This window comes from Elaeis guineensis, chromosome 11 (assembly GCF_000442705.2).
Source record: "Elaeis guineensis isolate ETL-2024a chromosome 11, EG11, whole genome shotgun sequence".
Taxonomy (NCBI): domain Eukaryota; kingdom Viridiplantae; phylum Streptophyta; class Magnoliopsida; order Arecales; family Arecaceae; genus Elaeis; species Elaeis guineensis.
The window spans coordinates 108133348-108205436 of record NC_026003.2 but is presented as its reverse complement, the minus strand read 5'-3'; the positions used below and the strand labels follow the sequence as shown (position 1 = coordinate 108205436).

Here is a 72089-nt window from a genome sequence, read left to right as displayed (position 1 = left end):
TGGGCTGGCTCCCTGCTAAATGGAGACCATTGTAACGTGTACCATAACGCATGGTCAATTGATTCAGCCCGAGTGGCTTTTGACGTATATAAAAGCGTCCATGCTTGGTCTCGCTCAAGGTGGCGACTAACGGGGGGAGAAGCTGATGACACATGATGTCATGTGTGTGTGTGTGTCTATATATATATTATAAATAGTATTAGAAGCATGTAAATTGGAGTCCGAATCCTCTATGGTATATCTTTAGCACCAGAGAGAGCTGTGCTGCCCCTTCTCTTGTTTCTATTTGATTCAATCCATTCTTATCCAACACGAAATAAACCTGGAAGAGATTGAAGTGTAAAGTTGTTTAGCAATTACCGGGAACTTTTAGCATAGCTTGCCAAACCTGATGCTTGCAGAATCTGAAAGGCTGAGAGATGATGCCTTGTGAGTTTTGATAGATATAAAATTGGTTTGCCCCTTCTGAAGTCATAATTATGGAAGCTGTACAAGGTGAGAAAGAAGTTTAGAAAAGTAACTCATATGCTTTTCTACATGTTTAGCATTTTGCCTCCCATTAAGTAATAAGAAGAAGTTTTTTTTTTTTTTTAATTTGTATAAACTACGTAAATATATGAAACGACATGTATACTCTATATCCTTATAATTAATTTCTTATATATCTATTTTTATGAATATCTGAAATTGCATGGACACTGTTTGCATCTATCCCTTATAAATATTTTTTTTTGGCATGTATCCTTGCAAAGAGTTATATTTTTATGTAAAAACACTTGTAAATTATTGTATTTTCAAGATTATACATGTAAGAATAAAAAATTTATAGGGGTTACATGCAAAAAAAAAAAAAAATTATAAGAGTATACACGTAACTAGTAAATTTTTTAGAGTATACACATCATTTTAGCTATTTATAGGACTATACATGTAAAAAAAAGTAATTATAAAGGTATACTTGTAAATAGTATATATGCAAGAGTATACATGCAATTTTAGATATTTATAAGAGTATATACACAAAAAAAATCTTGGGAGAAAAGACAATTAGGATTGCCTAAAAACATAAATTATTGAATTATAAATAATTATAATTTGTTAGAGAGTTAGAGAGGGAGACCTATTCATGGTACAATTGCTCATCATCAAATATTTGAAGATACATCTATACAATACATTAAAGTTGAGTCCAGAAGCTCTCTAGCGCAACAATTGTTGCTTATCCATGGAAGACAAATGGTGTACATCCATCGTACAGGAGAAAGAGGCAAAAAAAAAAAAGGGGCATGCAGCCGTCGTATAGGGGAAAGGGGCAAAAAACAAAAAAAAAAAAAGATGCTGTCCAAAGAAGGCTGACTCTCAGATTAGATAGGTCAGATATTTTTTTGATGGTTGAGTGGATTTCTGTCTATTTTCCTGTTGTAAGAGGGATGCAGGTAGTGAATTGGACAATTCCAGCTTGATATCTTCCATGCCATTCCCTATCACAAGAGAAGTGCACGCAGAAAAAAAGGGATGGAGAAATGGGGCGGGAGACTGTATTTTTAGCAAGTTTAGTGTAGGGTTAAAAGGTCATTAAGGTTGAGTGTGGTATTGGTTTAAGGGTAGTGATGTGTCAGCGATTGGATGGTGCGGATGTATAGGAGCAGATAAAAAAAAAAAGATGAGTATGATTATCTGGGTGGATTTTTGTAGCGTTTGCAAGGTGTGTTGTTTCTCCACCGGTGAAGGACATGGATCGGCAGAGGAAAGTATGGTCATATCAGTATGACCATGGATGGAGAGGGGGCTGGTTAGTTTTCTATTTAAGCAAGGCTACCCTTGGATGTGGTCCTACATTATTTTTCGCTTGGGTTGGGATATTCTCATCAGACGTTGGGGGGGTTGCTGCTGGCTTTCCCATAGCCTTCCAACTCCCGTAGCACATCATTTGAGAAGGATCTATCAGTGTAGGTATGTGATGGTTCCTTCTTTTTTTGGGGAGGGGGTGTTGTGGGCTCATGAACTATTTGGGGGATTGCTATCGGGTTTGCCACAGCTTGCTGTCATTCGAGATGCATCAATTTGGAGGAGATTTTTGATCATTTGCGCCGCAGTAAGCTATTGTTAGACATGGAGGGTTGCTGCATATATTTTATGCAGCCATCCACTCTATTAGAGAGGGCATTATCTGTCCATGGATCAGATGTTGGGATGGGGGGCCTATCCATGGCCACAGAGGGTTGCTGTTCGTTTTGAACAGCCATCCGCTCCTGTTGAATAGGTCGCGGATCGTAGGAACACAGATTAGAATTTGGGTTAATGGGTTTTGGATTCAGGTTTTGGTTCCACAGGTTTGGGGTCTTGGGTTAGGTGAATGTGTAATGGGATGAATCGGATTAGGATTAGGGATTGTGTCGGGCCAGGTCAGATCAAGTTAGGTCTGGGTAAGGGTGGAGTCAAGAATGGGATTGTAAGTTAGGGTTAGAGAACAGTTAATCAGGTTAGGAGATTGGGTTAGGTCAGGTCAGGATCAGGGTTGGGTTAGGGTAAGGAGGGGGGTTGATTGGGTTAAGGTTGGGGTAGACTGATCCGGTTTGGGTGGGGGTTAGGTCATGGTCAGGTTAATCGGACTGTAGGTTTTGGTTATTGGGTCAGGAGTAGGGAATTAGTTGGGTTAGGGTTAGGGTGAGTTAATCGGGTTAGGGTCAAAGTTAGGTTTAGAGCTAGGGTCCGGTCGAACCAGGTTGGGGTAGAGTCATTGTTGGGATCAAGTTTATGGGTTGGGATTGGGGTCTTAGCCGAATAGTGAAAGGGGTTTAATCCAATTGGTGTTAGGGTTTGATGTTGGGAGGGTGGGGCCAGGATTGGTGATTGGGTCAGGTTAGGGTTGGCTTAGGGTTAGGGTCAGGAGGTCAATTGATTAGGTTATGTTTTGAATTCAAAATGAGGAGGTTAGGGTTAAGGTTGGTTTCTGGATTAGGTTAGGTTCAGGGTTAGGTCAACTAACTGGAACAGGATTAATTAAGTTTGTGTTAGGGTTGGGTGAGAGAGAGAGAGAGATTAATAGATTGGGTTAGTATTTGGGCTAAGGTTTATGTTAGGTTTTGGATTAGGGATAAGCCTACAATTAGGGTTAGGATTAGTGTTAGTGTTGGGTCACGATTAAGGTTTGGGTCATGTCAGGATCACATCGAGTTTAGGGTTAGGGTTTCCATTGCTGGGTGATCAGATCGGAGAAGATGATCGAAAACAGGAGAAAAAAAATGACCGATATCCATCTCCAGGATTAGGGTTAAAGGTAAAGCCTCAGAATAGGAACATATATCAGGGTTAGGATTAGTGTTTAGAAGTGAAGAGGCTCACAATGGAGAAGAGGAACGGAGAAAAAAAGAGGGAGCAGATAGAAATAAGGAGAATGTGTAAAAGGAGTGGTGATGGAAGAAGAAATCAAGAAAAAAAAGAATAATTGTTGATAAGGGGTCCAACCAAAAAAAAGGGGGATAGATAATATTTGTTTTTGCCTGGAGATGGACCATCGGTGCTTATGTACCGGAGGATGCAGGAAATGATGGAGAAGAGGAATCGAGCCATCGATCTAGCTTGAGGGGAAGGAGAAAAGAGAACTTGCTACCTGAGAGAGATCAAAATGGAGGGCTGATGTTGGTGATGGCGACGATGGAGACCGACGGGACCGACAGGAGGTGGCATCTAGGAGAGCAGTGCGAAGAGTCCAGAGCCTCCCATCCGATTAAGACTTCTGGGAACTAAAAAAATAGAGAAAAAATCAGAGAAAAACCTAGGAAAAAAATCAACGAAAACAAAGGAAAAGTAGAAAAATTAAAAAGGAAGAGGAAGAAAATTAGAGAAAAGGGAGGGTTCTGGTGGCGAAGACGGCTGAAGAGAAGAGGGGATAGCCAGGGAGAAAAGGCTATTGTGATCGGGAGAGAGCCGGAGAAGAGAGGGAGATAGGGAAGGGGCGGCGTTGGATGGGGAGAGAGACGGAGAAGAGAGGGGTAAGGGAGAGAGGTGGCGATGGGTAAGTGGGTAGAGGGTTAGGAGAATTTAAATAAGGAGACGCATAATAATTCTATGCGCCTCGGACCCATGGAGCTAAAAAGCGGAAAAATGGTGCACCCAACCCCATAAAAAAACATGTGAGAATGGCGTTGGATTTATTTCTATACGGGCATCCTCATAATTTTTCTATGAGTGAACTGTGGTGTTTTAGTATTTTTTTCTCTTTTTTATTTTTTGTATTGCATGTCTATAATATACATATATAATAGTCTACAAAATTTTAAAAAAATGATTAACATGGTGGAGTTGAGTTGCCATATTTTTTTAGAGATTTTTTTTCTCTTTTCTTTTTGAGTTTTTGTGTTGGATAGTTACGCATCATACTTTGGAAGATTTGCATATTCTTGATGGATCTAAAAAAAGAATTAGGGTAGTAAATGATAAATTAAATTTTTTCTTGATTGGTACATATACATATATACATGCATACATATATTTATATACAGAGATATGCGCATACACACATGCACACACACATATATATACATGTAATAAAATATGGTTGAATTTGATTATTTGTATGTTCTTTTTTTGTATTTATAACCTGATTATTTTTTGGATTAAATTAGCTGCATTATTCTATCATAATGCTAATCAATATTTTATTATAATTACATAAATGAATTTAATCATAATTTCTTCAAAAATCATACTTCAAGAAATTACGACTAAGTTAGGTCTTATATCGCTGTAATATGGTTTTGAGCTGCACCGTTCTGACTTTGTTAAAGCTTATATTCAAATTATTCTTGAATCGAAAGAGGAATAGGAAGATGATCCATTTGAACATACTGCGCTATCGGGGCGGATAGGGAGGCTACAGATTAAATCTGAAGAAGAAGCGACGGAAAAAATAATAAAAATTTTTGAAAGATATCTTTTGGGTTGAAATTAATGATCATAACTATGAGGACAAAGAATATTATAAATATCAATTTTGAAAAATTAATATAGCTTATGATGATCTTAATATCAGGCATAGAATTTTGAAGTGGAGCTATAATTCGATGGTTGATAAATATAGAGATTTAAAAATGATTATGATGCATTGTGGGAGGAAGTTGGTAGATATAAAAAAATACTTTGTCTAGATGCTGAGTCATGTGTATGGGAGAATTCTATGTAGGATTCATCATTTTATTTTCTTTTTTTTGATGTAAATATTATGAAAAATGTATAAAATTTATTTTATCGTACCCAGAAAAAAAGGAGTAGCATTGTTTATATGTTTTTTTTTGTTAAAAACATCAAGATTTTTGAGATGGAGAATTTATTTATTTATTTATTATTTATTCCAAAGAAATTATATACTTTTTCATGATATAGAATTGATATTATTTAAGAAACAAATTTGATTTACGAAAAGAAAAGAGTTCCTGCTTATCTCCTGAATCAATACTTTCAGTATGCTTAGCTTTTTTTTTTTTTGAAAAAAATTATCTGATCTTATAATTTATTTTGGTTGTAGAAATGAAATTAATCAAAAATTTGTGAAAAAATATGTTGGAAGAAATAACTGATAAATTAGGACTCCTTAAGCCGATTTATGGCATGTGCATTTGAGATGATGGTTTTTTTGGCATCGCATGTAGAGATTGTATTGGAACAGAAAAATGGATTACCTAAATGCCTGAAACCTTGGGATTATATGTACAATGATCGGAACAAGATAGAAGAATTATTTGTTGGATTTGCAATTGGCCGATTAAAGGAAAGGTTCAATTTTGAAGTTGGGGACTTTAATTTTGATGATAAGGACCATTACAAATATATGTACAAAAAGATTAATAATGGATATGAAGATCTTCAGTACAAGCACAGGCAATTATAGTAGGAGCACAAATTATCAATTGATAGGTATAAATGATTGTTGGATGACTATGCTAAGGTAAAGAAGGCAATCAAAAATTATCAAAAGATGTTTCGTTCGGATGCAGAATCATCTATTGGGGAGAACGAAGTGTAGATAGATTTAGTTTATGTTTTTTTTTCTTGCATTGGTTGTTGGATGCTTGGGGAAGGGCAACGGTGCTTTAGGCTATTTTGTGTTATTTTGTTGCCTAAAACATGATTTTTTTTTTTTGTACTGGGATTATTCTGTATCTTTTCTTGTGTAAGAAAATGTTGTGATCTACCTTTGTTTTTCAAAATGCAAATGTGGAATACATCAACGATGCATTTAGATTGTCCATATTATTTTTAGGCTATTATGGTGTTTTAGTTCTGTAATTTTTAATATCAATGATTTATATGGTCAATATCTTGAATTTAAGATAAATATTCATTAAAAGATATTTAATATAACTTATTCAAATAAAATGGTTATTAATAGATTTTGCTAATTGGATTAATATTAAATTTTGTAGGCAATTAAAAAATTTCATCTTAAATTTTACAGTGCATTCATCGACTAAGGTATTTATCATATATTTTATTTTTAGCATTATTGTTTATAGCATATTAATATTGGTTAGTTATAGAACTTCTATGACACATACTTTTTTTTAAATTAAATTTGATCGTGGTTACATATGTTTCTTCCAATTATGACTTTTTTTCAAAAAAAATAGTATGAATTAGGAGCACATGTATAGGCAAAATAGGAAGAGGAGAATGAGCATTAAAAATCAACGAGGTGATCAAAATCTATCAAGAAATAGTGATTGTTCAGGCACAAATACTGTAAATAAATAATTTCTTCATATACACTGTCGTTCTACAGCAAACAGTGAGAAAAATCTAGAAACTGTGGGATACAAAAGCATTGAAAATTCTAATAAAGATGGATTGTTCAATGATTTACAAAGTACAGGTATGGACATTGCTATCCATAATTTTTCTCAAGCAGATATTATTCAGGATGAAGAAATGAAAACTAATGTAAATGATTTCGATTCTAAAAATGATTCGAAATCAGTTACGGTTGAAGGTGCAATTCCTCTCTTTTTATCATTACATAATTTATCGATTACATTTATAATATTAGATTTCCATTAATTTTTTTTTCTCTGCTTTCAACTGATAATGGATTAACATCTAATAAGAAAAATGCAAATGCGTCATCATTTAGAAGACAAAGTAAGTACTTTTTATCATACTATTATATCAGAAAAAAATTTAATATAAAATTAGTAAATTAAAACTTTCTTTTGCTTTTTTTTTTTGTAGAAAACTTTATAGAGCCATTATATCTGGGATCATTTGAGCATGAGCATCAATTTTGTGGAGAATTATTTTTGTATAAAGAACGTATGCAGAAATCAAGAAATACATCTAGACCTGTTTTTGCTTTATGTTGCCGTGCAGAAAATTTTTTTTTGCCTCTCTTGAAAGAAGCCCCAACCTTCTTGGATACTTTGTTAGATCATAATGGAGGAAAAAAGTATTCAAAATTTTGAGAACATATAAGAGCATACAACTCAATATTTGCATTTACATTAATAGGGGCCAAGATCGATAGTGTAGTTAACAAAAGATCAAGACCATATATATTTTGTATCAATGATCAGAATCATCATAAAATGGATTCGCTCCTTTCGGTTGATGGGCAAAAAACTAAATTTGCACAATTGTATATGTACAATATCACAAATGAGGTGGATAATAGGATGAAGACATTGAATTCAAATAATGATGAAATTGATATAGATCGAGATATTGTTGAAGGACTGATAAAAATGTTCGACGATGAAAATGAAATTGTCAAAGCTTTCAAACTGGCAAGAGAACATTTTGAGCAATCGAAGTTTGCATCAGTGCAATTGAAATTATTGAAAAAACGTCATGGAGATAGCTTACAATATTGTCCTCCTTCATGTTTCAAAATATCGGATTTAATTATTGGCGATTTAGGCCAGTTTGATCATCAGGGTGATATTATTATTGAGCATAAAACAGAAGGTTTAAAATATAAGTGATTTACATCCTAGTTTCATGACTATGCAGTATCCAATTTTATTTTCATATGGTGAAGATGATTTCAAGATTGATATTAAATATAGAAGTTCTTTAAATAAGTATTTTATCATTAGACAGCATGTTACTATGAGAGAATTTTATGCGTATAAGATACAACAGAGAGTTAACAAAGAAAAAATATTGATAAAGGGAGGAAGACTATTCCAACAATATATAGTTGATGCCTTCTCATATATTGAAGAAGAGAGATTGGATTATATCAAAAGAAATTAGAAAAAATTACGATCAAAAATTTATTAAGAAATTAGAGATGCAGTAGTCCGTGGTGATGTTGATGGAAATGCAATCGAAAAAAAAAATTCATATTACCATCAAGTTTTATTGATAGTCCAAGGTATATGATTTAGAACTATCAAGATGCAATCGCAATTTGTAGATGGTATGGATATCTCGATTTATTCATTACATTCACCTGCAATACCTAATAGCTCGAGATTAAGGATGCTTTAAACCAAATTTCTGGATAAAGGCCCAAAGATAGACCTGATATTATTAGTCAAGTTTTCAAAAAATGAAGAATTAATGTCAGATTTAACAAAGAGGCACCATTTTGGAAAAATAGCTGCGGGTAAATACTATTTTCTAGCATGAATTGTTTATCTACATAGTAATTTATACAATTTTGAATAATATTTTAGCTCATATATTTCTTAATATTTTTTATATAATAGAGTTTCAAAAAAGAGGTTTGCCGCATGTCCATATTCTACTTTGGCTCAAATTGAAATATAATTGAAATATAAATTTCCAACAACAGAAGATATCAATAATATCATTAGTGTAAAATTACCTGACAGATTGGTTGATCGTATAACATATAATCATATCGCAAAATTTATGATGCATGGTCCATGTGGTGCAGATAATCCTGGATCACCATGTATGAATAAGAGATATTATTTGAATTTTTTTTTTAAAAAATTTTAAGATCAAATAATGATTGATGAAAATAGATTTACTATTTATAGAAGAAGGAATGATGGGCGATATACCATCAAAAATGGGATAAAACTTGATAACAGATTTGTCGTTCCATATAATTTGGGTTTGATCATCTGTTATCACGCACATTTAAATATTGAATGGTGTAATAAGTCAAGATTGATCAAATATCTATTCAAGTATGTCAATAAAGGAGTAGATAGAATAAGAGCTATTGTGATAAAAAATGCAATCATTAACAACGATGGTGGAGAGCAGCAATATGATCAGGTTGATGAGATTAAAATGTATCTGGACTGTAGATATCAATCAGCATATGAAGCTATATAGAGATTATTTTTATTTGATATTTACTTTAGGAAACTAACTGTTGAATGATTGGTTGTGCATCTTCTGTATATGAATAGAATAACTTGTCATTACAATCAAAGTTTGATGTTTATTCTTGAAAGAGAAAATGCACATTAGACAATATTTACAAAATGGATAAAAATCAATGAAGTATATGATGATGCTCGACATTTAATTGATGCTAAATTTTCTACAAAATGGGTTTGGAATTTGAGAGACAAAATCTGGACAATAAGAAAATTAAAAAATCGAATCGATAGAATAGTTTATATTCATCTAAGTTCAGGTGAATTGTATTATTTAAAAATGCTTCTAAATGTGGAAAAAGATCTAAAAATTATGATGAAATTAAAACTATAAATTCTATTGTCCATCAAATTTTTCAGTCTGCATGTAATGCACTTAGTTTATTGGGAGATGATAAGAAATAGCATGAAGTATTGGATGAAGCCTCTTACTAGGCAAAATCATCTGAATTAAGATAGCTGTTTGTCATCTTGATTATTTATTATGAAATAACTGGATCGAAGAATTTATTGAAAATGCACTGAAATTTTTTTTTGATGATATCATTTCTAAGTTTAGAATATATTAGAGCTTCCAAATCTTCAAATTCCAGAATCGTAGTTGAAAAACTATGTTTTGTTTGAATTAAAAAAATATTTAATAAAAATATCTGTTCCCTTTCAGATTATAATCTTTCGATGCCAGATAGAGTTGTCACTGAAGAACTGAGCAATTGATTGCTATGAAAAGAATTGGATTATGGCATATATGAATTGCAAAAAGAACATTCATCATTATTTAAGAAATTGAATCAAAAACAAAAAGAAATCTATGAATCTATATTGGATGCTGTCAATAAAAATAAAGGTAAATTTTTTTTGTATATGGTCATGGAGATATAGGTAAAATTTTTCTTTGACAAACAATCATTTCAAAAATTAGATCAAAGAGAAAAATTATGCTGACCGTAGCTTCCTCTGGAATAGCACCACTTTTGTTACCTGGTGGATGAACTAAACATTCAATATTTAAAATATCGATTGAAATTGATGAATGTCCTATATGTAAAATCAAAAAAGGTACTCAGCTTGCTAAATTGATTGAATCCATAAGTTTGATAATTTGTGATGAAGCTCCAATAAATCATAGAAATTATTTCGAAGTACTTGATAGATCATTAACAGATATTCTTCAGAATAATGATTCAAATGAATAGCATAGATCATTCAATGAAAAAATTATACTTCTTGGAGTAGATTTCAGACAGATTTTATTGGTTATTGCCAGTAGAAATAGAGCAGAAATAGTTGATGCATTGATAAATCGATCATATTTATGGAATAGCTATAAAATTTTTATTTTGATAGTAAATATGAGGTTATTGAATGATAGCATTAATGAAGATTCCAAAAAAAGATTGGCTAATTTCAGTAAATGAATTTTGAAAGTTGGAGATGAAAAAGTACCTACCATCAAGCTGGAACAAGATGAGGAAGAATCAACATGGATCAAGATTCCAGATAATTTGTTTATAAAAATAGATAAAGATCATATCTAGAATATCAGTTTAAAAATTTATTCTAATTTTGAAGAGAATTTTTGTGATGCAGTGTATCTAAAAGAAATGGCTATTATTACACCTACAAATGAGATGGTTGATGAAATAAATGCTCATTTGCTTTGGTTTCGAGTGAACAGAAGATATACTTAAGCTCTGATACAATATATAAAATATCGATAGATGCTGCAGCAGAAGATGTTCTTTATCCAGTTGAATTTTTAAATTTTTTAAAGTTTAATAGTGTTCTACATTATCAGTTAAAACTGAAAAAGGGTGCTCCGATAATGTTGTAGCAAAATATCAACCAAAGTATAGGACTCTGTAATGGTACAAGATTAATAACAACTAATCTAATAGAAAAAATTATTGAGGTAGAAGACATTACAAGGAGTCACATCGGTATGAAAGTATATATTTCTCATATTATAATGCAAGTTAAAGAGTCGAAATGGCCATTTATTTTCAAAAGAAGATAATTTTCAGTAAGATTATGTTATGCCATGACAATTAATAAAAGTCAATATCAAACATTGAATAAAGTTAGATTATACTTGTCCAGTCTGATATTTAGCCATGGTCAACTATATGTTGCACTTTCATGAAAGAACTTGGTACCTCTGCGATATCAGCCGCGGATTGATGTCTTACATAGAATCTGGGTGTTAATCTAGAAAATTGAAAAAGAGACAAGGAAGAGTGTAGAAGCTTGATTGGATGGCGGATAGAGGCAGCAAGACTACCTTCTTCCTTGGCATGCAACTCTAGGTGCAGACTAGGAACATAAGAGAGAGAGAGAGAGATGGCTAGGGTTTCAAGAGAAAAAGCTCTATGTTCATTCCTCTATCCTTGATATTACAAGACTTATATATATACCAATTATAATGGGTTAAACAACCCGAGCCCAAAAAACTTCCTAGGCTAATCCATACATGAAAGTACTCACTCAAGCTCAAGTCTTGCATGCTCTCATCCCTTGGACTTAATCTTAGTCCAAACCCTTAGTTAGCCCTCTTAAGACCTCTCAAATCAGGCCTTAAGATCCATAGGATCAAACCTGAGTCTCGACCCAAATAGAAAATTCATGCAGTTTTGCTCGTGAAACTGAGCAGACTTAGTCTCAGACTGAGTTGACTCAAACTGAAACTGAGTCAACTCACTTATGTACCAGCTTGAAAAATTTTGAAATGTCTATTTCTATTTGGCTTTTCTTCTGAGACATAGTCGATCCAGTCTCAATCTGAGTCGACTAAGATCCTGAAATATTTCTTCCTTGCAGTCTTCATTCTTGGCTATCATTTCTTATTCTATCTTATGTCCACAAGTCTTCAGAGTACCAACCAAGCCCCTCAAAGTCTCAACATTTAGACCTCAAGCTCGTGGAGAGCTACATGCTTCCACCCCTAGGATCACTCCTGTCCTAGCCCTAGGACCATACTTGTCCTAGTCTCCTGAAGCCAACACTCTGACTCCTCTCATGGTCTTTCAAGCTTGGGAGTACCACACCAACTCTTACAATCTCCATCTTGATGCCCCCAAGCCTTGACACATCTGACAATATCTTCTTGTATGATCCGGCTGTCGCTGCATACCCTGATAGTCCCTTGGACAAACATCCTTGCCACCACCAACCTTCTTCAACTTTTGAGCTTTTTGGAGACCTTTGGGATGACCGCCTCTATAGTTGAAGGCCTTTGCTTGTTTCTTAGCACCACCTTGAAACTTGTTGTAGGCTCCCGTCTGCTTGATAGTAGCATCACTTGTTGTCCTGGACTTTTTTGGAAAGACTATAGTGTTCCTATGCCAACACTCGCTGCAACTGATGCTCCACCTGACACAATCTCTTCGAAGCCACGCCTCTCCATCTACATACTCTGCTCCACCTTGCTCTATGCAACCTTGATGCTGTGCTAGATGTCGCTCCTCCCCTTGCACCCTTCTGCTCTAAACTCATACCAAATCTTCCTCTACCTCTGAAGCCATCTTTGTCCGATACTCCACCTGAATCTAAAGTCCATCTGATACTGCAAAAGTAATTCTGTACCTGAGTTTAGCCTCTCGATGCTGTCTTGCTGGGCTGGCACTACAACTCGATCACCATCGCTATCCCTTCGGACCCTCTACACTCCGTGGATCCTTCTGAAGCCGTTTCAGACCCTCCACATCCTGCGGGCCCTCCAAAATCAATAAAAGCACATCTGACTTTTCTGATTTAGTGATTGAACCTAGGGAACCCAAGCTTTTCTTTCTCCTCCCTTGCACTTCTTCTGGATAGTTCTGCTTAAAGTGCCATACTTCATTGCACTTGAAGCACCTAGCCTTCTTGCTGTTCTTTCGGGACTGTCTCCACCCCACCTGCTTGCTTTTTTTCTTCTAACTTCTGGCCACTTTAAAATAACAAGATTTTTTTAAAAAATCTCCCTCTTCGTCTTTCGTTCCCACTGCTCATCGGATCGAAGCACTGACACAATCTCCTCGTACACCAGCATTGTTGGGAATTGTGTCCTAAATCCAATCGTATGACGATTGAGTTTTACTTTGTATATAAATTATTATTAATAAATAAAAATTATTTTGATATTATTTATCACAAAGTTAATCTTCCTTATAGAACTCTTGTGTTGTGATGAAGTCCTTAAACTATGCTAGTAATCGATAAAGAGAGAATTTATAGTTCTTAAATATGTTCGCAACCAAATGATACATTATTATAGGATGATGATGTTTATTGAGTGGAGGTCGTTATGTACCATATGGGTTGGTTATCCTTTTAACCAAGGAGTATGGTGACACTAGTATGTTATACAGGTGAGATATAAGAGTACATCATCACTGAACAGATGACTCAACTGCTGAGTTTTCTGTCGTCAAGAGCTGCTCGTGAAGCATATGGACATAAGTGTCTCTTAGATCTGAGATCACTATAGTGACTTGCAAGTAACTCATTGTACTTTGATATCAGACTATCTAAATTTTTAATGCAATAACGGAAGGCTGCTAGGTACAATCAAGTACTTGCAAGTTTGTATGTGAATCAAGATTGAATTGATTCCTCCGGGTTATAGGAGCTGATGCACTGTATTTTAATTTAGTAAAATCTTGATCAGGATAATCCATGAGATAATTTGAAAGGTTGAAATATAATGTGAATGGAAAACTCCGAGTTGACAGTTAAACCTAGATCATCCTAGAGCATTCAGGGTCAAAAAGATGAATTATGCGGTAACTATATACATAGATTCTGAAATATTTCTTCATGATTATTCAACCTATCCAGACATCAAAAATCATTGCTAGATGGTATCTTTGATTGGTATAGGAATCGATTTCTGTGCTATCGGCTTAGTGTTCGAACTTATAGAGTAATGCACACAAGTCAGATGACATAGAAAAGTATTGACCTATGTTTATATATCTAATTTGAAAGTACTTGACTTAATTGAATATATAAACTAACTTGATTGAGAATTAAATTATGGGTCAAACGAGATTGAAGAGTTGACTATGTCTAGCAGCACTATACATGAGGTTCAGGTTCAATCTTGGGGATGAATAATTTTTGATCTATGATCCAAGGAGCTATAAGAGATTGGATTAAAGTACTAATTAATTTTAGATTAAATTTAAATTAATTAATCTTAATTAGGTTCAAAATTTAAGTGAGACTTAGTTCTAAAATCTAAATAGTTTAGGATTGACAGTCTTTTGAAATTATTTCGAATCAGCTTCGAATTGGATTCAAATTAGATCCTTTTTGGATGAAATTCTTGGAGTCCTATTTTCATCAAGACTCTCTCACTCCTTGGTCGACCAGCATCTGGTATAGTACTGGTTGTGGGCCATCCCACATGGGTGTGGGCATGGGTGCAAAGTGGGCGCCATATGTGGCGCCAATCCTATTTCATATAAGAGTCCTTCTTTAATAAGTTGTGGATTGATTCAAAATTTATTTAAATTAGGAGTCCTATTCTTATTGAGTTATGAGAATCATTTATAAATAGAGAGGATCTCTATCTATGGATGTATAGCAATCAAAGTGAGAAAAGAGAGAAAGAGAGAGAGAGGCATGAGAGCTAGTGGGCACCCCTTCCCTTGGCATGTCCACCTCCTTGCCGCCCCTCCTCTCCAAGCCATGGGCCCTCCTTGGGCATCCCCATGCTGGTGTGAAACATCACACGAGCACCTCTCCTCCTTCCTTTGGTGGCCTTGCAAAGGTACTTCGATCAGAAGTTTCATCTCACTTTTCTGCAGTGCCTAATGTACGTACGAAGTAGAGGGCATGCAGATCCAAGCCTACGTGAAGGCTTGAATTCAGATTTTAGAGATTTGATCTCAATCCACTGCAATACAGGAAAAGATTTGATCTTTATTCTTTAGATTTATAAAAAAATTTTAGATGCAATCCTGGTTATCTACGAGAAACAGGTTTTTTTTCTTCAATTAATATCAGAGCCAGATTTTGATACATAAAAGCATAACTAATTTTTTTTAAATTATTTATATATTATATATAATTAAAATTTTATGTTAAATATTAAATCTGATTTATATCTATTTAAATAAAATTTTTTATCTGATTTTGATTGGATTAGATGAACTTAATCAATGGTTGATTAAGATTGTTATAAGTTTGTTATAAATAATTTTATTATTACTGAATTTTTATTAGAATAACAACCTGATTTAAAATCTATTTTAAATTTATTTTAATAAAATTTTAATATTATTATTTCATTATGAAGTGGGATTTATTTTAAACTTGAATTGAATTCATTTTGATGGATTTTTAAATCTGAATTCTAACGAAATTTAGTACTACACTAAAATAGATTTAATCAAAATTTAATCCTTATGCATTCATGTTTGTATCTAATTAATTTTCTATATGATATCAGATCTAAAATTGATATTTTATAATCAGTATAAGATATGTTTTAGATTTGATATGATGTATCAAATCTAATTAGATTAGATGAAGAACATGATTGATAAGATCAAGAACATGTTCGTGATATAAATTATTTTATCAAAATTATATATTGATGTATTACATAAAAATTAGATTTCAGATCTTAGTAGTCCAATACTCGAGTTGATGAAATCATCAGACTGTCCGATCATAAGAGATCGAAGAGATTAATCTCTCTCTCTTGCCCATTCGATGGGTTCTCTTATGACGTGTAAGGGTATCATTGTGATCCGATTTCATGAAGAAAAAAAATGAATAGATTCTTATGAATTATTTTGATCATAAATATATTTAGATAGATCTAAAATAATTTATGATTCATTATAAAAGATGAATTCAGATATAAAATTATTTTAGAATCTGAATAATATGTTACATTAGATGTAATCTGTATGGATCTAAAGGTTGTCATGATGTATATGATGTATGTATGAAGTTTAGATCATACCTATGTATGTTTAATTGTTAAACACATTATGAAAATTTATTTTTATGAGTTAAAATATATGGTATGCTTCACTTGAAATCCTGGTAGAATAGTTCTACAGACTGAAACACATATTTCACATATTTAATTTTGAATTATGTTTGAATAATCTAGATTTGAGAATTGAAGATCATTAAAACACCACATAAATGATGGACAATAGATTAGTATGAATCAAGTTCTTCTAATGGGTTAGACCTAGAGTTAGAAATATAATGGATCAAATAGAGAAATTGATTAAATCTAATTAAGAGTTGAATTAGATTAGGTTAGAGTTTTTCTAGATCAACCTCAATAGTTAAAGTTTAATCAAGTCTATATTTTTGACTCTAATAAATGGACTATGATCATGGCTCCATGGTTGAGCCCGAATCTTTTAATAGATCAAATCGAAACTAATTAACTAGTTGGTGTCTAAGATAAGTTTGGCAGATTCAACCAAGTATTTTTAATTGGAAACTACTCACCTAGATGCATCTACGGCGAGTTAATGGCACATCCCTCCACTGATCTCACTTGACCAATATAGTAGATTATATTTTGATTAGATTACTAGTCAATTCAATCTGACCCATGCCATCAAGGTTAATCAGTATAACTAATTTAGATGTCTTTAGACCAGCTTGTGTCTAATTCTTTACATGACTTGGTGAAGTCAGTGGAAGGATTTACAGCTTGTAGATCAACTTCTTCTCTTATTCTTAGATCAATGAAATCAAATCTTTTAAATTATTTGGTCTATAAAATGATATAATTATGGAGATAACTTGTTCATAGCCTCCCATTAAGTTGCATGATAATGAATCCAATATTTCAAATAGGCATTGAAGGTGCCATACGCCTAGTGTCTATTAGACATTGAAATTATTATTCATCATATGACCATCTTGTTATATCTTCAGATCAATGCTCAAGTTGATGGAGCAATACTTGAGTCTGAACATCTGTTTGTTGGATGCACTTGGTGTTGTCATGTTAATGATCGAACCTAATTAAGATTTTTAGTGGAGACACCACACGCTTGCTAAAGGGATGTCTGGAGCAAAATCTAATTATCAGAAGTTGTTTGGAGAAATAATTAGTTATAAACCTATCTATGGATGCACTAGGATTGATCGAGCCACACTCAGATCGGAGTGCAGTCTGTGTGGATTTTAGTACCTACTAAGGAATTAATGTAATTTCTCAAGTTAGAGGTAGAGGCTACCACTTCGTATAAAATAGTGGAAGAACCTTTAGACTAAAATCTATGTCTTTGGGATTAAAAAGTAATTCATATACTAATAGATTTTTATTTTTTCTTTCAGCTATAGCCAACATATTATTCCTCCGTACATTATGGATAGCGACAAGTTCATCGGACCTAATTTCGATAGCTGGTATCGAAAGTTGAAGATCATCTTTGAGCATGAGAGGATTCTGTACATCCTTAAAGATGAGGTACCTGAAGAACTACTGCCAATGCTTCTCGTGCCGTAAGAATACTTACATGAAGTGGTCCAATGATCGAACGATTGTGCGTTATGTGATGAGGACAGCTATGAACGATGAACTTAACCGTAAGTTCGAGGATGCACAGTCAAAGTAGATCATTCAAATATTGAATGAGTCCTTCGACACTCCTGAGGATGCGGAGAAACACAAAATCTCCTGCACAGTGTTTAATGTCCGTATGCGAGAGGAGGCTTCCGTCATCGATCATGTACTGTACATGATTGAGTAGATTGAATGCCTGAGCAAACTTGACTTTCTGTTGTATAAACAGTTAGGCAAGGATGCTATCCTCAACTCGCTATTGAAATTTTATCTATCCTTTCTCAGTCATTACAGAATGATGAAACCTGCAGTAAACTATCATAGTTTGCTAGGATTGCTGCAGACTTTTGAGAAGTACCACCAGCTCCAGAAGGAGTCAGTGCATATTGTGGGAGGTTCATCTGCAGGTCGTCGATCCTCTAGGAGAGGAAAGAAGAAGAAGATGCAAAAATCTCATACCGTCAATCCTAAGTAGAGCAAAATGTTGAAAGTAGACAAGAGCCAAACAGAATGTTTCTTTTATAAGAAGCTGGGTTATTAGAAAAGAAATTATCCTACTTACATAATCATCCTTGATCCAAACAGACCAAAGAATAAGAGAAAGAAGCAAACAGTTGCTTCATAAGGTACTTATATGATAACTCATTATAATTTCTTTGTTTGTGATACTACTACTTGGGTATTGGATATCGAAAGTCTGATTAATATATATAATTCATTGCAGAGACTGTAGGTAAGTAGAAAGTTTCGAGAGAACGAGCGATTCTTGAACATTGGAGATGGAAGCCTTGTTTCAGTTCTGACCTTGAAAACTTTGCAGCTTATCTTCGAGTCTAATAGTGTCGTATTAGATGATTGTTATTATTGTCCCTCCTTTCTGATGAATATCGTCCCCGTAGGCCTTTTGGCCAAATTTGATTTTAAGTTTATAATAAAGGATAATTTTTGTAATATCATTATGAATGATACTGCAATTATGCATGGACAATTAAGACATGGCATATACATAATATCATGACCTGTTGGTGTAATGTACACATCCAGTAAACATCCCAAAATAGATAATGTCAGTGAATCATACCTTTGTTATTGTAAGCTTAGTCATGTGAACAAGAATAGGATCGACAAGTTAATCAAAGAACGTATCCTTGATATAGATGATTGTGAATCATTACCAACCTGTGAGTCCTGTCTACTTGATAGGATGACTAAGTCACATTTTAAGAGAAAAAGTGAAAGAGCCAATGATTTTCTAGGTCTAATATATACTGATGTATGCAGATCTATAAACATAAGTGCTAGAGGAGGATACTACTACTTCATTATATTTACAGATGACTTATCGAGGTATGGGTATGTCTATTTTATGAAGTATAAATCAGAATCATTTGAAATATTTAAATGATTCCATACTGAAGTAGAGAAATAGACTGGAAAGAGTATGAAGACCCTTCGATCAGACCGAGGAGGTGAATATCTCACCAGTGACTTCTTGACATATCTAGAAGAGAATAAGATTCTCTCATAGTGGACCCCTCCTGGAGCACCACAACATAACGGGGTGTCTGAAAGAAAGAATCGAATCTTATTAGACATGGTCCGATCTATGATGGGCTTTGTGAGTTTGTCAATCTTCTTCTGGAGATATGCTCTAGAAACTGTCTGTTATATTCTGAATAAAGTACCAAGCAAGTCTGTCAATAAACTCCGTATGAGATATGGACTGGGCATAAGCCAATGCTCTCACACCTTAGTATCTGAGGATGTTCAGCTTATGTCAAACGTTTAAAGACAGATAAGCTTGGATCTAAGTCCGATAAATGCTTGTTCGTAGGATACCTGAAAGAAACTAAAGGATACTATTTCTATCTCACTACAAGTAAGAGGTATTTATCAGCAGCAGGATAGTTTTTTTGAGAAAGAAGTTTCTTAGGGAAGGAGCTAATGTCTGTAAAATTAAACTTGATGAAGTTCAAGAGATAGAGGACCGACACATACAGAATTAAATTTGATTGAAGAATCAAATTTGAAGCCAGTAGAGGCACCATTGAGGAGATCTGATAGAGTACCACATCAGTCAGATAGATACTACGATTTTTTGATCCGAAACAGAGATCCCATCGAACTTGATGAGAATGATGAGGATCCGATCACCTATATGGAAGCCATGCAAAGGCCTGACTCCCAGAAGTGGCTTGAGGTCATAAAGTCCGCATTGGAGTCTATAGAGATCAATAGTGTATGGACACTAGTTGATCCGTCTGAAGGGATAAAACCCATAGGGTGTAAGTGAATTTTCAAGAGAAAAAGAGGAGCAGACGGAAAGGTAAAGATCTATAAAATCCGTCTAGTTGTCAAGGATTACCGTCAGCATTATGGTATTGACTATGACAAGATATTCTCTCTTGTGGCAATGCTCAAGTCTATTCAAATTATGCTTGCTATCGCTGCACACTTCGATTATGAGATCTGACAAATGAATGTCAAAATTACTTTTCTTAACGGAGAGCCGAAAGAAGAGGTGTATATGATACAGTCTAAAAGGTTCACATCCACAGACAAATCTAAGGTGTGCAAGCTGAATAGGTCCATTTATGAACTTAAGCAGACGTCTAGGAGTTGGAACACGTATTTTAATAAGGTGATCAAAATGTATGGTTTCATTAGGAATGAAAAAGAGCTTTACATATACAAGTGGACTACCGATTCTATAGTCATCTTTTTTGTACTGTATATGGATGACATACTGTTAAATAGAAATGACGTCCCGATTTTGTAGAGTGTGAAGCTATAGTTATCATCATAGTTCTCCATGAAAGACTTGGGAGAAGCATCCTACATCCTAGGGATGAAGATCTATAAAGATAGATCTAAAAAGTTGCTTGGACTGACCCAATCCACGTACATTGATACCATGTTGAAGCAATTCAACGTAAAAAATTTTAAGAAAGACTATCTTCCGATAGGCCATGGAATTACTCTCTCCAAGAAAGATTGTCCGACAATCCCTCAAGAGAGAGAGCGTATGAGTAAAATACCATATGCTTCAACTATGGGATCTATCATGTATGTCATGATGTGTACGAGATTAGATGTGGCCTATTCACTAGAGGTAGTGAGTAGGTACCATCTGATCCAAAAAAAATTATTAGAAAGTTGTGAAGATAATCCATAAGTATTTGAAAAATACTAAAGACCAATAGCTAATCTATGGAGATACTGATCTGAAACTTATGAAATATATCGATTTCAATTTTTAGTTAGATTGTGTTGACAGCAGAAGTATGTCAGATTACATATTTATTTTGAATGGAGGAGCTGTTTGCTGGAAGAGTTTCAAGCAACACACTGTGGCCAATTTAGTTTGCGAAGCAGAATTTATTACTGCATTGGATGCTGCAAAGGAAGCGGTGTGGTTGAAAAAATTCATCACTAAGCTAGGAGTTACACCTTCTATTGATGGCCCTGTCCTGCTGTATTATGATAGCTCTGGTGCCATAACTCAGGTGAAAGAACCAAAGTTACAGCAGTGCACCAAGCATATTCTGCACCATTATCATCTGGTATGAGAGATCGTGGACCGTGATGATGTCGAATTTCAGAAGATCGATGGAAAGGAGAACTTAGCCGACCCCTTCACTAAAGCTCAAGGGATCAAAGAGTTCGATAACTTCAAATGGAAGATGGGTATAAGATACTGCTCTGATTGACTTTAGTCCAAGTGAGAGTTGTTGAAAATTGTGTCCTAAAATCAATCATGTGATAATTGAGTTTTATTTTGTATATAAATTATTCATTGATAAATAAAAATTATTTTAATATTATTCATCATAAAGTTACATCTTCCTTATAGAACTCTTGTGTTGTGATGAAGTCCTTAGAACTATATTAGTAATCGATAAAGAGAGGATGTATTATATAGTTCTTAAATATGTTCACGACCAAATGATACGTCATTACAGGATGATGATGTTTATCGAGTGAAGATCATTGTGTACCATATGGGTTGGTTGTCCTCTTAATCAAGGAGTGTAGTGACATTAGTATGGCATACAGGTAAGATATAGGAGTACGTCATCACTGAATAGGTGACTTAACTGCTGAGCGTTCTGCTGTCAAGAGCTGCTCGCGAAGTGTATAAGCCTAAGTATCCCTCAGACCTAAGATCACTATAGTGATTTGTAAGCAACTCACTGTGCTTTGGTGCCGGACTATTTAGATTTCTAATGTGTGATGGAAGATTATTGAGTACCGTCAAGTACTTACGAAGTCTGTGTGTGGATCAAAATGAGATTGACCCCTTCGGATTATAGGAGTTGATGTATCGCAGTATTTCAATTTAGTAAAGCCTTAGCCAGGATAATCCGTGAGATGGATTTGAAAGATTGAAATACAATATGAATGGAACACTCTGGGTTGACAGTAAACCTAGATCATCCTAGAGCATTCAGGGTCAAAAAGATGAAGTATGCAGTAAACATATGCATAGATTCTGAAATATTTTTTATGATTATTTGACCTATCTGGACGTCGAAAATCATTGCTAGATGGTACCTTCGATTAGTGCAGGAATCGATTTCTGTGCTACCGGTTTAGTGTTCGAACCTATGGAGTCACGCACACAAGTCAAACGACATAGAAAAGTATTGACCTATATTTGTATATCCAATTTGAAAGTATTTGACTTGATTGAATATGTAGACTAATTTGATTGAGAATTAAGTTATGGGTCAAACGGGATTGAAGAGTTCACTATGTCTAGCTAGCACTACACATGAAGTTCAGATTCAATCTCGGAGATGAATAATTTTTTATCTATGATCCAAAAGCCTATAAGAGGTTGAATTAAAATATTAATTAATTTTATATTAGATCTAATTAATTAGACTTAATTGGATTCAAAATTTTAAATTAAACTTGGTTCTAAAGTCCTAAACAGTTTAGGATTGACAGCCTTTCAAAATTGTTTCAAATTAGCTTCGAATTGGATTCGAATTGGATCCCTTTTGGATGAGATTCTTGGAGTCCTATTTTTACTGAGACTATCTCACTCCTTGGCCGACCAGCATCCGGTATGGTGCTGGTTGTGGGCCATCCCACATGGGTGTGGGCGTGGGTGCAAAGTGGGCGCTATATGTGGCACCAATCCTATCTCATGTCAAAGTCCTTCTTTGATAAATTATGGACTGATTCAATGTTTGTTTAAATTAGGAGTCCTATACTTATTAGATCATGAAAATCATATATAAATAGAAAGGGTCTCTACCTATGCATGCATAGCAATCAAAGTGAGAAAAGAGAGAAAAAGAGAGAGAGGCGTGAGAGCTAGTGGGCGCCCCTTCCCCTTGGTGCATCCTCCTCCTTGCCGCCCCTCCTCTCCAAGCCGTGGGCCCTCCTTGGGCATCCCCCTTGCTGGTGTGAGGCATCACACCAGCACCTCTCCTCTCTCTTTTGGTGGCTCTACGAAGGTGCTTGGATCAGAAGCTTCATCCCACTTTCCTGCAGTGCCTGTCGTGCACGCGAAGTAGAGGACCTACAGATTCAGACCTACATGAAGGTTTGAATCTAGATTTTGGAGATTTAATCCTCAATCCACTATAATCCAGGTAAAGATTTGATATTTATTCAATTAGATTTATAAAAAAATTTTAGATGCAACATTGGTTATCCATGAGAAACATGTTTCTTTTCCTTCAATTATCTCCTTACCGTACAGTAGCGTCGTAACCAACAGATCGAAGCTCTTGAGTAGCGAACATAATAGCAGCAAACTCTTGTCCTTCTCTTCAAGCTCCACCCCAATGCTGAGCAAGTCCATGCTCATCCGGTCGAACCACTGAATATGCCTCGCAATATCTTCGCTCTCCTGCATCTGAAGGCTGTAAAGTTGCTTCTTCAGTATCAACTTGTTACACATGTTCTTTTCCATATACAACATGTGCAACCTCGACCACAGACTCTTGGGTGATCTCTCCTCCAATATGCCATACAACACCTCATCCACCAAACAAGCCCTAATCATGGCACATGTCCTTTTGTCCAAAGACACCCACTGCTTGTCAGTCATCTCTTCTGACCTATCCTCTAAAGCCGAATCCAATCCCATCTATACCAGTAGATCCTTCACCCTCCCCTTTTACATGGTGAAACTCTTCTTTTCATCAAATTTATCAAACCCAATCTTCATCCCGCTGCTTTCCATGATCAATCCAAATCACACACAGCACAAAGATAGATCTAAAAAATACCTGATAAGGGATGGTGGACAGTAGCCCTCATGTCCCTTCCTTCCTTACAAAATCTGGAGAAAATCCTAGATCTGAAACCTTGCTACTGATACTCTATTGTAGAATACTCCTTGATCTTCTCTTCTTCCTCCTCCATGCTCAACCAGCTCTAATACCGATTGAAAGAACTTGGTAGCTCTCCGATACCAGCCACGGATCGATGTCTTGTGTGGAATCTGGGTGTTAATTCTGAAAACTGGAGAAGAGACAAGGAAGAGCGCGAAAGCCTGATTGGATGGTAGATGGGGGCAGCAAGACTACCTTCTTCCTTGGCGTGCAACCCTAGGTGGAGACTAGAGATGTGAGACAAAGAGAGAGATGGCTAAGGTTTCAGGAGAAAAAGCTCTATGTTCATTTCTCTATCCTTGGTATTACAAGATCTGTATATATACCAATTACAATGGGTTAAACAATTCAAGCCCAAAAAACTCTCTAGGCTAACCCATATATGAAAGCACTCACCCAAGTCCAAATCTTGCATGCTCTCATCCCTTATCCTAGTCCAAACCCTTAGTTAGCCCCCTTAAGACCTCTCAACTAGATCTTAAGATCCCTAGGATCAAACCTAACCCTAGACTCAAATAGAAAATTCGTATAGTTATGTCTGTGTAACTAAGCAAACTCAGTCTGACTGAGTCGACTCAAACTGAAATTGAGTCAACTCACCTGCGTGCTAGCCTAAAAAATTCTGAAACACCTGTTTCTGTTTGGCTCCTCCTCTGAGACATAGTCGATCCAGTCTCAGTTTGAGTTGACTAAGATCCTAAAACTATTTTTTTCTTGCAGTCTCATCTTTGGCTCTGGTCCTTACTCTATCTTGTGTCCCCAAGTCTCCGAAGCACCAATCAAGCCCCTCAAAGTCTTCAACACCTGGACCTCAAGTCCATGGAGAGCTACATACCTCCAATCCTAAGATCACTCCTGTCCTAGCCTTAGGACAACACTTGTCTTAGTCTTCTGGAGCCAACACCCTGATTTTTCTTGTGGCCTCCCAAGGCTTGGAAGCACCACACCAATTTCTACATTTTACGTGTTACATCACATAATGGACTTAAAATTTTGATAAAGAATAAGCATACCGGATTTGAAAATTATACGAAGAATATAGTTTACAAAGAAATCTTTTTGGATTTGCCTTCAGGTAACTTTTAGACAATATTTTTTTAGATATTATTATTATTTTAATATTTATATGTGTAAATGCATTTGATATATTATTTTTTTATAGAATAAAAAAAATAAAATATAGTCTGCTATTGGATCTATCATTACAGAGGCAAAACTGGAGGATTAAAGTTAGAATCACAAGGATATGAGATTTGATAAATCCTAATGTCGATAATCAACTGCTAAGCATTGACTGTATCTTAATTGATGAAAAGGTTATGAAGTTGCCATTACAATTTTTGGATATTTTTTTTACAAATAAAAATTCTATACTTACCTTTTCAAGAGATGAAAATACAAAAAAATACTATACAAGCATCGATTCGTAAGGAAAACGCCGAACAATTCAAAAATTCGGTTGCTTAGGGGAGTATATATACTTTCGAGAAATTTAATGTTGCATCGAACAAAAAAAAATTTCAAGCTACCATGCATCAATATATCATCTATATAAATAGATGGACAAGCATATGGTGAGTCGATGATGACAACGGCTCTATACCAATCCAGAAATTCAATTTTTTTTATTTTGATAAATTGACAGAGAGAAATTTTAATGATCTTTATCTAATATGTATGCACAATTTTTTTTCATTTAAAATAAAGAATATATTCTTATTTTTATTTTATAGATATTATAGGTCACATCATCGTTGTTGGATCTATCGAGCCGACCAATGTTAAGCAGAAAATGGTCTATAAAAGAAATCTAGAGATAGTGAATTTAAGGTTACGTATATTGACCTGATTTTCTTTTTTGTTATCATATATATATATATATATATATATATATATATATATATATATATATATATATATATATATATATATATATATATATATATATATATATATATATATATATCATAGTTTATAAATATTAGCATATCCTTAGATTATTCAAATATATAAAAGTAGCATTTCATGATCATTTCTATATCCTTCAGTATGCAAAATATATCGAAAAAATTAATGAAGATATTATTTGTGCAAAAAAGAGAGAGGGACCTGTTATCATTATCTTCATAAACATGACCGTAAGGATGTATAAAGGTAATATCTATTTCTTAATGAAACTTATTATTACAAAAATAATATCGTTATTGTAAAAAAAATTGATTTTACTTATATTTATAGAAAAAATATGTCTATCCACATGCTCAGCTTTAAGATTTTGCATGGATATACAAACATAAGAAATAATAAAGTATCGAAATAGGTCAAAATATGAACAAACTACTATTGTACTTTAAAAATATACAGCAACCAAACATGATAATTTGAGTGTAATCATAAGTGTGCCTATAAGATACAAGCACAAGTTCCTTTGATCGAATTTGCAAGTAAGAAACAAGATGTTGTTGTCAATCCTCAGTTCGAAGTTATTGCAAATAGAAAAATAATTGAAGATTTATTGAAATTAGATCCACAAAATTTTCAGGCATGACTTAAAGTAATTGATAGATTATAATATTTTTTTTCAAAAATTTAAGATAATCTTTTTTAGGATTCAAAATCTATATGTAAGGCTAATCTTAAAGACATCGACACTTCTTATGGATGGTGCTACAAGACATGCTATAATTGCAAAATTGCTATCAAATCTTACAGTGATGAATTCTGATGCAATTAATGTAATAAGAATGATCAGCCTCCAATACTATGGTATTATTAATATATCTTTCATTTATCATTTTTTGCTTTAAATGGATATATATTTTTAATATAAAAAATATTATTAACTTATCTAAATTTATTAGGTACAACTTAATTGCTATTGTTGAAGATACTACTGGAATAGCAAATTTTATTATATTTGGTAAACTAGCATAACAATTGATAGGTATTCCAGTGCTTAATCTTGCGGTGGATGCAAGATCCGATAGATTCACTCTTTCGACTGTGATTAGAAAGATTCTTAGTGTTACATATGTCTTTCAAGGTATGTATGGATCGCAAATTCTCGATGATAACAATCATACTTTCAAGATGACGAATATTTTTCAAGAGAGTGAATCTGAACTAGTTAATTTAGCTGAAAGTTCTATATCTGGATCTTCTACATCTCATATGCCGGATGAGCCTACTTTTGCAATTTCTAAAAAATAAGTTTAATGTGAACTTTTTCAGAAAACTACTCCCTTGTGAAGGACATTAGGCACACAATGGTAATATTTTTTTATTATTTGAATTTTTTTTCAAAAAAAAATGTAAACTATTTTCATTCTCTATGCAGGGAGTGCCATCGATGCCACCAAGCAAAAAAAAATATGTTCAAGGTGAATATTCTGTCATCATATTTCTCATTTTTTTTGTAAAATTTTTATGATCATGTTTTTAATAATTTTTTTTGTATCAATGCAGTCTGGACGAACATTCTGAAGGGACCAAAGATTGAAAAAAAAAATTTTACTCTATTTTTTATGTATTAAAGCCTGCAACGTAATGCGGGTTACATACTAGTTATACAAGATTCGGCATCTAGAATCTGTGCTTGCCAAGTAGAAAGGTATGACCACAGAGCTAAGTCTTTCGCATAAGAATATAATGATTTGTCAACTTTGCAAACTTCTTTTTCTTAAAAAAATCAATTTTAAATTAAAAAATTATAAAAAATCTTTCAACTTTTTTTTTTTAAATAAATCCATCAACTAGAATAATCCCAAGCAGCTTTTCAATGAAGTGGGGAGGATTTTCTCCTCTTTTTATTAATAAAATAAAAATAAGGGGAAAAAAAAAAAAAAAAAAAACCAGCATCTTTGTGGTGGTCCACCATTGTGTAATGTAGTCCCGGAGTACGACAAGACCTCGGTTGTCACCTGAGGCTTCTAGCCTATGAATGCTGTGCCTAATATTAGGGATCCAGACAAGACCACAAGATTGATTTATCGACAAAGCAAGGTTTCAGGTTTGTCGTACTGAATGATTGGCATCGTTTGCAAACTCAAGGACACTCACGGCTAAGGCGTCTTAGACATGGTGACCCCATGGTTTATGGGGCGGTTCATCGGGATATCTAATACATCCAACAGAAGATGGCAACATTATTTCGGACCATGCCCATACTTTAATCGAGTGGCCCTCCCATAATAAGATGGCATCAACTTTTCAGCTCCTCCCATGGCGACAGGGCTCACGTGCAATAGAGAGAAATAGCCAGCCAATATATTCTACTTTGAACCAATTCAACCCTCATCATTTCATTGCTTACCACATCACATATGCACAGGCCTCTCTCTCTCTCTAATCCTCTGCTGCAGGACATGATAGCTTGGAGGTGTTTTTTATTCACATTTAAAGCTATACATATCCAACAAGAAGGTTACATTTGCTGATCAGGTTGTGGCTGGTGGAATCAAGGGCAGTTTCTGGTTTACAAATTTTCTGTATCTTTTTTGTGAAATGTCATATATATTTAACTATAACAACATAATATCTAAAATCTTTCTAATGGATAATCGATGTTGAATTAACTATACAGTGCATGGATCCCCACATAAATCCATACTTTAATCCAGTGGCCCTTCCATAATAAGATGGCATCAACTTTTCAGGATTCATGAGAGGGCCACGTCTCCTCCTCCCATGGCGACAGGGATCACGTGCAATAGAGAGAAATGACCAACCAATATATATTCTACTTTGAACCAATTCGACCCTCATCATTTCATTGCTTACCACACATCACACATGCACAGGCCTCTCTCTCTCTCTAATCCTCTGCTGCAGGACATGATAGCTTGGAGGTGTATTTTATTCACATTTATAGTTATACATACCCGACAAGAAGGTAACATTTGCTGATTAGGTTGCAGCTGGTGGAATCAAGGGCAGTTTCTGGTTTACAAATTTTTGGTATCTTTTTGTGGAATGATATGTATATTTAACTATAACAATGTAATATCTAAGATCTTTTTAATGAATAATTGATATGAAATTAATTACACATCTGCATAAATTCTCATATATTTTTTTTATTTAAATTCTGATATTTTCGTCAAACTAAAAATTCAAATTTATATATTCATTCATAAACACTACGATCTGTTCACGATCAATTCCAATAAATTCGTGCTGCAATATCTCTTAATTTATATAGGCTATGAATTGGATCAACTCTAGTATCATTTGTAGCAATGCAGAACTTCATCCAAAATGATCAATCAAAAAGTATTATTTAGATTCTTTAATCATGTATAGATGTCCAATACTTTTTTAATGAACAACCAATGTGAAACTAAATACATATCTGCATGGATACTTACATTAACTTTGTACCTTTATTTTTATTCATGCTTTTTTTTTTGTATAAAAAAAAAAAAAAAAATCTACTTGGAACCAACTCAAAGTTTTGGGTTTGGGTATAAACAAAGCTCGCCGTTGCCCTAAATAAATTCCACTATAACCTTTAAGCGACCGTTATGACCAAGGACTCATTTTATATTCGTTTCGGCGCACGTTCATTATTTCATAGACATGCATGATATATTCTCTTATTTCTATGGTTTTGTTAGCATTTTGATAATTTTGGGCCGCAAGGCAGCGGATAGCCCCCAACCTCAGTCCTTTTACTCTCTTTAAACTTTGTGTGGACGGTGGGATTCAATTATGCATATTTAAATATAATTGAAAAATACTAACAAACTAGTTGTCATCTTTAAAAAAATATAAATATGTCACTTTAAGTTTTCGCTTAACTTATTATGGTGTTACAACCATTATAATTATTTCAACCACCGAACCTTAGCATTACATATATAATAATGAATGAAGAAATAATGGTTATTATAGTACATTATTCATGTATAGTTGTAGCATAAATACCAGCTATTATTTTCACTTGTATCTTCTTCCAGATAAAGTACCAGTTTCTTTTAGAATTTATCTTTTTCACTAATTTCTCTTCAGAAGTGATTATACAAATCTAAAAATAATATTCTTTTTACCCAATAAAAAGTGTGGAGAAAGGTAATACCGTCATTTTTTTTTTTTTGTTACTATCTGTTATTTTCAGTTATAATATCATTACAGTAGCAGTTATGACAGTATCTAAATATTAAAAATTCATAACACTATTTTTTGGAAGAAAATAATGGTTATTGTAACTATTATAACAGTTAATGATAGTTTTGATTTATGCAGTATTTTAAACCTGCGTTACAACTGCCAATGACCAGTAATAATAGTTAGGAGGCAGGAATTTTATTCGTAATTAAGCAATGGTGTTTGGGAAACGCAAGAGATCGGTTTCTCTCGAGCAGACAAGACTATGACCTTTACCAAAAAAAAAAAAAAAATGGACAACACCATAACAAAGCTGTGGCAATGACGAGGCCGGGCCCCCAAACCATTTGGCAGCCTAAGGCTGAAGAATTTATGATGACTGGGGTTTCATTGAATGGCCTCATGGGGAAGGTGGTCCCCATAAAGTAGTACTAAAGTAGCCCATGCTCATAATTGCATGTAAATGCTTGTTTTGGACCAATCAAGATTACAAGCTAGCAGCAGGAGTTATTCGTGAAGTTATATGGCCAACCATATTGAAACTATATTATGGGACTTTATAATAGAGTTTTTTTATTTATTTATTTTATTTTGTTTGATTCTCACTTATATGTCCATGAATGGTTTAATTTATCCAATTTATTGAAAAAAAATATTATGTGCATGCTTGCACGATACATGATTTTGCGCATGCGTGCGAGTGGAAGCAAAAATTGGAGGATCTATCCAATCTAAATTAAGATCTAAATAAAGTAAAAGTTGGTTAATCCAGTCCGATATAAACCGAGATGAGAATAGATCAGTCACTACTTAGAACGGAACCTAAAATCTAAATCGATCTAAAGGTGATGCGCTATATTCTTCACAACCATCATGAAATTGAGAAATTAATTTGCTTTTACTAATAGCCTATTTATTTTTTCCTCAAATAGTAACCAATTAATGTTGTTAATTGCACTCATACATTTTTGCCAATCAAAATTTGCAACGTAATATATATCAGATATAATTAAATTAAATTCATGCATGTATTGTATTGTCCTTGTCCACACTATTATTAACCCAATTTGATCAAAAACAAAATCCAATAAATTAGTAAAATTAATTTTAGACCGGGTCCAGCCTAGTTCAACCCAAATAGTGGTTGGATTCCAATTTTAAATAAATTAGATCTCGGATGTGCCTCACCCCAATCCAACCCGATCAGCTTGCAGGCCTGGTTGCAAGGTTGCCACTCATAAAATAAATGTGGAATTAGCCTCTGGTTTCACTAACTGCTAATTTTCTCAAAAACGTGGAATCTTAAAGCCCTCGACAACGCATCACGCCGCTCTTAACGGCTAATTTTCTCGAGTACGTGGTATCTTAACGCATCACGCCGCTCTTAACGGCTAATTTTCTCAAGTATCACCACCCCTTTTTTTCCCATCTCCACTGAGGCCCCCACCTCTGAATCTATTGACGGACCTTCTCTCCAGGCGCAACAACCCACATGACTCCACAGTGAGCACCACCACACCTCACCATGTTCGAAGTACTGGCTTTTGAGAATAAATACCACTGAGACCCATGCCATCAAGGATGCATATGACTTCTTTTTCATTCATTTGATGTTGTAGTAAAAAGAGGCAATGAAGAAAGAAGGGAATGTGAGGAAAAATAAGAGAAATATGAGGAGATGTCCCTCTATGAACATTAGTTTCTCAGCGAGCCTCCCTGGAGATGTTCGCGGTGTGTTCGCAGGGAGCCTCTGTGCTGTTAAGTGTTCCGTCGATCCCTTCACTGATTTCAGGGAGTCCATACTTGAGATGATTCAGGATGTGGGTTTGCAGGACTGGGAGGAGATGGAGGAGCTTGTTTACTGCTACGTGGCTCTCAATTCATCAGATGTTCACCCTTTCATTGCTGAAGCATTTCTTAGTATATGTTCATGTTGCTATAAATCCGGGTAGGTTCTTCTCTTTAGTTGTGTCATGATGTTGTAACTTCGTTGAACACGGTAGTCCCTGGGTGTTTGTTTCTTGGACATATCTCCTTCCATGAGCTGCTGCAAGCGTCGAGCCATCACAGAAGTACCTGCATGGTTCTTTTATAAATGTGAATGCTTGAGCAATGCTACCATCAGTATATGAAGTTGACAATGTTATGTTTATCAGTTCTTACAATGTCAGCTTGTGTTATTTAAGTCTTCGTTTTCCATTTCTTGACCTTCTGACACCAATTTCTAAAATAATATGACTACTTTCAGTTCCACCAGATCCGTTATCCTTCTTTTACCATTATCCCATCCTGGTTCTTCCAAAAGAATTCCAAAAAAAAAAAAGGAACTCCCTTGGCCATTCATCTCTATCCATGCTAAAATCTTATACTCCAACTGGTATCTAGACTGTTAATATTATTCGCTCGAAGCTAACAATAAGGCACCTATTATGAGAATAAATACAACTCAGAAATATACACATTCACCGTAATCAATTCAGCAGCACAGCTCACAGGTGATACATGGAGAACGAATATATTCAGAGGAATGGTCATCTCCTACAACGTGGATGGAGATTACTTTGTCTGACTCTAGAATAGGTTGCTGAACAAATGAGAATCCATTCAAGATTTAAAATCCACATCCAACTGCGCAGCAATAACTTCAACAGACCATTTCATCTGAAGGATATAGTATGACACTTAAACATACTCTTGACTGTTGAAAGAAAGAACATTAGATAACAGATACATTAAACAGTGAAAGCATCCCATTTAACAATCATTACAGCATATGCCCAGATAAATATTTTTCACCCCGGACAATGTCTTAAAAGTACTCTGCTGCACAATTAGCACACGTAAACCACTATAGACCCACTGATCAGAAGAATGTGCCTTCTGGGGGCTGGACTAGCTTCCGGTTATGGGGTGCTGACATTTCCTTCTTCAACTGCACTAAGATGTTCTCCATGGTGTACTCACGCTGCCAATTTGCCAACATTGCAAATTTTTTTGGCTCCACCTACACACGAACAACTCAAACATCAGTTTTACAGTTTAGAAGTTAAAACAATGCAACTAAAAGCACATGTTATTTGATTATCTTTACATGCCTACAACGACGGTGCCAGTGTTTTTAGGCAGGTATATTTTTGAGATTTTGTATCGGGGAGGGGGGTGTGGTGGTGATTTTCATTACCACTCCTGTTTCATGATTGACACAAGTCATGTTAATACGTGAGTGGAAGCGGACGCTTGGAGGCTTCTCTGGATAGTCCTTGTCACAGAATAGTTTAAGCTGATAGATGCGCCCTTCATGAACAGACTGCATAGGAAATGATGGTTAAAAGCTGGCAAAGTTTGAAGACTCCACAGGAAACTTAATCTCTTGTAGTTCTGCAAACTAATCTCTCTTACATTGTGTGGGCCAATTATTGTGCCTGTCCACGAGCGCATAAAGATATCATCTCCATCCTCCATCCCATAGCTTACGGTCCCATCTCCGATGCCCTTTTCACCACGTTCGAGTTCTTCTAGTAATCGAAAGTTCCGAGGGACTGCAAATTTAATTAGCAAAATTACTATGATCCAACAATGGGCCATTACTATATGGTTTGACAAGGATGGCTAGAGAAAAATCAAACAAAGGATTAGCAGAGTAGTCCTCTTCTTTATACTTTACAAATTATTTAAAAAAAATATTCACATATAATACTCTCCAAATATATGATAACCAATTAAAAGAAAATGATAATATCCATCATAGTCTACAAATATTTGGACCCAAAAGGAAATAGCTAAGATGTCAATACAACTCAGATAACTAACAATATGTAATATAGTGGATATGGGAAAAGAATGAGGTGGTACTCTCCCCATCCTAGATAACTTGTCTGACACAATTGACTAGCGAGTGGGGAAAAAGGCAAACTCAGCATCAAAAGGTCAGCAACTCTTGGTTGCTACAATCTTCTACATGCAGTTTCATGCAACATCCCTTCAGAATATTGTTTCTGGGCACCTACTTTTTAGGTGTTTATCATCCTGAATCATTTAAAGTTTCCGTCCCTACAACTAAATTACATAACTGAGCGTCAAATTCACTCTTGTTAGCTGTGCCTTTTTTAATTCAATCTTTCTAAACTGTAACATGTGCCACTTTACCAATTACTATTTGATTTTGAGATATTAGCAGCTAACGATTAACACCAGAACAGTGATAGAATTCTACAAACTTATTCAATATTCTTCAATTATTATATAAACTTAATTCAAAAGCATATTGTTACATAAATTCCAACTTAATGAGGAAAAAGAAAATTCATCCTGAGTTTTTTAGTTGCTATAAATGACCCACCGATTTTGAACAAAAATGCAGAAAGTTTAACGTTTTTCTTAAAGTTTGTGGAGTATCCTACAAATATATTTCACATATTATTTAATCTTTTTATCCTCCATTTTTCCGGTTCTCAATCAACCACATTTTTGAATTCCAACTATCCATGTAAAAGCACCATAACTTCCCTCTAATTTGATGGATTATTAAAGAATGATCTGATGCCATGATAATATCTCTTTTAACACCCTCTATACACTCTTGGTGCCTGTGCATAATAAGTACAATCTTGTTGAAAAATTAAACTAGAAGTCAGATATGTATTAAATGAAACTCGAGCATCTAGAGAGGATAAATAATAAAATTCAAAGATTGCAAGAAAAGTAGACATAAAAGAAAGCATCTTCTTATTGACAGAAGTAGATTTCCTTCCATAATAATACCATGACTTCTCGTAGCAACTTGAAGCAAGACTTTTCCACTCTTTCACGTTCTCTATAGTTGCAACCACATAACATTTTAAAAAGCATGCTTAGTTAGCACCAAGTTTTCATGATACTTAAAAGCAAGGTTCACAATCTTGGAACTGGACCGTGTACCGGTATTATTCTTATATAGTGCCGGTACATCCAATACAGGGCCCAATTTGACGTACCGGTCTCGATATGCCTCCCATACACCGTCTCTGTTCAGTACCAATATAGTATTGTACGCCCAATACAAGGTAGTATGCACAAGTATGGCAAACCTTCCTTATAAGGATTCTCTCCCAATACCTTTATGTCATGTATTGATACAATCACCATACTTTTGCCTTCATATATGGCCAGCTAGATATATCACTTTCTTTCCCTCCAAAGAGACAATGCCGACTATTTTTTTTAATTATTTCTAGAAATAATTATTGTTTTTGAAAGTATGTACTTTTTTTTGGGGGGGGGGCGGCTAAGTCATTTTATTTTTTATAGTAAAAAAAGTACAACCTAGAGACACAACACATAAGGAACAAAAGGTATCACTAACAAGTACATTTCCCCACTGCTATCAACCTAAGAAGTCACTAGAGTATTGGTCATCTAATGGCTAGCTGAGTGACATCCTAAGATGGCAGCATGGACCTTCTCCAATACTGCCTTATGTACAGCCTTCTCAGCCACATTGAGGCCCTGCCCGATAACTGGAGTACCAAAAATTTGACATGCTACCCCAAAGGATCTGGTGGCCACAATCCCGGAGCTTGGTCAGCCTTTGCCTCCCACTCGTGGGTCACTAATTGGTGGCCTGAGAATCGGCCTCTATTGCGGTGGGTTTGCATGACTGCTCAATTGAGGCCTAATGGTCACCGTCTTCACAACACTCCCCTCTGGATGGCCTGACCCAGACTGATGCCACCTTGTCTATGTAAACCAAGCCTTTTGCTTGTGGCCTTTGACACGTTCTAAGGTGGGCCTACAAGAGTCGGCTACACACCCACTCCTTGGTTGGGAGAGGTAGGAGCTAAAGCCCCCCACCGCCACTTTGCCTTACACTTCCTGCCACCCACCAGACTAGTTGACCCTGGAACGAACAGCCCCATTCCTTTGCACTACTATTGCTCCATCCTTAGAAGATAGTCCGCATAGCAAGAACCCAAAGCACAGCATGTCGCCATGACACCCACTGCCATGTGTCTAGTTGGTTTGACATGGCACCAAGCAACCTTTGTCGGCAATTGTCAGTCCCCACGACTCAGGCTGCTTTGCCTTATGCTTCCCACAACTAGCCTGATGGGTTGACTCCAAGATGAACAGCCCTACATCCATAGGCTGCACCATTACCACTCCCCCTTACAAGGTAGCCCCACACAGCAAGACCCTGAAGTAGAGGACAAGCTCAATCTCCTGCTGCTGCATGCCCAATTGGTTTGCATGGCATCAAGTGACCTTCTTGGGCAGTAGCTAGTCCCCACGAGATGGCAAAGAACTACTTGCACCAAGGAATGTGTGAGGTGAGTCACTAAGACAGCCCTTCCCTTAGATGGACAAATCGACTTAGGTGGTGACCGAATGGCCTTGAACAGGCTGCCATCTTCTCTTTCAGGTCTGACACGTTTTACAACTACCCATGGATGCTAAGTCAGCTACATTGGCATCTCTATAGGGGCAGTATTGGAAGCCAAGCCACTTGCTAGTTACTGGCTCTAAATGCCCACACCCAATGTCATATTCTTCATCACCACATTTTCAGGTATGATGACCTTCCTTGGCTAACCCTCTAGGAAGGTGCACCATTGATTGTCATGGCCCATGTGGCCACACCCAAAACATGCCACTCCTACACTCTCATGGTGTTGCCTTACTCCACTCTTTGGCAAGCCTGCCTAGATGCTAGGCATGAGTTGGCTACTGAGGTCCAGCAGCACCACCACTCAGCTGAAATTGGCCTCGGCTCCATCAACAGTGTCTCCATGCATAGATCCACTTGCAAGTGGACACCGATAGCAGAGGCAGTGTTAAGGGTTGCCGCCTTGTCCAAATGCTCCCAAAGCAACCATGGTAGCCTCATCCAAACCACAACAATCTTTACACAATTGACAAACTGTTATGACAAGGGCTCCCATGCATTTTGCCAATCTCTAGCTGGAATGACAGGCGATACTATAATCCTTAACACAATGACCCTAAAAATTTATAATATAGTATAATTGTACTATAGATTTCTGCATTTTATATAATAAAATTAATATATAATGGATAGAGCAACAAGTGATACCATATTTACCAGTCAGACCATGTATTATTTAAATAGGAAAGCAAGGCCTCTGTAGAAGTATGAGCGAATTTCTAGAATCAAGAAGAAAAGATGCTACCTACTTAAACTAATGCTTGTTGGATAATGGACAATGATAAAATTAAGAATTTAAATAATTCTCTATTAATCTTCAGACAGCAATGTAACTAGATCAGGTTTATCAACTGTTACTGACAAATAGACAACAACATGACCCTTTTTTTTTTTTTTTTGACGATTAAGTGGGAAGAAGAGAAAGCCCCGCCCCCCATCCCCACCCCCTCCCCCCCCAAAAAAAAAGAAAAAAAGAAAAATTGTTAAAACAGAGCAATTCTACAAGGCTGTACAACAAGTGCCCCAAAGAAACGAGGACGTTTCAGCACAACAACATGATCATTTGTATCATGATGCAAGTACAATTTTGTAAAATACATTGCAAGGAAGATGTCTTATCTCCAAATCTAACATTAAACTTCTTAACATCACATATTTTAAGTGCAAACTCATGATTTACACACTTTGCCTGAATGTGGAAAAGAAAATTGGAAAATTTTAAGCAAGCTCCTTACTTTTTGGTAGTCAAAACGTTAGATTCCTATTCATTTCATCTTGCTACATAAATAATAGTTAGATTGGATTGATATGTACTAGCCCAATACTCAGCACACTCCTGGTCAGACTTACCATGGTCACAATCTCTTAGGATAAGAAAGCTTGTAGGAACAGATGAATGTGGTAACACCCATAATGCACCTTTAAAAATCATTTGACTCTAGAATTCCCATCTACAGTTCATTCATATAGTTGGATAATGTAAAAAATGCAAAACATGGATCAAGGTAGCTTGTTCCCAACAAGCGCTTGTTTATGCTTTGTATGGTGGTCAGCCTTCCTACCAAGCCAGCAAAGTGGTACAATGTTGACCAAGTCCAATCTAAGGCTACTTATATTGACACAGATACCAAAAATGAAAGAAAAAAAAAACATAGAAGCAGGTGCACAAGCCAGAACAAAATTCCGGAACAGGTGTCAAGAGCAAAATTTCTGGCCAGGGAGAGTAAAAGGAGCACTTACAGTGGGGCAAGGATTGTGTTAATATATCATCATAAATAAGGTATGCCAGGGAATGATGGCAAGCATGACACATCCCCGAAATAAGATGTACATATCCTTGCTACCAAGAAAAACTATTAGAAAAACCCCAAACCCAACTCAACTTAATGTTGGATGTATGTCCTAGAAACCAATCTTGGCTGACGCATATTATATTTCTAAGGCATGATTTTGTACTTAACGGACAGTTATATTACCATTCATGTTTTATGTATCCATGAATCGTCCAAGGGATTAACAAGATGATAACACATATTCTCAAAGAATTGAGAATTTGAGGCATGTGTCATTGATGGTTAATTTTTAAATAGCTCCTGATCATAGGATCATCACGAGGATGGTGATTAATCCAGATAGACCGGTGTAGGATCACTTCTTTCGGACAGATGAGTCTCGAATCTGTAGTATAGGGACACTAGAGCGAGAGTGCAAATAGTTGTTAGAGAACAACTAACACTAAGCGTGACCAACACGAAAAGTCACATGAATGTCTGCTCACTCGTTAGTGACTTTCTCAATGCTGCAGTTGTATAATTGGATCTTTGACCTGCGGTGCCACAGCTGCTCACAGTGAGACTGCTGGAATTTGACTATACAGTGAGACTGCTGGAATCTATTGATCCTAACATAGGAGAGTACTACTATGTAATTTAAGAGGCTGAGTCTTGAAGTCTATGGCCATAGCAGTGTAATTGATGAAAAAGAGTTTCCATAAGAATCACAGATAGACTCGAGCTAATTGAATCTATCATATGACCGATGTTGAGATTTGACGATTTATCCATGACCTACCATCTGATTGGGACTCACGATAAAGAGACTGTATCGCACGCTAACTGCACCTAGAGGTTCATCACCTTTTATTCTGCTGGGTTGCCACTACATACTGTTAGATGTCACTGATGGATTGTAAGATCCACGAGCATCATCTTGATGATCGATGATTTTTAATGGATAGACTTAGAATGGTTCCAACCCATCGAAAAGAGTTTCAATGATATTGTGATAGGGATCACAATATATCTTACTACCGGTCAGAATAGAGCCTATGGGGTCACACAAAAAAAAAATTTGACTGATCAGACAGTTGAGTTGCGATTATGAATTGCGATAGAATTTAATGATCAATATGATTAATGATTAATCCAATGCAAAAGTTACAATTAAATAACCCACTAAAGAGTTAGTGAATAATAGGAGGATTAATTAGCAATTGAATTGCTAATTGGCTCAATTTGATTGAGCAATGGGGCTTGGATCAAGAATAATTGAATGGAATTCAATTTGACTTGCCTAGGGTTCAATTTGATCAATCCTAATTGGGTTATTAGATAACCCAATTGCATAGGAGCACAATTCCTAATTTAATTGGGATTTGGGTGCTATCTAATTCCTAATTAGATTATGATTTAATCAAGAGATTTTGAGTTCCTATTTGGATTAGGAATTCTTCTCTGATTGGGTGCAACTAAATCTTAATCAATTGGAAATTAGTTAGAGTTCAAATCAGCCACCTAAAGAGATCCCAATTTGATTGGGACTCTCCTCTCCTTGCGCTCAACAAACCCAATGCCCAACTCTTATCCACATGCCCCTTCTTTTATTTTCTGCATGTAAGAACTCACGCCAACCCCTTTTTTCCATGAGATACATGGGCGCAAAAGTTGAAGGATGCAGCGGCATGGTTCAAGAGTCCACGGATATATGGATTCTTATCTTAAAACCCTAACTACCCTATTTAAATAGGGGATAAGAGTGGGGCGGCAGCTTTGAACCTGATATGATCAGATTTTGGATGCCAAAAAGAGAGCCTTGTACGTGAGAAAAATAGAGAAAAGGGCGTGAGGTTTGTTGGTATCTCCCTATCCTTTCTTTCTTACAACAACCAAAAGTTGGTTGTTAGTGTGTTCTCTCTTTTTGTCCAAGAGTTGGACATGGATTTTTCTCTCCCCTTTGTCCAAGAGTTGGACATATTTTCTTAAATCTCTAGCGTAGAGATTTTGTGCATGGATTTTAGGAAGAAAGAGAAGAAAGTGTTCTTCTCATGATCTCTAGCGTAGAGATCTTCATCCTTCTATTTTTTTCTTCTCTAAGAGGATTTTGAGAGAAAAGAAGAATTTCAACTATCAAGATACGATCTCTGCAAGAGAGCTTGCACCTCGATAAGATCAAAAAGCTTCTGATCAGATCGAGACCTCGTATGAATACTCATAGAGATCGGATGCTTGTGTGGTTTCAAAGGACCTTTGGAAGACATCCACGATCATCGGTTCATGGTGTAGATCGACCCGTGCCAAGGTATGAAGATTAGATCTTCTATATTTATTCTTCTCTATTTGATTTCTGTATCTGAATCCTATCTCACATATATAGATCATGTTATATGGTTTTAAGATGTGATCTTATGCATGCTTAGATTAAAATAATTTAATCCAAATTTTTTTAGTTTCCACTGCATATATGTTTTAAAATTTTTTGCATGCATGAAACCATGAAATCCCAACATTGATATCAGAGCCACGTCATATGCATGAGATTAAGATTTAGATCTGAAATCTGTAAAGAAAAATTTCAGATCTGAAAATTTTTGTTGTCGTTCTGCCATAAGGTTGCCCTAACATAACTTGTTATGCTGTATGGTTGTCCTAAAATGACATTAAAAATTTTTGATTAAAACAGAATTTTAGATCTGATTTTTCTTCATATATATGATATATGTTTTATTATTTTGATCTGAAAAGAGTTTCGAGATCTATTTTGATTCGTATATATGATATATGAAAGCATGCTTAGGTCTGAAATTAGTTTCTATAATCTGAATTTAATTCATATATGTAATATATGATTATATGCATAATCTAAAAAGTGTTTCGAGATCGAAAACTTACTTTCATGCAAAGAATTTAGATTTAAAAATTTAGATTTAAAATATGAAATTAGTGTTTGTGCATGAAGGATTGATTATAGGTAGATCAAATTAGGCCAAGTAATTAGATTACACCTAGAGTTTTTGATTTGATCACGATGGATCTAAATCGATTTAGTGATTGATCAAACCGAGTCAAATATTGATTAAGATTAGGTCATTAGAGTTTTAGATCATACAATTATTGTTGATCGAATCGATTGACACCCATATGTAGAATCGATTAACTTAAGAGCCTAATTCGGCTCTATGACTCGAGCTTGATTCATCTAAGCTAACCTATTCGGACCAATTGACTAATTGGTGTCTAAGGTAAGTAACTGAAAAATGGTTATTTAATTGATTCTGTTAGCTGACCTAGCCAAATTGTTGGTGTTTGAGAAAACAACGGAGGGACCCCCACTGATCTCCACTTACCTGATCAATTTGAAAAATTGAATCTCAAATGTGGTCGCTTGACGTTTTGGTTTAGCCCATGCCAATTAGATCAATCATATGATGACTGATTAGATGAGACCTAAATCCAAACCTCCCTATAAATATTAAATCCAATGATCTTCCACCGTTGTAGATGTGCGGACGTGCTACCGACATTGATTGTTCACAGCCGGTCACGGTAGTTCAGTTGCATCGGAAACACGCAACCACTCTATTAGCAAAGAGTTGCTTCAGAGTAAAGATGAGGTTGGACCCAATAACTGTTAGGTGAGAAATTCAATGATGGCTTTGCACCTGCTTGTGAATAGTGGGTCAGGCTTAACTAAGAAGTGTGGTCAATAACTGTTAGATGAGCCTACATGACTTAAAAATCAAGTTGCTGCAATATGCTTAGAAAAGCATCTGAACAAAAAATTATCCACGCATTGGCATGCGTGTTACCAATAACTGTTAGATGAGGTACACGGCATCAGTGGGGCGGCAGCATCCATTAGAAATCCAATTATCGCATTAGAATTTTCGTTTCTCCGTCTGAGAGTGAAAAATCTGAAAAAATAATGAGAGCTTGTTTGCAGCTAAAAATCTCTAAAAAAATTATAAAATAAATACAAACATCTAATTAGAATCTTTACTCTCTGCTGTTTATTGTGTCAGCTTCCAACCCTCTAACTCGAATCCTAGATATCAATTGTTTAACCGAAACCAAATATATAGACTGACTCAGAAACCTAAAAAACGTTCTTAGTTTTAGAAAATTAAACTATGTTCTCTACCAAATTATTCTAATGTCCAATCCAAAGTCAACGAGCTATACTTGATAAATGGATGAACAATGACAATAAAGGCAGGTGCCATATGTTGGCATCCATGTCAGATGAACTCCAACGTATGCATGAGCACATGAACATTACCAACGACATGCTGATTCATTTATAAATATTGGGAGGTGATCAGAGTCGCACAACGCATGAGATGCGCGATGGGCAATTAGTCAATGATCATTATTTGATAATGATCAAGGATATTAAGAAGCTTAAAAAGCTCGACATGATCATGCACAAAGAATTGCTTGTGGATTTGATCCTGTGGTCCCTTCTTAATTAGTATGGATAGTTTATGATAAACTACCATATGAATGACCATGATGGCACCTTATCTGAATTAGTCAATATGTTGGTAACCAAGAGACCTTGAAAAGTTCAAAGGTATATATCTATAGAGACTAAAGAAATAAAGACACACTTTGAGAAGGTATGTCAAAATTGCTCAAAATTGTCCTTACGATTTTCTCTTCTCTCAGTTGAGTATTAGACTCAAGTACTTTTTATGCACTTCATTATAGGGTCTAAGAAAAAATAGAAGACTGAGAGAAGGTGAAATAATCCTTAAAGTCGGTAATATGGTAAGAATTACTACTGTTGCTGTGGGCACCTATCCTTTACGACTATCATTTGGATTTAGTTCTTAGAGACAGTCTCTATCATTTGCATGGTGATGCATCTGTGAACTTAATTGAGCAAGCAGTGAATGCCATTGGATCTGAGAGATCCAGAATTGAGATAAACCTGAAGTATATGTGACACTTTAGGCTAGATCATATAGGAGAAGAATTGATTAATAGACTGAAGAAATATGGACTTTTGGACTCATTGACTGCTGAGTTATATCTAGTCGGTGCATCATCTCTTTGAAGAAAAATGACCAAGCTACTCTTATAAGATAAGAGGAAAAGGACCACTAAGATACTTATCCTGATACACATTTGATGTGTGCAGCCCATTTGATGTACTAGCCAAAGGAGGTTATCTCTACTTCATTGCCTTTATCGATGATCAGTCATAGTATGGATATGTGTATGAGATACAAATCTAAAACTTTTGAAAAGTTCAAAGAATTCAAAGTGAAGTACAGAAGCAAACTGAAAATTTTTAAAAATTCTTCGATCTGATCGAGAATGCAATACCAAAATAAAGAATTTCTCTGTTATCTCATAAAAATGGCATTGTTTCATATTGAACCCCTCTTAATACATCTCAGCTCAACGAGATAATTAAGAAGAGGAATGGGATTGTATGAGATATGAACCGATTCATGATGAACTTCACTGATTTATCTTTGTTTCTTTAGGGACATGCTTTATTTTTAAAATTTGCCTACTGAATAAAATTTTCTTTAAATCCGTTCCTACCGCACCATATGTGATAAGGCACAGTGAGAATCAAATCTTAGTTATTTCAAGATTTAGAGATGTCCAGCCCGTGTCAAGGACAGCAGACGGACATGTTAGAGATTAGGTCTATAGAGCTCATTTCAAAGAATATCTTAAAAAAATTTGGGATACTACTTTTTCTTCCGAAAAGATCACAATGTAATTGTGACCCTTCAAGCTGTCTTCTTGAAAAATGATTTATCCAATATGAAGCAGTGAGAGAAAAGTTAAGCTTGAAGAGAGTGTCTCTGAAAAGCAACGAATCATAGGACCTAAAGAATCTATTCATGATGAGCCAGTACATGTATGTACCTTCACCTCATAGATATAGTAGGATCTCCCATCCTCTCGAAAAGTACTAAGGTATGTTTAACAAAGAATGTAGAGAAAAGTATTTCTCATGAGAGATAGGGAATATAAAGATGATTCCAAAGCTTACAACAAGACGATGTTAGACATCAACTCCAAGAATGAGATGTAAAATAACTTTTCTGATTAGATATCTTGAAAAGATATTTGTATGGAGTAGCCCATGGATTTCACTTTCTGTGATAAAGATCACAAAATTTGCAAGAATCTAGGAGTCAGAACATTCATTTCGATGATATGATCAAATTATTTGATCAAAAATGAGGAATTGTATTTATATAAACGTCAGTGGGAGTACTGTCACGTTCTCCGTAATGTACGTAGATGACATCCTCCTGATTGGGATATCCCAAACTGACATCGATTAAAATATGATTGTATATAGAATTCTCCATGAAAGACCTAGGGCATGCGTCCTATATTCGGAGAATATAAAGATCTATAAAGATAGATCCAAGTGGATGCTTGGGTTCTCACAGAAAAATACAGAGTAAATGCTGAAAGGGTTCAGCATAGAAACCTCTGAAAAGGGTCAGCTACCCTTGGGTATAAAAGTGTGCCATGCTATATACTCGAACTGATATAGTCATTGCTGTGAATGTCACGAGCAGATATCAGTCAAATCCAGACTAGGAGTGCTGGATTGCTGTAAAGCATCCTTAAGTACTTGAGAAGAACTAAGAATTTGTTCTTAAATTTTAAAAAAAGATCCAAAATAGGAGTGGGAGGATACACCAATTCAGACTTTATGTCTGATGTTGATGGTAGAGTGTCTACATCAAGAGGTGTGTTCTCATGTAATCGTGGTTCAGTATCTTAAAAGGATTCCAAGCAACCGATCGATGGAAGCTGAGTACACTATAGATGTGTAGGATGCATTCTGGTTCTAATGTTAGTTGCAGAACTGGATGTCATGCCATCAGACATCATAATACTATACTACAACGACAATGGCACCATAGCCCTCGCTAAGAAGCCAAGATCTCATCAGAAATCCAACTATATAGAACAACAGTATACACGACTACCTCAAGTAGAAATATATAGAGGTGTAGAGAGCAGACTCCACATAAGATGGGGTAGACTCACTGAAAAATCACTTAGCTAGCCGAAGACTAAAACCTGTCTTGAGAAGATAGGGCTTAGTATATGGCAGATTGGCTTTAATACAAGTGGGAGATTGTTGGATGTATGCCTTAAAAGCCAATCTTGACTGACGCATATCATATTTCTCACACATGATTTTATACTTAATGAGCAGTTATACTATCATTCATGTTTTATAATCCATGAATCGTCCAAAAGATTAACAAGATGATGACACATATTCTCAAAGAGTTGAGAATTTGAGACATGTGTCATTGATGGTTAATTCCTAAATTGCTCCTGATCATAGGATCATCACAAAGACGGTAATTTATCCAAACAAACCAATGCATGGATCGCTTCTTTCAGACAGATGAGTCTCGAACCTATGGTGTAGAGATACTAGAGCGAGAGTGCAGATGATTGTTAGAGAACAACTAGCACTGAACATGACCAACATGAAAAGTCACATGGATGTCTGCTCACTCGTTAGTGACTTTCTCGATGCTGCAATTGTGTGACTAGACCTTTAACCTGCAATGCCATAACTGCTCGCAATGAGGCTGCTAGAGTTTGACTACACATAAAGATTAACTCAACGAGTCTTTGTAGTGGATGTTGACGATGATTGATCCACTGTAGAAATAGGATACGCATCTAGATGGAATCTATCGATCCTAGCAGAAGAGAGTATTTTCTGGAATTTAAGAGGCTGAGTCCTTAAATCTATGACCATAGTAGTCTGATTGATGAAAAAAATTCATGAGAATCACAGATAGACTCGAGCTAATTGAATCTATCATATGATCGATGTTGAAGTTTAACGATTTATCCATGACCTACCATCTGATTGGAACTTATGATAGAGAAACTGTATCATATGCTAACTGCACCTAGAGGTTCATCACTTTTTATTCTATTAGATTGCCACTACATACTATTAGATGTCACTGATGGATTGTGAGATCCACGAGCATAATCTTGATGATCGATGATCCTTGATGGGTAAAGTTGAAATGATTCCGATCCATCGAAAGAAATTTCAATGATATTGTGATAGGAATCATAATATATCTCACTATCAGTCAGAATAGAACCTATGAGGTCACACAACAGAGATTTTTGATTGATCAGATGGTTGAGTTATAATTATGAATCACTATAGGATTTAATGATCAATATGATTGATGGTTAATCCAATGAAAAAATTGCAATTAAGTAACTTACTAAAAAATTGGTGAGTAATAGGAGAATTAATTAGCAATTGGATTGCTAATTGGCTCAATTTGATTGAGCAATAAGGCTTAGATCAAGTCTAATTGAATAAGATTCAATTTGGCTTGCTTAGGGTTTGATTTGATCAAGTCTAATTAGGTTATGAGATAACTCAATTGCATGAAAGAATAATTCCTAATTTGATTAGGATTTGAGTGCTATCTAATTCCTAATTAAATTAGGATTTAATTAAAAAGTTTTGGATTCTTATTTGGACTAAAAATTCTTCTCTAATTGGGTGCAACTAAATTTTAATTAATTAAAAATTAGTTAGGGTTTAAATCAGCCACCTAAAGAGACCCCAGTTTGATTGGGACTCTCCTTCTCTCTTTGCGCTCAATAAACCCACGCCCAAGCTCTTATCCACGCACCCCTTTTCCCTTTATTTTCTGCGTGTAAGAACTCACGCCAACCCCTTTGTTCCGTGAGATACATGGGCGCAAAAGTGGAAGGATGTGGCGGCATAGTTCAAGAGTCCAAGGATATGTGGACTCTTATCTTAAAACCCTAACTACCCTATTTAAATAGGGGATAAAAGTGGGGCGGCAGCTTTCAACCTGAGATGATCAGATTTTGGACACCGAAAAGAGGGCCTTGTGCATGAGAAAAATAAAGAAAAGGATAGGGGGCGACAAGAGGAAGTTGGGCATGAGGTTTGTTGGTATCTCCCCATCTTTTCTTTTTTACAACAACCAAAGGTTGGTTGTTAGTTTCTTCTCTCTTTTTGTCCTAAGAGTTGGACATGGATTTTTCTCTTCCCTTTGTCCAAGAGTTAGACATGTTTTTCTTAGATCTCTAGCGTAGAGATTTTGTGCATGGATTTTAGGAAGAAAGAGAAAAAAGTATTCTTATCATGATCTCTAGCATAGAGATCTTCATCCTCCTATTTTCTTCTTCTTTTCTAAAAAGATCTTAAGAGAAAGAAGAGTTTCAACCGTCAAGATACGATCTCTGCAAGGAAGCTAACACTTCGGTGAGATCAAGAAGCTTCTGATCAGATCGGAACATCGTGTGGATATTCGTAGAGGTCGGATGCTTGTACGGCTTCAAAAGATCTTTGGAAGACATCCACGATCATCAGTTCGCAGTGTAGATCGACCCGCGTCAAGGTATGAAGATTAGATCTTCTCTATTTATTCCCCTCTATTTGATTTCTGTATCTGAATCCTATCACACATATGTAGATCAAGTTGTATGATTTTATGATATGATTTTATGCATGCTTAGATTAAAATAGTTTAATCTGAATTTTTTTTAATTTTCGCTGCATATATATTTTGAATATGAAACCATGAAATCCGAACACTTAATTCACAACCAAAAACCTAGATTTATGTGGGATATAATTGTATGAGGCTATGACGCCTTAATGCATTACTTGAAATTTTATAGTAATCAACAATGGCAAAATTTTTATATGTGTTCCAGATTAGCTTTTATTACATAGAGAAAAGCGGTAAGAAAGTACCTAGAAATAAATGAAAAGCAAGATTCTCAAAATGCATATAGATAAGCAGCACACAAAATTTGAGAGCGTTCCCTACAAACTTTTACAACACAATATCAAAAACCAAAAGAGAAAATTTAACAAGGATTTTTTTTTTGGGCAAATTAGGCAGCTAATATTATTAATAAAACCCTCACTCCATTAAATGCTAACAATCTTCCACTCCATGATTAAATAATTTTGTCACTGTCTTACCATGTAATTGATCAAAAGATCAACTTATCAGCTGAGTGATATTAAAGCATAATTTTCATGTGACTGAGTTGCATGCACTCCACAACATGCTGACATTTCTACTACCTCTAAAGCAAGATTTAAGTAAATAAACAGTTTCCCATATTCTACCATACATAAAAGTAACATTAATGGGTAAAACTTGTCAGGGTGCTGACTGGTCTGCAACAAAACATTCATGTTTTCACCCTGATAAAGCACATGCAAAAATTACTCAAATATCTTCATACCTACTAAACAGATAGGAGAGAAAGCTCTACACCCTCAAAATGCCCGAAAAATCCTAAAAAATCATAGAAGAATTGAGCATGCTATGTCATCAATTTCTTCTTAACAGATTTCTTATTCAAACGAACCTTCTTTCCACATTTCTATCTAAATGTACTTTCTTAAAAAGGGTCGGGAAACATTTAGTGATAACAAGATAAGGGATGTGATATCCAAGGAAGATCATCTATCATATCCACAACTTCATAAAAGTTATTCTCACCGCTGCCATCCATCCCCCATGAAAGAACCCCTGCCCCAGCCCCCACCCCTCCCTGACTTCTCCCCCACCCTGCTCCAGTGCTCTTCCAGCATGCCCAACCACCCGGCATCTCTGATGATATCTCCCCTCCGCCACCCCCATCAGTGACTCCTCTCCTGCCCCGCTGCCCTGTTCCAACCCCAGAGTCCAAGGCGAGGGACTACTAAATCTCTGGCACAAAGGAAAACATACCCCTACCAACGCTCAACCTTAGCCAACCAACTTGAGGTGACCTGACTGACACAAGAAAGAAGAGAAATTAAGGAAAAGAAGATCAAAACCCTGACCACCTTCCTTTGCCATTGGTCACAAGCAACAACATTCATCACGATGAACCCCTGCAACGTTATCAAAGAAGGTGGGCGTCGAGCCTCGGCCATCAAAGCTGATAAAGAAGTCGGAGCGGGGCAGCTCAGTGCACCACCAACTTATTGTGTCAATTGGGGCGTCGGTCCAAGAAGAAAAAGATGGTAGCTGCCATCATTCTTCATGCAGATTTGCTATAGATTTTGAATGAGCTGGATGATCCTTTTCCTCATGACATTGGAGAGTGCTCATATGGTGTTGAAAATCCTCAGCATGACTCGAATGCACTACCACTCAAATTTCGCTAACAATCGAGTTACTTCCATCTTGCTCTTTCAATCCAACTGTTCATGTAGCGTATTGGACTTGCTGTTGCTTTAATATAGATTTTCTCTTACTTTTGCAACAATCTCAAATTCCAACCCTCACCCATATCCACGAACTCAGAGTTAGTTGATAGGTTAATTAATTCAAAGAGTGGTAGAAAGAACAATGACAACCCCACTTTCTACACCGTGATCCCTCAGACATGAACCCATCTTCCACACCCTCACATCACAACAATAATCCTATCCCATCTACTAAAATCTATATATAATAGTTCATTATTCTTAATAGATTCCTTATTCAAAACAAACATCCTATTCCACTCCTATCCAAATGTACTTCTTTAAATAGGGTTGGGAACATCAAGTCTATATAAGGGGCCTACTGCAATAGTTTTCTTGTTTCTACTAATATTCTCTCAAAGAATTCTTTCGGCCAAGAGATTTAATAGAATGATCCATGAATAAGCACCACAAGGTAAGTTTCCGGTCCATCATACATGATGGTTTCATTGATATTGTTCTTGATATCTCCACCGGCAACCAATTGTTGGCCTTCTCCAACATGAGCACATCTTTGGATCGATCACCAAAGATCAGCAAGCAACTGCTTCAGCGAGCAAGGGAGAAGATGGAGGAAAACTAGATCAGAAGCAGCCTCCCAAGTTCATCACATGAAATGCCAACAGTTTGCTTCTCTACATGAAGAACAATCAAAACGATTTCTGCAGATTTTTCTAGTCCCACAAACCTAACGCCATGTGCATTTTTTTTCTCTCTCTAATGTTAATGCCGATTTCTGTAGTTTAAGGGTTGTGGGTTTTTGTTTTCCAAAACCTTCTGATGCATATAATATGAATCCACTACATTTGAAAAATTTATATCGTGTCATCTACAAATACGAATAACAGCATGTTACCACCACATCAGAGAATCAGGAACCACAACATAAACATTAATAATCCTTTTGAGCACATAGAAAACAAATAGCAAGCATTACATCAATCATATCATAAAGATAATTTCATATTCCACCAGTAATACTTCAAAAATCTTTAAAGTTCAATAAAGGCTACAGGCGGTGATGGTGACCGTGTTTGTGTTTAAGGATGACAAAGTGGTGGTGATGGGGGTGAAGGGGCAGTAACAAGGTGCAAGAAGGAAAGGGAGAGGTAGAGAAGGAACCAATGGTAGTTGCATACCTAGGGAAAAGAAAAATCATTTCTAGCCGGATAGCTTATTCGCAAGATTTGATAATCCCCATCCCTTCGATTAGTTATCTTTACATTTTATTTATGCCAATTTCTAATATAACTTTCTTATTTAATTATTTGATAAATTAATTCTCAAATTGTACTATTTCACCGCGCATCGCCCGGTTATCATACTTGTTAAACATTAATGGACAAAACAAAGATACACTATAATTACAAAAAAAAAAAAAAAAGAATACCAAGCATAACCCACTAAAACAAATCCACAGGAGGCTGGGACCCTATAACCCATCAACACACTAATCAGCTGTGTCTCCCTAAGTCAATCAAGAGAACACAATTTAATCGAACTAGGATTCGCAACGGAGAACCCTAAGATCGTGAGGATAATCTCATAAAGATGAAACTTTTTCACCATGCTACGGGTTTGGAGAAAAATTCGATTCAGAACACCAATATTTGATCCAGAGAAAGCTAACGGAGAACTACTAAGGATCGAGAAGAAGAAGGGAACCCCTTAATTTGTTCGCCAGTGGAAAGAAAGGGGAAGGATGGGGGATTTCTCACCGACGACGCTGGAACCACCGCCGGAGCCTCCGAGCGTCATGGACGATCTCTTCTCTTCTCTGTCTCGATCTCTCGGGGATCTGAGATCCCGAAGTCTCCTGTCACCGGAGGAGATTGATCGATCTTTATCGATCGATCTCGGAAAGTATCTCTCGCTTTCTTAGTGCCGTCGGCGGAGATATTTAATGTGGAAGGGACCCAGAACGAAGATGACGGGCCCGGGCCGCCCATGTAGACTGCGTCAAGCCCACTGCGGTAAATTTAGGGGTGGCAAGCAATAATGGTAGCGAAAGTCTTCGTGCACCGTGGACGGTGCAGAAAATCTGATATTGAGTGCATCTTTTTATTTAATTAATTTATATAATTATTATTTTTAATATATATTTAATATTTTAAATTAAATTTTTTATTTAAAAATTTTATATGATAAAAATATTTTTATTTTTTAAAAAATTATGATATTATATATTCATATTATGATATTCTGCATCCATAATATGCATAAGATGTCACAATTTTTTCTACAAAATAGTGATATTTTTATTATTCAAAATTTTCAAACGAAAAAACTGACCTGCAGGTATTAAATATGTATTAAAAAATAATTGGATCAAATTATCCCTCTCATATTATGATATCTTAGACCATATTATGACGTCCTAAGCTATATTACGCCATAAGATGTCATAATTTTTTCTAAAAGACAGAAATATTTTCATCGTATATAACTTTTAAACGAAAAAATCAATCTGCAGATATTAAATGTACGTTGAAAAATAATGACTACATTAATCAATCGAACGAGGCGATGCACTCCACGTCAGATTTTCTACACTGCCCGCGGTGCACAAAAAATGTCTCAATAATGGTATGGTCATCTACTATTTACTCAATTTTTATTTAGAGTAAATTATCTTGACCCCTATTTGGGATAATTACATGATTCTATCCAATATTATGAAAATATATACATAATTCTTTGATCAAATATAAATAATTTAACATATAAAAAATAAAATATTATTAAAATAAAAAATATAAAATATTTTAAGACTTAAATAGGTTAGATAGTGATGATATCTGTAAGATCATTATTTTATTTAATAAAAAAAATTAATAAAGAGTTACGTATTATGCATGTAGCAAAAGTTAAGTAGTAGAATGTATATTTTCAAAACAATGGATGAAAAATTCTATAATTTTTTCAAACTTCAAAAAAAATTATTATAATTTATTTTTTGTTTATTCTCTTTTGTTTCATAATTCTTCTAATCATCCGAATCCAATGTTGACTAGTTCCCGGCCCATTACACTATTATCATAATAATTTTTGAAGTCATAAATGGGAAACTATTTGTCTAATCCATGGTAACTTGTTGGATCTCATTTATGATTAAATTGATTTTGAATAATTTGAATATAATTGCTGCTGCTTGGTTTTCTTTATTTTATATGGGATTAGGACTTGAGGTCCAAAGTTGCCATATATGATGGTGATGGTAATTAATGGTCACGAGGCTAATGACAATGGCACAAATGGAAAAGTTTCATCACTTTTTGGTCTAAATTTTTCCAAGTATATTCTAGCGTAGGTTGAGAATCTTCAGATTGAGTTGGATATTTTCAATAAGATTTCTTTTTAATACAAACTTTTTGATTTAGCCAAAGATGGTGGAGAAGCTCTAAGCTCGCCATCGTGGAAGTCATTAAGGTATACAAGGCAGTTGTCAGCAGTGCCGAGGATATTATTGTGGGGTTTGTAAGTTCAAGTGGTGGTAGATCAGATGATGAGCTTGTCGAAGGCAACAATAAAGATACACATGATAGATACCGAACTTTTCCATCTCAAAGAGGCCGGAAATAAAGGACAACATAGAAAGTGGCAGCGAGGAGGAAGGAAAGTGATGATAAGGAGGTTGAAAATGTAGGAGGAAACAAAGATGGTAAAATTGGGGTGGAAAAGTGCATTCATTGATAATTTGATCCATATCCGTAATCTTTTGGCGATATGTGATAGTGTTGGAGTAAATGAGGAAAAACATTAGAAAGCTGAAAAAGAAGAATAGATGTGCCCTACTTCAAAATCTATCCACAAAAAATTTTGAATTCGCAATCATTATTTTTAAGAAAAAAAAAAAAAAATAGACCAACTGACCACCACAACTATTGGTTGGCTGAAAACACCGTATCTATATTATTTTGAAAATATCTAATAGATATACCGCATATGATCATTTCTGTCGTAGCCATTTAACTAAAGCCATTGTTAAGATTTTAATTGTGAGATTTGTAAGCTTGATGATATTGTTGTATTAAATCGAAGATAAAGATTAAAATAAAAATTTACAAAATAATTAAAATTTTTGACATAATTAAATTTTTCGGTCACGTCTTTTAAGCAACTGGCCAGGCCAATCCCCTCCGGTCGAGAAATTATTAGGTAGGTTTGTTCTAGCATAGGTAAAGTGTTCTGTAGGCTTTGATTGACTCTTTTTTTACCTCACAATCAATCATGGTTTACGAACAGCAATTAATGAATAATAAATACATGTGTGGATTTTTTATTAACTTTGGATACAGCAGGATGAGTCTATGTATCTAATAATTTCTCCCTCCTGCGACACCCTTATCCTTCACTCGTGGGCTGTGGCAGAACTCAGATCGGAAGAATAATGAGGAAGCGTGGCGTCAAGAAAACAAGAAATCCTTTCCCTCCACCCTGAGAACTGGAATCAGATCAGTCGCTTTGCCTCCCATGCACGTCACATTCTTCTCATCATACATGTATATATATACGACCGGCCACCTCCTCCTCAACAATCACCACCACGAGTCCTCCTTCCCAGACGCAAACAAACCCCGGCCTCCTCTCTCTTTCCCACCACCAAACCAGCATGGTTTCTAATACGAAGGCCGACGAGCAGAGCCAGCGCCATATGGAGCATGAGATCCGTGACATGATCTCAAAGCTCACTCGCCAGCTCACAGCCCTAGGCAAGTCCTCAGCCCGGTCCGGTCAGGGGGATGACCATCAGGAGGCCGATGACGGGATGAGGATCATCACACTCGCAGGGGCCAACAAGGGAGCAAGGATGGAGGCGAACTTGGAGGAGATGATGGACACTCATGGAGCTCTCTACGCCCAGGAGAGACAGATGAGTGCTTACACCAACAGCAACTATCAGGCCGTCAACAACTCGATCCTCCTCGATGGGAGCTGCACGGCGGATGATCCGGGTGTTCATATCGTCATCTCGGGCTATGCGGACGAGGATGGAGATGGTCATCAGGAGAGTCATGGGAAAAAGAAAAAGGAGGAGGAGGAGAAGAAGAAGGACGAAGAGCTGAAGGAGAAAGAGGAAGGGGCCTAAGGAGAGAGGCATTCAGAGGAAGAAGGTGATGAGAAGACTGGGGATGGTAAGTAACGTGAACTAATGGGTCACACGAAAATGTAATCTGAAACTAAATGACGTGCACTGGAATGCGGATGTGTGGTAAAATTGAGTGCAAGTAATACTTGATGATTTTTAAATTTTATATAACCAGATATAATCAAATTTATTCCGAGAGGTGAGCTTTTTTTTTTCTTTTTTTTCTTTTTTTTTTTTTTGTAAACATGGGGCATTGGCTATATATCGAGATTAGTTTTGAGCCCGCATGTTGCGTGCGGATTCTATGTCACATAATTGATCATTTGTTTTAAAATTATGAATAGCAACATAATGACCATTCAAATTTTTAATATCAATAATAAAAAATTTTATAACCTAATTTAATATATATAACTGAACTTCAATGCCATTCTTTAATCATATAATATTTTTATTCAATACTTGAAAATAGACTTCAATGCCATTCTTTAATAACATAATACTTTCTGTTAAATAGAATAGTTCCGACACGTGGCATTGTAGATTGATTTTAATTTAAATGATATTTATAGATGAAAATGTGTTGTTTATATGGATAGATTAATTTATCAATAAATTTTTTCTCAGCTTTTATTTATATATATATATATATATATATATATATATATATATATATAATAGATTATACCGATAATGTTTACATAAGAGTGCAGATGATATAGCATACATGAAGGAAAGAATACATACGGAGAACAATAAATATTACAGAGCAAGTTACAGAATTAGAAATAAATAGTGAAAAGCTGAGCATCTGAACGGTAACTATAGACGTGGGCGATGATGTCGGCCTTGTAGTAAGGAAAACGAGGTGAGAATTAGATGCCATAAGAATGAGGAATACAGGAAGTCAAAGTGGTCAACCTTTTCCAGTCCAGACTTACACTTGGAATCATTAATCTCCTTGGCTTCCTATTGTTTGAACAATAAGACAGCCACTTTTATTTTCTTAAAAGAAAAAGAAGAATAACATATCCCGCTATCATGGTGTTGTGCGCACGTGTCAAGCAGGTCGTCAGAGACCGCACGCTCCGCCCCACGAAGTATTGTCCGCTTCGGCTAGGTCCAGACCGGGAGCGTGCCCAATGGTCCCCACCGGGGGTTGTCCCTGGGGCGCGCCTGAGCGGGCCCCACCGGGAGTTGTACCTCCCCGCCCTTTGGGCAAAAGACGCTTCGTGAGGGAAGATGTGCTCGTATCCCTCTTAAGTACATGCACACACCAGAGTTGCCCGATGTGGGACTATTAAGGGAGGTCCCCCCACAGCCTGCCCACAACAGATGCCCCCCACTCTGGAGGGTGCAGGTGTTGAGCGACAGGGGGCGGATGCCCCCTATCTGGTGCGCCACTGTTGTGCGCACGTGTCAAGCAGGTCGTCGGAGACCGCACGCTCCGCCTCACGAAGTATTGTCCGCTTCGGCTAGGTCCAGACCGGGAGCGTGCCCAGTGGTCCCCACCGGGGGTTGTCCCTGGGGCGCGCCTGAGCGGGCCCCACCGGAGGTTGTACCTCCCCGGCCCAGCGTCACGCAGACGGCCTCACGGTTTTGTCCTTTGCCCTTTGGGCAAAAGGCGCCTCGTGAGGAAAGGTGTGCTCGTATCCCTCTTAAGCACATGCACACACCAGAGTTGCCCGATGTGGGACTATTAAGGGAGGTCCCCCCACAGCCTGCCCACAACACATGGTATCCACTTATTAACCCAATTGTAGATAATGCTGCAACCAGTGCTAATTTGCTCCACCATGAAATGGAAAAAGAAAAAATATAAATCTTGTTTATAATTACAATACATGTCAAATGATTTGAGATTTGTGGTTGAAACTTGATGATGAAATGTAGAATTGTTAATTGGTTGGATGAAATTTGCTTGGCGCTTAAGGCGTGAATTGTGTGATGCATTTGCGCCTACACCAGGATTTTTGTCACTTCGTCTCGGTGACCAGGTGAACTTAGACCAAGATATAACCATCATGCTCGTAAGGAAATGCAAAATTGTTATTGAGGTTCATCCCCTGAAATGATGGTCATCATATATTAATTTAGCCTGTATTGATCAAATACTTTATTACTGGCTGTTGATTTAATTTGATGGTTGGTCTATTTCTGTGTATAAAATATGAGAAATTATTGCATGGACCAGGCCAAGTAGACCAGGGCAAATCTCAGAGCATAAGCAACGTGGATGACGTGCAATCAGTGAAAAAAAAACGTGAATATTAACTATGAAATAACTATGTAAGGACTAATTACCTAGGACAGCTAAAACAAACATAGTTTCTATTTTTGTAATTGCAATTGCTAATCTTTGCCTCGTCAAATGGTAGTGAAACCAGCAGCTGAGAAGTAATTTTCTCTTGATCCAATAGCATGCGCTACTCAAATTTCATTTGGCCATTTAGATATGGCTCAAACCTATGTATGATAGTTCCAACAGGGACAAGTTTGGTTCCATGATCCTATAACAAGGACGATTTGATTCATTAAATTGGCCCGCTAGTTTAGAATGTTTTTTTATGATACTAGAGGAACAGGGCCAATTTTTTATGGACCGATATAAGTTGATATGATCCGTTACATTGCTGGAAACTTGTAGAATCAGTAAAGTAAAAACTTGCAACAGAAAGTATATAGAAACAAAATTGTATTTTGAATAATAAAGTCAAAAAAACAATAACCGATTCGTCATCATTTTCGGCACGGATGATGGTATACTAATTGCCGTCAAAGATATCTAGATCGACTTGGACTTGAAATCAACCGAAACCATCAAAACTGTACTAATAATAGACTTGTCACCAACCATACCCTAAGAACAATAGATCCTGTACAACCTCGGATCTCACATGTGGAAGGTAGTCATAAAGATAAAATGGAAAGAAAAGAAAATACTCCAGATTTGCAGATCGAGAGGGGCTGCGGCTCATATTATCCATTATTTTTAATATAGTAGATTCCGACAAAAATATGATTTACTCTATCCCCCTAATTTAGGTTAAATGAATTGCATGGGCTTCCACGTAGGATAATCTTCATCGTCCAAATAAGGAGACATTATTCAGCGTGGCGTGTTATCCAGCGTGGGGTGCATGCAACACGGAGGCCTTAATAAGAGCCAATATGTGGAAAACATTATCATCCCTCGAGTTATTAGCTACCTCGATTTATTGCGTCTCCTAAGTTGGCAAATATGTGGAAAATGACATTTTTTGCAAATAAGAGCCATCGAGTTTTCATGCCAATCTTATTAACTTCTCTACAATTTTGAGATATGTATGCTCTCCAAGTTCAGGTTGTACCAACCATATCTTAGCAGTCGACATTCAGCTAGGATCAAAAAGTTGCTTGCTTTCAGGTGCATCTAACTAGCATGATGCATGCTGACAAGGATTTATGTCTCATATAACTCTGCATGCTACGTTTCCCACCTGCTTATGCATTTATATAGATGTGGTAGATATGGATCCAACAGCGTATAGAAGTAGATATATCCTGAACAAACTTGAAACAATCTCTCACGCATCGATTTATTCAAGAAACTAATTTGGTCATATGCACTACACCGGCCTGTCATTACCTTCCGGTCATCCTCTAGAGAATGAGACAGATGACAAAAAGGGATGCAAGATTCCCCTTCCAAAAGCTTTCATAATTGTTCTGTAGGCAGTTTGAAAAACATACGGCACCCACCTACAATTTGCAAAATAAGTGATTACAGGATTTGCTAATTATCTGCAGCTAGGTCGGAAAAGTTAAAAACAAGTAATAATAAGAAACTAGTGAACTAGTAATCATCGGCAGTACTAGTGCTATTATGGGCAAACATGGAAAACCCCAAAATCTTTCTCCTCCAATATTCCTAGAATGTTGATGCTAACTGTAGATGCTCTTGTTGTCGTAACAGCATCTAAACCAGCTTGGGTGCACAAATCTGCTTCTGTAGAAGCAAATTAATTAGACAAGCATATGATACTCGAGGATAACTTCTAGTTACATAATTCCATTCTTCTCACACCAGCCACAGAATGCCTGTAAGAAAGCCTGCAGGTTACAAGATAAAAATGATGGCTCAGTTTTATGTAGGACTTGTAACTGTAAACAGAAGTGCTAGAGTGGTGATGAGAAAGAGGTTCAAAATATAACAAGTTCATTGCCATATACAGAATCAATAGAAAAGCCCATGTACCATGCATACGAAGCTGAATCTTATTTATTTAGTTATCTTGGTAGATACTGCATATTGACACTAAGCATGGTTCCTCAGTTTAAAAGCCATAATTGATTTTATAATGGTGGGACTGAGTCCACAATCCTATTGGGCGTATAGTGGCTCATTTCTCTTTAAATACATACATATACACGTGTATAAGGACACAAGTACATGCATATGTGTGTGTGTGTAATATGACAAAGCAATTCTTAAGGAAGATCACAAGACAGAGCCATAAGTATAAAGGAAAAGAAGTGTTAGGGCATGTTTGATGTTGCTTAAAGAAAGTACCTTTTTAACTCTAAAGCAAAAAATTAATTTCTGAAAATGAAGTGTTTAGTAAGTTATCTACGAAGTGCTTGTACAAGGAAAAATGTCTAAAAATGGGCTTTTAGGAGATGCTAGAAAACTTGGATATTGGTTTCTTCTTTTTATACGAACAATATTTTAAAAAACATAATCAACACCAGACATGCCCTTAATGTCTTCCCCTCTCATACAATGTGTATTTACAAAAAGTCCTAACAGCATGAGGAGTGCATCTTCCACATTCTCACTGTATTCACTTAAATAGTTAAATTTCTCTCTAAAAACTTTTTAATGCTTTCTTTATTCTGGAAAAAGCTTCTACAGAATAATTTAAGATTCTAAGTAAAACATTCATGATTCCCTTCCCTCAAAGAAAAAAGAGGAAGAGAATAGAACTCACACTATCAAAAGTCAATAAGGTGTTTAGACACGAATCTCTCTCTCTCTCTCCCTCTCTCTCTCTCTTCTGAATAATAAATAAATTTACAAAGTAATGAGGATTGAAGCATCACATATCATGCCCATGGCATCAATTATCATATCATATATCTGTAAAGATCCACTAAAAATACAGTAGGAAAACTCATTTTCTACCCTAGGTTTCTTCAGATTAGGTTCACCAGAATCTTATTGAGTCTTGTCAACGTCACTTTAATAAGCTCTTAAGCACCTTAATGGCACAGTTAACTATACTCCCCTATATTAGTCATCTCCTTTACAGTTCAGTGCCCATTTCAATGCATAATAGACGTTGCATTTTAAGAGTTTCTTCTATAGAATGGTCCTCACTATCATTGGTGCTGGTAGAGATGCATACAAGTGCCAGTTCAATCATGCCTGAATCTCAGAAATTGTTTGCAGCAAAATCAGCAAGTGTTTCATAACACCAGCTCACACTGCTATACTGCAACAGAAAAGTTTGCATTTGTATTTTGTAGCATATTCCCGCCAAGCTAGAAGCCAAACTGCTTATCTATAATTAGTGCATACCCATTTCATTTCTTGTTTTGAACTTTTTAGTTAGTATTGCAAGAAACAGGTTATTTATCAATGAACTTCCAGGGAACAATTAGAGTCCACTTAAGATAATTCATTAATTCAGTTTCCATTAAGAGAAAACAAACTTGAATACCCATTTTTATAAGAAAAGGTTTAGATAGGAAAGTTCTTCTTGGACATTCACCTTCTACTGATCAACTAGTCACTCATAACATACACCATAAACCTCATTACCTTGCATGGTAATATATGATAAAACAAGGGGCACATTAATGTTTAACTTATCTAATATTATTCATATATGATGCAAAGGTTATTTTAAACATTTTCCACCTCTGTCCCCTACCTTTTATCATCCCTGAATTTCCAGATAGTTTAATATATATCACTCAACAGTCTGATCATCAGCTTATGTTGATGGGTGAAAATAGACACATATTTAATGAGTCATAGGAACTCCAAGTGTTGAATTGTAAGATAAGAATATATTTCTATTTCCAGGTTCAAAATACTTGCTGAAAAGAGCATATTTACCTTAAGTTTTCGTGTCTTTTTATTCTTCATCAGAGGAACTCTCCAGAGAAACGTCTTCTTCATCAACAGCTCCACCAGGATCCTAGATGAGTCACACAGGCGAAATCCAATAAGCATTTGAAAGAATATTTAAAGCATCATATACTCATCTCTCTCAAACAAAATGTAAAAAGAAGTTCATTATCAATTCTTACTGGCATTTTATCCCAGTCCTTCAACTTTGAACTCAGCATGTAACTGTCACGTAATGGAGCCCATCCAGGCTCATTGCTATGTTCTTTACCTGTAGAATTGGGAACCTGTGCAAAGCATGCTATTAGCAACAGAGGCCAAGGATAACCGGATTTATCCAAAGGAATCTACTTGCTCAAAATATGATTATGTAATGGTAAACCTGGGTACATATCCTGACCATATTTAAATTTTAAACAAACCATATGCGACCATTTTTCAATGGAAAGAGAAAAGTGTAGAATATTATGAAGCTGAAGTCAAACAAAACGTTAGATATACAACTTCCATTTTATGTTGATTTAGAAGGCAGTGTATTTTGCATTAACCTGTCTCACAATAACTTCATATACAAGAAGCCAAAAAGAAAAAAGAAATGAAAATTAAAAACCTTAAATTGCTTTCAGGTTCCCAAATATGAATAGCAACCAAAACAACAAAGCAGTTGCAGTCATTTAAAGTGGACATACCAATCCAGTGCACTGTTTTAGCCTGGGTGCCTGGGCAGTTATGATGCCTCAAGATGCCTAGGCGACCCTCAGATGATCATACATGCAAGCACACGTGTCTATATACATACACGTGTCCACATGTATGTGTCTACCTCAATATGAATTAAAACATTTCGAACTTTTCACTGTAATTTTCCATTATATTGACACATGGATGCTAAGATGGAAAAAAGATGCACTAAATTGGATCCAAGGGAAAATCAAATGATATTGAAAAAAACAAACTCAAGTATAAACAAGTAACTAGAAAAGTTCTTTCCTTCAAAGCCTTGCACCCAAGCTCTAGTTCTTTACTCTCAGGCAAGACACATTTGATGAAGCCTAGAAATCTCTACCACATGATCTAAGACAATAATGATAAATATGTTGTCAATCTAAGACTAATGATAAATATGTTGTCGCTTCTGTATAGATTTACAAACTACAATATATCTTGAAGGTATTTTTTGATTGTTCACATTCACTGCATGTGCCTTAAGGCATGTTAAAATATTAAAAGGAGGTGAACCCAAATAATCTTTCCTTCAAAATTCTACACACAAGCTCTAGTTTCAGTATCTGGGAAGATAAACAATTGGGTAAACCTGGCAATTTCTACCAATTGAGCTAGGACAACAACGATATAGATGCAACACGTTATGGCTTCAGTATAGATCTTACAAACTACAATATATCTAGAAAGTGCTTTTAATTGTTTATGTTCACTGTTTATGCCTTTACGGCATGATAACATGTCAACTTATTGATATGCTATGAAATTATGATGACAGCAATGACAAAATTAGATCAAGAATGACTGACTTTGACTTTGTATTTGTATTAAGTCAGTCATCTGGGCAAGATAGCCTGGACAATAAATTAGGTGCATTGCCAGGGACCACGGGCTATTTGACAACTATGTTCCAACTTTCAAAATATCACTGGTTCTTTAAAATGAAAAATTGGTACTCAAGCATCCAATGAAATCATGAGGATTGAGGCCCTATATATCAACAAAAACTGAAACAATTAACCAGTAGAAGATATGCAGAGTGGCCATTCAATTACAAAGTATAACAGGGTTGAGTACTGAAAATCTGGTAGTGTGGCATCTAAAAAGGATATAGAAGTATCTTTCTCCATATCATTTTGTACATTTTGTAGAAAAGAAACTATATGGTAGCCTAAACTACTTGAGCCAGACACAAGCCATCCATCCTCAAACAAGGTTATTCACTGCCATCAGCTTCAAGCAAGGTGATTTTATGAGTAATACTAACCTTTGCCTGTCTCAAACCTTTATCACTTTTATAGGACTAATGTCTGTTATGGGACCTACACTACCAGTAGTCTTTTCCTATAAAACTGCATGATCTTTTGTCTTTAGTTCCTCAAATTTATGTAGGGCTTCAAAGAAAAAGACAAAAAGGAAAGATTCTACAACAAAGATGCAATTTGTTACACCATAATCACTGCATGCATGCCATAACTTTTTGTTTCATAAATAGGTTATTTTGATATTGAAGAAAAAAGTTTTATGAAACAATTAAAAGATGTTGATTACATTTAGACACAACTGACTTTATTAGTGGTATTAGCATATTACCTTTTTGAACGCACGCGCATAACATAATGCTCTTCTTAACTCATTCCAAGGTTTTCTCATGTAAAATTTCACTTCTTTATATAAAAATATAAATTTTAGATGACTTGTGCTTGAAATAGGACTTAGAGCTGGTGACTAAAGTACCTGACCTTGGCTCATGCCTTTACAGGTAATTATTATTCTTTTTTTTTCTTTATTGTGCATTTGATTTCATCATTTGTTGTGTCAACTTCTCTATTATCAGTGAGTGTTTCTTTATTTTACAAATTCTCCTATAGATATGACAAAAAGAGAAGTAGCAAATCACATTCCCTATCTCTTGATGGAAGTGCAGGCAGAAGCAGCTAACCTTAAGGGATCCAAAAGATACTCGAAATCATAAGAAAAAAATGACCAAAAACCTACCACTAATTATCATTATACAAAAGATCATATATCATCTATCAAGGGATTAGTGATCAAATCTTTATCATGAAAAAGCAAGCCAATCAAATGCTTGATTTATGAGTCAACACAAAATTCCACATAATGCAACAAAGAGCAAGGGGAGAAGTTTCTGTCATTAGGTCCCTCTATTCCCTTGACCACAATTAAAGCATGTAAGTGGTCCCATCAGAAAAAAAGTTTCTACCCACTTGGCATCCTAATTACTCAAAAATCTAGTCAAACCAAATATACTCCAAGAAGCAAAAAATAACACCATCATACATTAAGCTAATGTTCCACACAGCTAAAACACACCAAATATGCACACATTCCTTCAAATTCATCTATTCGCAACTGGTCACATCTGGCTTTCAACAGGCCTGTGATAAATCTTGGAACTAAAGCCCACAAAACCTATTATGTAGAACAAGTTCCATTTGTTGCTTTTCTCATTGATCCACAAATTCCCAATTGGTTCTTGTGAATGGGCCTCGTGGATCAAGATGAAAATTCTACTCCTAAAAACCAAGAAAAAACCATGCATATAACTTCACAAGATTCGCCGTACCGGTACCGGACCCCGTACCAATGAAATTCTGTTTAATATTGGTACGCAGTTCGGTATGGTATGATAATGTCGGTACGCTTCGATATGGCATACCGGTACGAGATCGATACGGTATGATATGGACGGTACGGGGCAGTACCGCATTCCATGTAACTTCATGTGCCATTTCAAAAGGCAAACAAAATGGGATACTAAATGACAGCTAACAAGCACGAGTTTTGGAGAATTTGTGCGATATCAGAGAATGAAGTATTTACAGCTAACAAGCATGAGTTTTGAAGAATTTGTGCAATGTCAGAGAATGAAATATTCTAGAAAAGACTACAATCATAGTTGTCTCGCTGAAAGCAGGCTTTGGAGAGAAATATAAAATACCAGATAAAAATAAATCCAGAAACACCGATGTCCTCGGGAAAAAAGAAAACATTACTTCAAGTCATTGCAAAGAATGCAACATCAACAGCAAGGTTTATAGTACAATGCTTTCTCACCAGTTCAAGGCACAAAGAGAAGGATATTTAGACTAAAATGCAAACAAAATAATCCATGAAAGTGGATAAGAGCATGGCATGCACAAGACACATACAAATGTGGTTACCTTGGAAGAGTTGAATGGCGAAGGGTTGCCGGGAGCTTGTGTTGTTGGTTTTTGGAGTTCTGATAAGAAAGTTTGTTTTCTTTGTTTTGCCAACACTGTCACAGTTACAAATACACTGGTTAGAATAAATTAGAAGAATATTAATAACACTGACATACAGGAAACACCCAAACATTAGTGAAATCTGTCAATCTTAATAATGACATAAGAAATAGAGTTAAGATGAAAATCTCTGCAGCCGCTGTTGATAAAAATGAGTAACAGTAAAATGTCACTCTGAATAATCTTTAACCTAGTAATATCAGCTTTTAACCACCATATTGATGTACGACCCTGAGATTAGGACTGTACAGTAGCAATGTTAGGTCAAAAGGAAACCTAGTAATATCAGCTTTTAACCACCATATTGATGCAGGACATTGAGATTAGGGTTGCACGGTGGTAATGGTGGGTCAAAACAAATATGGTTTCTTGAGGCTTTTAGAGGCTCTAATCCTTGGCTGTACCACAATAGCTCATGGATGGGAGAGGACAAAGTAGAGACTTTAAGGGTTCTTTCAGGATCAAAGAAGAGGGTCACTGGGCTAAGAACATTTTAAGGATATGATCAGACTGAGAACAAAAGTTTTATATAAGTTCACAACAGATCCTTGTTGTAGCAAAAAAATCCAGTTTATATCTGGATTCATTCCTGTTGTCATTCCAGCTTCAAAGGCTCCAAACAGAACTCTGCAACAATAGTAGAAGATAACAAGTAGAACACAGAATAAGAAAGACAGAAGAAAATAAAGAGAATATGGAGAAAAGAAATAATAGAGGGAGAGAAACAGCAGATTTATGAAACAAAGGAGAAGAAGAACACCAAAGAGAGAAGGGAAGAATATGCAGCAGAAAAAAAAAAAGATAGTCATAGAAGAGGGGAAGAGAGAGGGAGAAAACACTAGGGTTGAACCTGGCCTCAAATCTTCAATTCCATTCACACACAGAAAGAAAAACATACGAGTCCTTTGCTTGATCCACTTTATAAAGATTTTCATTTCAGGCCTTGTGGGATTCTTTACAATCATACAAACAAATCCCTCAAAACATGCCCAAAACAAACTAGTTATTGACTCCTAACAGCCCAAATGCAACAGTGATGTGAACAGTACCAACCCCTTAGTCCTTTTGGACCTCCTAAAATTATAGACTTAAAGAACTTATGCTACACCATCAATTGGCTACTATTGGACTTCACATATCACACACAGGAAGATTGAATCTCACAACCATCAATGAAGTGATAATACCATCAATGTCTCTCTCTCTCTCTCTCTCTCTCTCTCTCTCTCTCTCTGTATATATATATATATATATGGTCCTCCAAATAGCCTTTTGTCAACCTTGCGCCTATAGAAAACCTAAGGAATCTGTTTTCTCTAATTATATCCAGTCCTGAAGTCATTTTTACAGAACATCCTTACTTTAAATTTTCCCAGCAATGTCAAGATGATGCTACCTTCGTAGCTATATTAAACCACATCTCCTTATATGGAAGCATATGACTTTGTAAGAAACCACTTCTTCTAAAGCTAACAATAAGTAAAATTACATCTTCTGGTCTAGCCAGGGAGTTCTCAAGTTAATTGTAGATATGAAGCAGAAGAACAACAAAGTATCTGAAGATGTTGAATTAGAAAAGTTAATGAGACTTGTAAGAGGTACCTATGATTGATAATGGGTAACCATAGATCATAAATATCTAAGGAAATATGAGGGCAGCAAAATTGAAGAATGAAGACATCATTTGTAACATAACTGCAAAACATGAAACACATTTGATAAAGTCATGAATCAAATACCTAACCAAGAATAAAGAAAAGAATACCATCTCAATTATTATTTAAGAATTTGAAATTAAAAGATGCTTGAGATGAATGGAACATGTTATAGATGTTAGAGTTCTGCAGCAAGGAGTTATGATGCCACCTATCCCATATAGGAAGTTGTACATGAAAGTTGTTTGACTTTGAATCGAGCTGGAACATCCCCCAACCACCCCCACCCAAAAAAAAAAAAAAAAGAACAAAAATGAAAGTAAAGGTTTGTTCTGAATCTTCTGATATATCATTTCAATATATCATAGCTCCTCACACGAGATAATATGGGCAATTAAGCAACCTATTAATGTACTGAATCCAATGAGTTAAAAAAAAAAGAATAAACAGTAACATCGGGTTGTTCGCCCCAAAATGGATTAGATCCTATTCATTTTGAAAAAAATCAAGATTGAAATTATTTTCAAATCCAATTCTTTTATTTTATTCCAAAATTAGTTAAATATTATTTCATTTTTGAATGAAGTTACATGACACAATTCTTATTAATATAACTTAACTCACAAATTACACAGTGAACCAACATGAAATCACGTGATTGATCAATGTCATCGCTGATGAATCAAGAACATTCAATTGGAACTAAACTACACATGTCAATTTTTTCCTTCTTTGTCAATGACATCAATAAGCAAAATTCCTTGTCAAGTAAGTTCCAACCAGCATAAAAGGATAACAATCTGGGCATCGTCTCAAAGAGAGGCTCAATGAAATAGACATGTCTATAAAAATACAAACTACCTATACTTGGACATAAAGAACCTATGAAGCTTTTTTGTTCCTTGGATTGGCTTTGGTCCTTCCTTGCATGGCTTTGGTCCTTCCTTGCATAGCTTAGGTGGAACGCAAAGAAGGCTTCCTTCCACTGCAAGGACAGTGGGGAGGGGACCAAGGCATCAACAAGATACCACTCTAGAAGAGTTAGAATTCTAAGCTTGTGTCATTTTTAGGCATTTGTATATTGCATCAAAGCCCACTTCCCAAGTGCTAAAGGATGACATGCATCCTCACTAAGAGGGCCTATGCTGATCCACAATTCATATAACTACACCATTTCAGGGATCCTCTTTCACTAATCTATCACACCATTGAAATGATCCCGTCACTAATTTCACTATTGCAAAAACCCCGAAAATACTTGTACTTTTATTTATTTCAAAAGCTCCCTTTGCAAAGAGAACATCTTCTAGGGAAGCAAAAACAATAATTCATAAAATTATTTTGAAGTGTTTTTGTCATCCGGACTAGCATATCCACTTACTCATATATTGTCCTAGCACAACATAAGTGGAGAAAAATAATGTCTTCATAATCCCACTTTCAACTTCTTACATCTAACAACAACAAGCATGCTCATAATGACCCATAAAAGGATTCGAGTTTGCATTGCAAACGTTCTAAGTTAATTAGTCTCCTCTAATGAAGTGATGCAAGTAAAGGCATGATAACAGGAGTAAATCTCAAATAATATCTGAAAAGAGATAAGAGATCTAAGTGACATATTTATTGAGAGACAGATTGTGTGAAAATGAAACTGTATGAGTTCACACTTTCGCAGCTTGATAGCAGCAATCCAAACTCCAGGCAGATGAAAGACAATACAACTGCAATTGTCATACCTTTGGCATCTTTTGACTTTGAAGGATTCAAGCCTCTCTGAGGATTCTGTGCCTTACTTACCTGCAGATAACGTCTCAAAGTTATGATAAACAACGGTAACTCTTCTATTAACATGAACCATAATTTTTAAAAAAATGCAGATTTTATAAAGAACCAAACAAGGATGTGAGCTCAAGTGAGTGAAATCTCACCGCATTAAATAACTTGACCACTGAATAACCAGCATCAAGCATGCAAGACAGAGGGTGTGTGTTAGCCACCAGAGATCGAAATCAAGAACAAAGGTAGCCACTCAGGCACCATTACTGTAGCCAAACAACAAAACCATTCTTTTCATAAGTCAAAAAATACCTCCTTTTGTGGCAATACTAATAAGAGACTTCTCCTTTGCATCCAAGAAATTAGCTGGCTTTACACGCCCTTTCTCTGCTGCCTGTTAGAAATTCAAGTAAATAATAATATGACTACGAGCTTTCAAACATTTAAACTCCAAATTCTAGTTACTTAGGTCAAAGCGTACAGACCAAATGCTTCTCTTTCTTTGCTTCTCCCTTCACCTTATGCTCAGTTTCTTCTTCTGCAAGCTTCTCGGCGACAAGCTTCTTGTGTGCCGACAATATAGGACCCTGAAAAATAAAAAATAAAAATATCATTATCAAAAGAAGAGAAAAAAACCTTTTTTTCAACCAAGAATCGTATTGATGCCTAGAGAAACACTTACTAGTGGATCGTTTGGAAGATTCTTTTTCATAATCTTCATGAAAGCCACCCTGAACGCTCTAGAACCTTCGGCGAACTTCGTAATACGCTGATGAGCGCCATACCCCTCGTCCTCGTCATCACCTTCGGAATCTCCACTGAAATCGTCTCCAGAATCCAAAGCCCTCTGCCCTTCCCCCTCCTCGCCGGAGTCCCCACTCGAGGCGACATCCTCTCGATCCTGAAGGGCTTCGGCGCTCGAATCCCTCAGTCCGGCAGTCGATTTCTCTTCGTCATAGTCGTCGTCGTCGTCGTCTTCGGAGTTGTACTCCCTGGCCCTCTTGCGGAATAGCTTGATCATCTTCTTGCTGGGTTATTGTGCTTGGCGGCGGCGGCCATGGCCCCGGCTGCCTTCTTTATCTTCTTGTTTGGAGTCTTGCCCTTCTTGTGCTTTGGTTTCCGCTTCTTGTGGGGGGCTATGGCGGTGGTGGCCTCGGGGGATTCGACTTGGGCGGGCATGGCCGATTCGGCGAGAAGAAAGAAAGAGGGCGGAGAGCGAGGAATAGAGAGGGAAAGGGTAAAGAGGAGAGCGAGCCTGCGACTAGGTTGATCCTTGGTGGAACGACACGATAACGGCTTTCGAAGAGAACCGGACCCGGGCGACCAGGACACCGGTCCATCTAATGCCACATAAAAACGGCAAATAGTTTGCCGTCGTCAGTAGCCATATTTCTTTCTCCATATTGTCTGTGGGTGCCCCCTCCCAAGTTTGCATTCTCTTTTACAAAAGTCCCACCAATTCTTTTAGTTCCTTTAATCTCCTTTGGTAGCCAGCCAATTAGCAAAGAAATTGGTCCCATCATTACAGGAATAAAAAAAAAAAAAGGGAAAGAAAAGAAAAAAAAATCGGCCTCGTGGTATACATAGATGGCCTCATAGCGGTCAACATAATTTTTCCAATAGTCAATATTCTTAAGGGTGATATGAGCTGAAGGTAATCTGTGGATCGATTGTGGCAATCGGTCTCAAGCCTAAACAAGGAAACAAACACACCATGCTTGGATTCTTATTCTTGGAAGCGTAACATCAGGATTTTACAATCAATTTGTCAATGCATTGCTGGCTTGATAAATATATGATACGAGAATGATCTCGTTGAGCTATCATGTTCGCTGTATCCAAAAGGAGCCAGTGTTATCTTCTTGTAACTAATGGTGCACACAAATGATTGTTGCATTATCACATGGCAATAGGTTTGCAATACCAGGGAAATTAAAAGCAAACATGACAACCTCCAAAGCAACTCTATATTCAGCCATGGGTATAGAGAATAGCTCTTCCCACCATGATCATTTTGGTTTGCTTGAGAACCACATGCAGAAATTTGTCAGGTCTTTGGGTGTTCCAAAATCGATTTTTCACCCAGTATCCATATCTAGGAGCATGAAATGAAAACATGATTTAGATACTTCCTCCCCTTGCCAAACCATGGATGATGGATGATTAGTTTCTAATTGAAGTCCTTTATTTAGTAGTTTGAACTTTTGTTGCCCGAGATTGATTGCCAACTTTCCACCCAAAATTGGTTACCATGGGATTTGATTTGCTCTTCCATATCCAGCTTCTAGCACTTTTCCAAGACCTTGTGTGAAGATTGAGTACATCTACTTCACCAAGACAATGATAAAACAAAGTCGCCAAGGAGACCACCAATCCGGTACATCTACTTCCAAGACCTGGTGCTCCTCGTGGATCATCAAATTCAAAATGGTTTGTACAAACAGAGTGATTTCACTTCGGATGTATTTGGTTCCGAAGAGTTGGACTTGACAATAAAAATGAGTCTTTATTTTGACTATTTGATTAAAGAGAATTTCATTCTCATTCTCAATCTATGAAAAAATAAAAATATTTCGGTATTTAAAAAGCATAATCTTTATTTTCTTCGAACATTTAAATTTTATTCTGATTCTGATTTTAATTTTTATCATGAATCAAATATATTGAAGGAAATAGACAAACTAAATATATTAGATGATATGACTATTCTGATTATGGTTCCGGACATGAACCAAATGCATCCCTTATGATTTGTTTATTGGATTTTCTTTATGATTATGCCTGTTTAAGGCTCATATCAACTCCATTCCTCTCCAATCCAAAATCTCTATAATTTTTTTTATTTTTAATTGTGCGGTCCAACCAATCCATAGATAGGATTTAGGCCAATGGGCACTCGATTGTAGTTACGCTGCAATTAGGTCAAGAGAATGAAAAATTTTCACGATTAGAAACAATTTGGCTATGGCTCGCGATACGGATGCCAGTTCAAATTGGCATACATGGTGCATCAACTGTGGGACTCAGCCACCATCCATCCCTCACACCCATCAAAATCAATCCAGACCATCCATACGGCCACGATCTCAACTCGGCAACACTCAAAAACCCTAACCAGTAATCCCCATCCCTCCTGCAGCCCCCAAATATCATCAAATAAGACCCAGGTATAAATCTTTGGCTTTCCATCCTCCATTCGGGACATAGCGTCGGATTCGTCGGGGGCGGCAGAAGGAAGGAGAGAGAGAGTCCGATCCAGCGCGGTCGAGATGAAGACGATTCTGTCGACGGATACGATGGAGATCCCGGAGGGGGTGACGGTGCGAGTGAAGGCGAAGGTGGTCGAGGTGGAGGGCCCCCGCGGTAAGCTGACCCGCAACTTCAAGCACCTCAACCTCGACTTCCAGCTCATCGAGGGCAGCCGCAAGCTCAAAGTGGATGCCTGGTTCGGCTCCCGCAAGACCACCGCGTCCATCCGCACCGCCATCAGCCACGTCCAGAACCTCATCACCGGCGTCACCAAAGGATACCGCTACAAGATGCGATTCGTCTACGCCCACTTCCCCATCAACGCCTCCATCAACAACAACAACAACTCCATCGAGATCCGCAACTTCCTTGGCGAGAAA

General features: G+C 36.2%; 3 protein-coding genes and 1 pseudogene across 3 annotated transcripts in view; 2 read left to right on the top strand and 2 right to left on the bottom strand.

Moving 5' to 3' along the window:
* Nucleotides 1–32973: 32973 nt before the first annotated feature.
* On the bottom strand, nucleotides 32974–51753 carry LOC105054259 (ubiquitin-conjugating enzyme E2 variant 1D). Its single transcript, XM_073245945.1, has 4 exons — nucleotides 51531–51753; nucleotides 33744–33883; nucleotides 33526–33651; nucleotides 32974–33348 (listed from the first exon to the last, which is right to left on the bottom strand). The coding sequence occupies exons 1-4, from the start codon at nucleotides 51568–51570 to the stop codon at nucleotides 33208–33210; spliced, it is 447 nt and encodes a 148-aa protein (XP_073102046.1). The 5' UTR covers nucleotides 51571–51753; the 3' UTR covers nucleotides 32974–33207.
* A 2382-nt stretch (nucleotides 51754–54135) lies between these two features.
* LOC140852518 (uncharacterized) lies at nucleotides 54136–55127 on the top strand. Its single transcript, XM_073245809.1, has one exon. The coding sequence runs from the start codon at nucleotides 54425–54427 to the stop codon at nucleotides 54899–54901; it is 477 nt and encodes a 158-aa protein (XP_073101910.1). The 5' UTR covers nucleotides 54136–54424; the 3' UTR covers nucleotides 54902–55127.
* Nucleotides 55128–58698: 3571 nt separating this feature from the next.
* Nucleotides 58699–69731, bottom strand: LOC140852473 (uncharacterized; annotated as a pseudogene).
* A 1853-nt stretch (nucleotides 69732–71584) lies between these two features.
* The window catches only part of LOC140852574 (large ribosomal subunit protein uL6-like), a 4264-nt gene continuing 3759 nt past the window's right edge, over nucleotides 71585–72089 (top strand). The window contains exon 1 of the mRNA XM_073245968.1: nucleotides 71585–72089. This exon is cut by the window's right edge and continues 22 nt beyond it. Coding sequence (XP_073102069.1) covers nucleotides 71730–72089 — 360 coding nt within the window. The 5' untranslated portion in view covers nucleotides 71585–71729.

Excerpts from the sequence above, each read along its gene's own strand:
- LOC105054259 (XM_073245945.1), bottom strand. The coding sequence starts at position 51,570 with ATGACGCTCGGAGGCTCCGGCGGTGGTTCCAGCGTCGTCG. Across the intron at positions 33,884-51,530 it reads CGGTGGTTCCAGCGTCGTCG|TCCCTCGGAACTTTCGATTA; the intron begins GTGAGAAATCCC and ends TTAAATTTGCAG. Across the intron at positions 33,652-33,743 it reads CAATAATTGGCCCACACAAT|TCTGTTCATGAAGGGCGCAT; the intron begins GTAAGAGAGATT and ends TTTCCTATGCAG.
- LOC140852518 (XM_073245809.1), top strand. The coding sequence starts at position 54,425 with ATGGTTTCTAATACGAAGGCCGACGAGCAGAGCCAGCGCCATATGGAG.